The sequence below is a fragment of the Mizuhopecten yessoensis genome, unplaced genomic scaffold (assembly GCF_002113885.1).
Source record: "Mizuhopecten yessoensis strain PY_sf001 unplaced genomic scaffold, ASM211388v2 scaffold716249, whole genome shotgun sequence".
In the NCBI taxonomy this organism is placed as follows: Eukaryota; Metazoa; Mollusca; class Bivalvia; order Pectinida; family Pectinidae; genus Mizuhopecten; species Mizuhopecten yessoensis.
This window is the reverse complement of record NW_018480022.1, coordinates 111,018-175,586: the sequence shown is the minus strand read 5'-3', so window position 1 is coordinate 175,586 and position 64,569 is coordinate 111,018. Positions and strand designations below refer to the sequence as shown.

The 64,569-nt window shown below is 36.7% G+C and overlaps 2 protein-coding genes across 3 annotated transcripts in view; one reads left to right on the top strand and one right to left on the bottom strand.

The window, feature by feature from the left end:
- The first annotated feature begins 11,890 nt into the window (after positions 1 to 11,890).
- On the top strand, positions 11,891 to 37,620 carry LOC110442323. Of its 2 annotated transcripts, none has more exons than XM_021485877.1 (14): positions 11,891 to 12,112; positions 14,394 to 14,580; positions 17,033 to 17,157; positions 17,454 to 17,600; positions 19,163 to 19,260; positions 19,820 to 19,885; positions 23,902 to 24,505; positions 24,996 to 25,097; positions 27,333 to 27,396; positions 30,115 to 30,225; positions 32,775 to 32,896; positions 33,419 to 33,677; positions 34,216 to 34,450; positions 34,909 to 37,620. In XM_021485877.1, the coding sequence occupies exons 2-14, from the start codon at positions 14,445 to 14,447 to the stop codon at positions 35,018 to 35,020; spliced, it is 2,181 nt and encodes a 726-aa protein (XP_021341552.1). In that variant the 5' UTR covers positions 11,891 to 12,112; positions 14,394 to 14,444; the 3' UTR covers positions 35,021 to 37,620. The 2 variants fall into 2 exon arrangements, with proteins under 2 accessions (XP_021341552.1, XP_021341551.1); XM_021485876.1 differs by lacking the exon at positions 11,891 to 12,112 and adding an exon at positions 12,256 to 12,610.
- Positions 37,621 to 63,173: 25,553 nt separating this feature from the next.
- LOC110442321 overlaps positions 63,174 to 64,569 on the bottom strand; it is a 26,934-nt gene continuing 25,538 nt past the window's right edge. The window contains exon 3 of the transcript XR_002462003.1: positions 63,174 to 63,255. The gene's annotated coding sequence lies outside the window, so the exon portion shown is untranslated. The remainder of the gene's footprint in view (positions 63,256 to 64,569) is intronic.

Genomic DNA, 64,569 nt, shown 5'->3' with positions numbered 1-64,569 from the left:
CAACGACTATACCTAGTCACGACTAGCACTGCACAGCCTATGCCCGTGACACCTTCTGTCTAACGGTATCTCGCTACAGCACTCAATCGTTTATTTAATATATCTTCCATGCAGTGTGTGGATCAAGGCAAGACTTATTCAGTCACTTCTATCTTTCCAACACAAAGCCGGTCTCGCATATATTAGGTACTTGCGATCTGTCGCTGAGGTACACACGCCGAGATCAGAACAGAACTGACCCGAATGTCGCTGGATTCTGCCTATTTATACCCTCTTGCTATCCTAGCGACACCTAGCGGTAGGTGAGGTATAATCACCTGTACGTTTTGATTGTACCTCGAAAACTATCTGTCTTCTAAGCGTTCGAATAACGGAGACATAACACAAATGATTAACGCCAACAGATCAACGTATCTAACCTGAATAATATGCTAAATCAGCGAAGGTAGGATTACGATATGTACATTCATCACACTTGTTACCTTTTTGTTAGAAGACGTGGAAATCTTCTTTGTAAGGAGGGGAGAAGTGGTTAGGGTTGTTGTAGTCTTAAATGGTATACTATTTTTTTGTGTGGTTCATTTTTTGTCATGCTTGTACCATTGTGAAAGTAATATTTTTTGCAACAACTTTATTCTCCAATGATATGAACAGTGTATTGCAAAAGTGATATTGTCTAAATTATTTTTGAACTCTGTGAAGTGTGTTTATTTATGCAATGACATCAGTTGCATGAGTTTGGTTTATTTACTCCCTTAAGTGAAGATGAGACATCTTCCTTGTAAGGAGGGGAGAATGTAACGGTGTCATTATTGACAATGTATTGTTCTTATTATTTAGTTGTTTTTATCAAAACTTAATAAGTGCAACTTGTATCCGAGAACTTGTCATATCTATATATATATATGACAGTGATCTATTTTTAGTTTAGACGTACACCTGGGGTCAGGGGTTAACGTATTTTTATAACTCTTTGTAGTGGCCAGTTAGTGGTTATATTGATCAAAACAAACGTAGTTTCCAACATTTGTGCCCTTAGTCAGTAGGGGCTGTTCAATCACATTCATCAGGATTTCAGCATCAAGTAGGGGCTGTTCAATCACATTCATCAGGCTTTTAGCATCAATATTCACAGATTCAATCTGTCCAGAGTATAGATCACTGACTTCTCCATTAAGGAAAAGTTTGCGAGGAAAGCATTTGAACTACATTTGAACTATTCGCTGATGGAAGGATATTAGGACTCGGCTTTCATGTGTCTGAGAGAAAATGATTTAGTCAGAGGTTCCTCCTCTATAAAGTAATTGACAGACTCCAAAATGTCATGTCACTGTTGGTACAGTTCTTGCAGCCTTTTGAAAAAGTTCATGAAGTCCTCAAAGGTATGAGAGAGTTGGTTCAGTTCCTATTTCTCATCCTCCTTTCTCTCATCAATAACCATTCTTGTCTGTTGTAATATTGATTGCTTTTCCCCCCTAAAATAGAACATGGTTACCATATAATTTCTGCACCAGCAATAATGTTTTGAGACAATATTCAAACAAATAGGAGGCATAGCAATATGAGCTTGTATAGTGAGAAATAAGGCATTAAAGCTGAGGAGTTCATTAAAATGTTTCACAAACATTTCAATAAGTCAATCTCTTTGGTAGCAGAACTATAAATATAAACAAAATGTACATACAACTCAACTTATAACAGCACATCTCATGGGGGCTTAAGACATCTAAACTAATTTCTTAGGTGGTAAAACATGTGTACATAAAAAATGGTACTAGTAAAAACGAAACAAAATTAGTATAAACACACGCACTTAGATATTCACGGTTTTCATTAATACAAAAGTTGAAGCAGAACATCACTCTCCCTTGGTTGTTTTCAGACAGAAGAAATTAACCAGTAAACATGGAGATGTCCATTGCACTCCTTTGTTTTGCTTACAGTGTGCAAATGTGCCTACTATGTGCTAATAAGTTTTCCATGTTATGGTTTTGTTTTTTATGTGCTGTATGCAAATGTTCTAAATGTGCTTAAATTACCCTGTGCTGATGTGCTTACCGTGTGTAATGTGCCTATTAAGTGCTTTCCAAGTGATAAATTCTTTATCTGTGCTTACAGTATAGTACATGTACATACATGGTGTTATTTTCATTTTTCCATGTTGTAATATTTTGGTCTCTGTTATTATATTCATGTACTGTCGTAATACAAGCTCTTTTATGTTGTATGTTTTGCAAAATTGACGTAAAATATATATTTGTGTATCTTGTAAGTGCTTAAGGATTTTATCTGTAGTTTTTGTGACTATAAAGAAAAACTTTACCCCAGTATAAGGATTTTTTTACACATTTTGTCATAAAACGAGTTATGTTCAGATTTCAGACAGAAGATACTCTAAAATTGTACAAGTCAGAAAAGGTTGAAAAATAATCACATTTTTTTCTAAGAACTATTTAATCTCTATAAAGTTATAAATGATAACTGTTTTAACAGGTCTAGTTTCCGAATTGGAAACCGAACCCTGTCTGACCTTTTAATGATCATTAAATAAGGCCAATTAAAACAAATATTGTGTTTATGCTAACCCCACAGATACTGGACACACTAACAGTAATATGATGTGTATAAACTATGATATATTATACACACAATACTTATAGATGTGTTCGACACCAGTGTGGTGAACCAGACTTATCTCAGATTTGCTTAAGTCAGAATTTCATGTGAAATATGTCGTTTATTTCAGCGAAACTTACACAATTATGTACAGTAAGGTATTTTCTTCTATAAATCTGAAATTAACATGTTAATTTTCCCTAAATTTCCAATTATATGTGAAAAACCGTGATTTTCACGGTTGACTGCGGAGTTTTACCCCCTTCAAATACACATTATCGTCGATTTCTAAATTATTAGATGATAAATAAACATTTTTGTAATTGTCACATTTAGAAATTTGAAATTATTCTATATTTTCATAAAAAAATATAAACGATCGCGTTAATGAGATATTAAAATATCTTTATATTCCCGGTACGGGGTTTCAGTCCGGGTCCGGGAACGGGGTACAAGATTTAAACATATAAAGGCGATATAAAAATGCAATAGAATATCTTATGATGAAAATAGAACAAAATAATTGCCTTCAGGTTAGAATACCAATATGGAACTAGAGTAGGCCAGTGGCTAGTACTAATATGATACCCGGCCTTCTCTGCCCCGGCCGGGCCACCCATTTTAGTTAAGCAAGCCTTGTGTGAATCACACGGAGGCGATTTTAGAATTAATTGACAGGATCCGTATCCATTAATAGGTTTGTAATATGAACTGTTTCTGTTGATCTCCAACATAATTGTAAGTTATACTCTGCCTTATATGTCGTTAAATTATCAAGTTTACGTAGCAAGTGCAAGCGAAATCTGAATTGACTGCCATGTTGGAAACTTCGTCCGTCTTCCGATATAGGTCAGACGTCTAAATATGGGTGTCATGACCAAATATGCAAATTGTAGTAAACATGACGGCATCAGTAGTAATACTTTATTTGGCCGTGAAGGCCATATAAGGAAACGGGTAATTGCGATAACATCACGCGTGATCGAACATGGCCGTTTCTGTTTTAAGAGTTTTTAGTAAGGATTTGTTATTTCAACGATGAACGAATACGCAATATTTTGATAACATTATACTCCAGAATTGGGAACCACAAACCTGTATTTCCACGAGATAGACACAGGTGACACAAAGCCTATAAAACAAAGGTTCTATAGGACCTCACCGCAGGCTAAGTCAGAAATAGAAAAGCAGACAAAGGAGATGTTAGAGAATAAGATCATTGAAAAGGCCAACACACCTTGGCAAAGTCCAGTAGTGCTAGTAAAGAAGGCGAATGGAGAGAACAGGTTTGCTGTTGACTATCGCAAGGTTAACCAGGTCACCTTACCTATGAGCTTTCCTATTTCCAGGTTTGATGATATATCTGACACAATAGGTCAGGCTAAGGCCAAATACTATTCTAGCTTAGATTTAAGATCTGGATTTTGGCAAATTCCAATAGCAGAGGATCCTAAACATAAAACAGGGTTTGTCACTCATCAAGGGGTATATCAGTTTACCAAACTTCCATTTGGTCTTTCAAATCACCGTCAGCATTTTCAATGGTTATGTCTTAGGTGTTGAGAGATCTGACATACAAGTTTGCACTCGTCCATACAGATGACATACCGGTTTTCTCCTCAACTTTTGGAGATCACTTAGACCATTTAGCTCAGGTATTTCAGAGGTTGCGTGAGGCTAATCTGAAGCTTAAACCCTCAAAATGTATTTTTTCGGTTACAGAGGTAAAATACTTGGGTCATATTTTCACAAGGAATGGTATCGGTGTAGACCAAAAGAAATTAAAGGCAGTATCAGAGTATTCCATTCCTAAGTCAGTGCATGATATCAGAGTATTCTTAGGATTATGCAACTACTATCGAAGGTTTGTTAAAGGATTTGCAGAGATTGTAGCACCTATGAATGAACTCCTGAAGAATGATACCAAATTTTGATAAGAAATTTATCTTGTATGTAGATGCCTCAACCAAGGCAATAGGATATATGTGGGGACAGCGAGATGCTGAAGGGAAAGAAAAAGCTGTTGCGTATGCTGGAAGAGAATTGAGAAAAACAGAGAAAAACTGGGGCATAACAGATTTAGAAGGTCTAGCATTAGTAGAGGGTATTAGACACTTTCATCTGTGTTTGGCTTCAAAGAAATTCACTGTGCTGACTGACCATATGGCCATCAAAACGTTACAGAATTCAAAGCAGAGATTAGGTAGAATTGCCAGATGGGCAGTCCTGTTACAAGGATATAATTTTGTAATTGAGCACAAAGCAGGACGTAAACATTCCAATGCAGATGGTTTATCTAAACGAGATTAACCTGAGAGATCAAGCCCAGAGCCAGATGACCCTGTTCATGAGGTCATAGTAGCCCCTATACAGAGAGAGGTTGAATACACACTACATTGGCCAGACAATATAGCAGGCAATGTTTCTGTTCTAAATACCAGGGGTGAGGGTCAAGTTTCGGCAGGGCAGGGCAGCCCTAGTAGTAACACCCCAGTGTTGGACAGGACTCCAGACAACCTTAGGGTCAGTCAACTTAATGATCTTGATTTGTTTCACATCATTAAATATCTAGAAGAAAGAGTTCTTCCTGAGGACAGGAATTTAGCACATACAGTAGTCAGGGAGTCTAATGATTTCGGATGGATAATGGTGTGCTTTATCATCTATACTACCCCAGGGGTAAGGGTCCAAAAAGTGAGAGGGTTATCAAGCAGTTGGTAATTCCCAAGTCCATGAGAAATGACATGCTTCTTGCTTATCATTACTCGATAACAGCAGGCCACCAAGGAATTGAGAGAACATTTCATAGCATCAGGCTGAAGTACTACTGGCACAAAATGTTTCAGGACATTCAGTATTATTGTAAATTTGTGAAGTATGTGCCAGAACTAAACGAAATGTACATCATCGAGATGCACCTCTAAAACCTCTTCCTATTGAAGATGTGCTTGGTCGAATTCACATGGATATTCTTGGTCCTTTACCGAAGACCACACAAGGTCATAGGTACAATCTCCTCATTGTAGATTCTTTCTCAAAATGGTGTGAGGCATTTGCCTTAGTGTCATATGAGGCAGCAGAAATAGCAAGGATTTTGTACGATGAGTTCATCTGTAGATATGGAGCTCCTCGGGCTATTCTCACAGATAGAGGACAGAACTTTATGTCAAAATTAGTCAAGGAATTGTGCAGGATGTTTCAAATCACTAAGTTGAGCACCTCTTCTTATCATCCTCAAACCAACGCAACTTGTGAGCGTATGAATGACTCAATTGCTACAGCACTAAGAGCATTTTGCAATGAAAAACAAAACAATTGGCATGAGATACTACCAAGTATTATGCTGAGTTACAGAGCAGTACCATCTACACAATCTTCACAGTTTTCTCCATATTTCCTTTTGTTTGGTCGAGAGTGTTGTTTACCTATTGATACAGCATTGATTCCAAATCCATCACTTTCCAAAACGGCAAAAGACTATCTTACAAAAATCATACACAACCAGGAAATATTCAGGGACAAGAATCAACATGACAAGAAGACAAAAGATCCAGACTTTGTGACAGGACAACGAGTGTGGTTACACTGCAAAAAGGTACCAGTGGGTCTGTCCGCCAAACTTTGTCAAAAATGGGTAGGACCTTTCTACATCATAAATGCCTTTGAAAACCACGGATACACACTCAGAGAATGTAAAACAAATAAAGTTGTGAAATCCCTGATACATGCCAATAGGATGAAACTGTATATCAGTCCAGAGCTTTTCTTTGCTAAATGGGCTTTGTAACCTAACTTTTTAGTAGAAAAAAATATGTTTCTAAGTCTAAAGATAGAAATTAAAATTGCGCACACTATTAGGAACTTTGGTTGATTGAATTTTTTTTCACTAGATGCATATAGATTCTGCTAGGAAAAAGGGCTTATGATACATGAGGTAAAGATCACGACATTTAGAGCCCCTTGAGCCATACTTTTTAAGTATGAAAAACTGTACCGATATATATACAGATATCGAGATGATACAATATTATTACCGGTAATACATGTTACAGAGTTACATGGTATGAGTCTATTGACACTGAGAAAAGAAAATTTACTACAGTTATTGTTTCATGGGTGGTTGAAGTCTTGGTTTGAGTAAGGAAAGTCTTGAAAGTGTAATTGACACAGACTGGCATGAAATTCATTTTTCATTAGGTGATTATCAAGAGCCTCAGTATTTAGAGGACGTCATGTTAATATCGGACAATATTTTGATTTATCAGTGGAAGCCTATTTTGCTAAATGTTTTACATGGAACCTACATTTATATGTGCAATGTGTTGGTATTTACACTGAATGAGACTTTTGGGTCAAAGGACACAAATGTGTACAGTGTTTTGTGGAAGAAAACCTAAATATATGTTATTAGATGTGCTTGAAATTACGTTAATGGATTGGACATCAATATGGACATACTAAATGATGGCAATACAATCCAAAGGAAAACAAAAACAAAGACGTGGACAATGTATTTGTACCAATTATTGAAGGAGTTAGATGTTTTTTTTTATCTTGACAGAATTGATAACTACCTAAATGGATAAAGATATATATTTGTTTTGTTGGTGTGTTTGCATGAGACATATTATGTATGTTAGTATATATATCATAACGCTTTGATTGTAATTGTGTGAATTTGTTAATGTCAATCAAAAAGTGAGATTGTTTTGTGGAAATTTGTGGAACACACTTAAGGAAGAGGAGGCATATATGACAGATGAAAAATGGTAGTGAGTAAGATCAGAAGAGTAAGAAGAAGGCAATTAAAAAGAGATTGTAATTGATAACAAAGGAGATGACCAGGACACACGTGGTGGTAGGAACTCAAAGGGAATGGAGTGTGTGGGAATGTCTGTGTGAAGGGTACGAGGACAATGGTGTGTGGATGTAAGGTTCATTTAGTATAATGCATTGATAAGTTAATCATGGTCCTTAGACAGGGAAATGGTCATCAAAAGACTTTTAAAAGAGAAGTGTTGCCCCGCCTCCTAGGGATGGAATTAGCCAATAGAATTAGAAGGTTTAGTTAAGTAGAAGTAGTGTTAGATTGTCTTTATAATAGATAGAGATCTAAGGTTGACAGAGTAGAAGGAGAGAGCTGAAGGAGATAGTCCAAGGACAGAGTCAGAGATAGACAGAGATAGAATTACAGAGAGATCTTGGGAAGTGAGACTGAAGAGAACTAAAGGAGAAAGAATGGAGATGGAAACAGAAGGGAATGGATTGAACAATTAAGTTACCATGTATAAGATATGAAGTTGGACTTAAATAAAGGAAGGGGAACTGACATAATGTGTCATCATTTGTAACCTAAAGTTCACAAGTTACCCAGGGTCCCAAGTAAGAATAAGTCAGACCCTAGTGATAACACAATCGTCCGGTGATAATACCATGCTATAGCTACACCGTATGTCTTTGTATTTTTATATTCAGGACATCAAACTGATTTAAACCTAAAAGTTTTGTTGAAACATGTCAAATAGATAAAATATGCTGAAATCCTTTATTTCATCGTTATGGTGAATATAATTTATCTGCTGTACTTCAACAGTTCATGGTTGTCTTTTCTTTACTCACTCAAGCATTCTCGTACACTTCATTCCCGCCTGTTTCATACCAAAATAAAAAGTAAGTCTGTTGCTACTTTTGTGATCCCTTTGTTATTAAGAGGCTTCCACTAGACAAACAAAATAACCATCTTCCACCAGGACCACATTTGCCACAACTACATGTGACAAGAGACGTATTTATTAGCTCACCTGGTCCGTAGGACCAAGGTGAGCTTATGCCATACCGTGGCGTCCGTCCGTCGTCAATTTCTTTATTGGAATTCAACTAAATTTGACTGGAAGCTTCCCTAGGTGGTGGGGATTCAAAATTGTACAAATGGTTGGGCTGACCCCCCAGGGGCAGAGTGGCGGGCCAAAAGGGGTCAATTTGGCTATATTGCTTTAAGCGACTTCTTCTCTGGAACTAAGAGATGGATATCAACCATATTTGACTGGAAGCATCCCTAGGTGGTGGTGATTCAAAATTGTACAAATGGTGGGGCTGACCCCCAACGGGGCTTAGGGGCGGGCCAAAAGGGGGCAATTTGGCTATATTGCTTCAAACGACTTCTTTTGTAGAACTGTGCACTGGATATCAATCATATTTGACCAAAAGCATTCATGGGAGGCAGGGATTCAAAATTGTACAAATGGTGTGACTGACCCCCCTTTCACAGGTATTTGGCTGTATTGCTTTAAGCGACTTCTTCTCTGGAACTAAGAGATGGATATCAACCATATTTGACTGGAAGCATCCCTAGGTGGTGGTGATTCAAAATTGTACAAATGGTGGGTTTGACCCCCCAGGGGGCTTAGGGGGCAATTTGGCTATATTGCTATAAACGACTTCTTCTGTAGACCTTTGCCATGGATATCGATCATATTTGGCCAGAAGCATTCATTGGAGGCAGGGATTCAAAATTGTACAAATGGTGGGGCTAACCCCCCGGCTAAGGGATGGGGCCATAAAAAGTTTATTACTTGGAAATGATTGAGATCCCTACCGTATAACCATATATACAATTGCTGAGTATAAAGAGAAGAATGCACATTTGCTTCGAGGATGGCTCTAGGTTCTGGCCCCACCCTTGGAGACATAGTCCCTGGGTCATAACTTTGAAATGGTTGAGATCCCCACCCCAAAACTATATATACAAATGCTGGGCATAAAGAGACGAATGTAGTCATGATATTAGAATAGACCCTTGGGTCTGACCAAACCCCTGGGGACCTAGTTTCTTTGTCACAGCTTGGAAACAGTTGAGATCCCCACCTTATAACCATATATACAATTGCTGAGTATAAAGAGATGAATGCACATATGCTTCCAGGATGGCCTTGGGGTGCCCCACCCTTGCAGACTTAACCCCTGGGTCATAACTTTGAAATGGTTAAGTTCCCCACCCCAAAACTATATATACAATTGTTGGGCATAAAGACAGGAATGCAGTCATGATATTAGAATAGACCCTTGGGTCTGACCAACCCCTGGGGACCTAGTTTCTGAGTCACAGCTTGGAAGCAGTTGAGATCCCCACCCTGTAACCATATATACAATTGCTGAGTATAAAGAGATGAATGCACATATGCTTCCAGGATGGCCTTGGGGTCTGCCCCACCCTTGGAGACTTAACCCCTGGGTCATAACTTTGAAATAGTTAAGTTCCCCACCCCAAAACTATATATACAATTGTTGGGCATAAAGACAGGAATGCAGTCATGATATTAGAATTGATCCTGTGGTCTGGCCACAACTCTAGGGACCTAGTTTCTGAGTCACAGCTTGGAAGCAGTTGAGATCCCCACCCCATAACCATACATTAAATTGCTGGGCATGAAAAATGTAATACAGATATGCTACAAGGATTGGCCTTGGGGTCTGGCATATTCCCTTTGATCTCATTTGGAGAATATTTTGCCGTGATTGCTTAGATATCTAGATGAGCGATACAGGCCCTCTGGGCCTCTTGTTACATTTTGGCCCGTGAAATATCGGATTATATCAACTTGATAAAACCGATATCTTTCACACTGTGACAAATCACATCAAAAGTGATATTTTCAAATCATAACGGTATCTTCTATTCGCTGCATTCTAAGGCAACGACCTTTTTAGTTAGATTCAAATGAAGCGACGGTAGAATAAGTGGTTGTTATGGTAAATGTTTGGTACACACACTTAAGTATGTACATGTGAACAATCATACGTCGGAATTGCGTTGAGTATCCCATTCGCGCAGCCTTGTTGTCAAGCGTGACGTCATTAGAATATGGCGCTAATGATTACGCTTCTGATTCCCGCCTTTTTAATGCATTACATTTGTTCATGTTTTGTGCTTTGAAAATGTAATAAATAGAAAATTTAATGGTGTCTTCAGTAACAACAAATATTCTTTATATTTTACGTAACATATACGTCTCTGTTGTATCTAACTCTTGTCATTCCGTATCATATTATTAAAGACAGAACGGCACACGTGACATATCACGCGTTTTCATGCGGCACTTACAGACGTTTTAAGATCGCTTGACCGCAATCAAACTTGATATACATTCACAAAGCTAAGACATGTATTTATTTTCTGAAAAGTGTAAAAGTGTAAAAGTAAGAAAAAAGCTAAGATTGTTAGTTCTACGCTTATATCCAGCTTAACATAAGATTGCAATAATGTTTTTTACGGAAATTATTAAAACTGATATCGCCCTTAACTGAAATACTTACAGTTTTGGTACCTTATTCACGATAATTCATTTACTTTCATAGTTCTAGTGTATTTCTAATCTGTCTATAGAAAGGTTTGATGAAAACAAAATGAAACCATTTAGCTAAGACAGTGATTCGTATATTTGTATGACTTATAATAACACAATGAAAGAAAATAATAAAGCTATCGATTCAAAGATTGACTATTTTTGAAGTCCATAAGGGGCTCTTGTTTATCAAAGTTTATTATTCTGTTCTCTTTCTTTACCAATAAGGAAGTATGGAATAAGAGATATGAAACAGGTCAGACTCTCTTTATTTACATATCATTATATATATTTTCAGGGTTTTTTCCACAAATTAATCAATACTAATTTCGGAGCTTGTTCAGATCGAAGATTATTTTAATTTGCTAACAACTCTGTTGTACAATTCGTTTGTTATTTATGTTTCAGAAATCCCGTGTTAACAATCAGATAGATATAGTAAAATAAGTGGGGTTTTGGCAAGAATGTTAAGATATGTTTGAATATATACAGTATATATAGTTCATATAGCGATGACGCCGATTGAAAGCTGTGAGCTTCTTAATTATGGCGCGTTTGAATATATAATTCTTACCTACTATCAAAACATGTGCGAAATGCACTTATTTCTTTTTTAGTGATAATTTTATGACACTTTGGCACAATCGGCAATTATTTTTTGGTTTTGGATTTCGTTTACCTTTAACACAGGTCTACAGTGTACCAATACCTAGAAATTTCCTTCCGTTGGAATTTTTGTAAACAAAATATGTTCAATTGATGTTTTTTTATAATTTTTTAAAGAGGAAATCCAGTTTGCTTGCATAATTTGAATAAAGCACATACTATTTTCACCAGGGAAAAGGAGTGCGATACGTGATGGAAGGGAAATAACTCTTACTACCGTATCCAGTGACAAATTGTGTGGTTGTTATAGCGACGAGTCAACAAAGGTGTCTGTCAAAAGCACAATGTTATATTTATCGATTGAGAAAAGCCTCCCTTGTATTATCATGCTTCGCTAGACCCCAACAGATTGTCCGAAATCCAATAAATAATATCGTTGTTGCTGCAATCTGGAGGTGTAAGTTTGCAGTACATGTATATGAAGACGTATAGCTACCCGTAGCTACCTGGTAACAGGTGCGCCAATATTCACACAACATTCATCAAAGGTAATACTTTTAATTCTTTTATTTTTCCAAAAACAGTGTTGATTTTCTTTAAATTTCTACTGGGTTTATACCAATATTTTAATTTGTATGCCTTAATTGTTCGATATGCATGAATAGTTTGTTTCGTAAAAACAAGTCTCGTGCGGTTCTCGTCAGAATGATAGCATGGTGTTTTGTCTTTTGATATGTTTATGATTAGATAGACTGGCATAGATATATGCCAGCGGTGACGAGATAGTCGAACTCTGTTACCTTATATCAAATATCTTCATAATACGGGATACGTGGAAGGGTTTTGGACTGACTGTTTTTGAGCGGATTCGGTGTGTGTAAATGTTTAGCCGGTGTTGACTACAGACAGACGGAACATAAACATTGGTGACAGGCATGTCGCTCACTACACATCCGGACGTCAACGTAAAGTGGCGAGTGGATAAGTACCCCGATGCCCGGGGGTACGTCATCCAAACGAAGTACTACAGGGGTGATATCGACACAGTACGTATAGACAAAACATCCTCAGTGTTACTAATTTTAGTTGCAAGATAAGAGAGTAAGGAGAAGGGGGGCCCGGGTGGGGTAGGATTATCATGTAACTGCCTTTGTGTATCACTCTTCCGATCACAATTACTTGAGCTGTGTTGACATCTTTACTCCATCAGTCAGGGTCTTGGTGACATTGTTCATAATTGGGTAATACTGCAGATACATGTACCTCACATGTACATGTGCCTGTAATATAGGCTTAGGATCTATCTCTGGCCCAAACAGGAACTTTTCCCGATATTTTAGTCTGGACTCATGTTTTCCTTATGGAACTTGCCAATTTATTAAGGACCCTTTAAATAGATCTTATAGCAATGGGACTCATCAAAGGTTTGAAAAAGATGTTAAGGTTAGACAATTCAACAAATTTTACTTTTAGATAAATAATGATGTACATTGGATATTGCAGATAAAGAATGGTGTACATCAGATGTTTAGATAAAGAATGGTTAACATCAGATGTTTGGATAAAGAATGGTGTACATCAGATGTTTAGATAAAGAATGGTGTACATCAGATAATTAGATAAAGAATGGTGTACATCCGATGTTTAGATAAAGAATGGTGTACATCAGATGTTAAGATAAAGTATGGTGTACATCAGATGTTAAGATAGCGAATGATGTACATCAGATAACTAGACAAAGAATGGTGTACATCAGATGTTTAGATAAAGAATGGTGTACATCAGATGTATATATAATGAATGGTGTACATCAGATGTTTAGATAAAGAATGGTGTACATCAGATGTTAAGATAAAGAATGGTGTACATCAGATGTTTAGATAAAGAATGGTGTACATCAGATGTTTAGATAAAGAATGGTTTACATCAGATGTTTAGATAAAGTATGGTGTACATCAGATGTTAAGATAGCGAATGATGTACATCAGATAATTAGACAAAGAATGGTGTATATCAGATGTTTAGATAAAGAATGGTGTACATCAGATGTTTAGATAAAGAATGGTGTACATCAGATAATCTGATAAAGAATGGTGTACATCCGATGTTTAGATAAAGAATGGTTTACATCAGATCTTTAGATAAAGTATGGTGTACATCAGATGTATAGATAATGCATGGTGTACATCAGATAATTAGATAAAGAATGGTGTACATCAGATAATTTGATAAAGAATGGTGTACATCAGATGTTTAGATAAAGAATGGTTTACGTCAGATGTTTGGATAAAGAATGGTGTACATCAGATGTATAGATAAAGAATGGTGTACATCAGATGTTTAGATAAAGAATGGTTTACATCAGATGTTTAGATAAAGAATGGTGTACATCAGTTGTTTGGATAAAGAATGGTGTACATCAGATGTTTAGATAAAGAATGGTGTACATCAGTTGATTGGATAAAGAATGGTGTAAGGGATAGGACGGACATGGGTAACACTATGCCCCCCATTTTACGGAGGGTTGTACCTTTGTATAAACTTTGACCAAAATCTGTAAAAGAATGAAATTGGGAAGTGTTTACATTGAATCGGGACAACGGGTGTTTACATTGAATCGGGACAACTGGTGTTTACATTGAATCGGGTCAACGGGTGTTTACATTGAATCGGGACAACGGGTTTTTACATTGAATCAGGGGGGGGGGGGGGGGATGGACATGGGCAACACTATTTGCCACTCCATTTTATGGTGGGGACATAAATATGGCATGCACAGGTTGTTGAGATTTCTTTGAGCTGTGTTGACATCTTTGCTCCATCTGTCAGGGTCTTGGTGACATTATACACAATCAAACGGAGGGCAGTCAATACAGCAGGATGGACAGTGGTCGAGGGGAGCTCAAGCACAGACCTCTGAAGACCCTGAACAAAGAGATTGTCAAGAAGGTGCTGGACACACTAAAGGGACATCATGTGATTGCCCGTGATGATTCAGATGGCCACTACTACCCAGGTAAACTAACCAAAAAATCAAAAAAAATCAAACATTAAATTTGATATCAGCTTAGCAAAAATTCTTTTATATAAAAAGTTGTGTTTTCCTTTAAAAAATCACATGCACATATTTGTGTAACATATTTGTTTTAACAAAACAAAAACTATGATGTTGATAATAATTTAAAAAAAAAATACAACTTCCTTTAAAATTAATATTTGGTGACTACTTGTGGATGAATATTCTCCCAAATGCCATTTTATTTTTTAAATTTATATGTTCTGCAAAATTGGTCTCTTTTTTATATCTTTGTAAGAGATTGTTAGATCAGCTTTCATGAAAGAGTGGGAAAAAAATGTCTGAAGAAACAAAAAGTCAGACAAACTGCAATTATTTATTCATCATCACTGATACTGGCACAACCAAATAGGTATAAATCTATAGCCTAACAAGTTTACCCATACAATCAATACTTGTCGTGAGGAAAGAAGTTTCTGCTGTGAAGTAATGATGGAACTACATTATTTATAGCAACAGATGCAGTTCCCATCTTATCACAGGTAATAACAGACGATCAGGTTAGGTATTTCTGTCTCTTGGGTCAGACTGCAGGTAATTAGCACTGATTACAGGTGTATACAATTCCCACTGGAAAAATCACATGTAAACGGTACAGGTGATTAGTTAAAATCCTGCATCCTCAATCTGATTTTCCCAAAACATATCTCTCATACAACACAATCCCCAATACAGTGTATGTCAATCTTTGTGACCTCTGCCTGCCAGTTTATCTATTCAACCACTGGAGATTTAAGGATATACAATAATGCTACCTTACTATTGAGTCTCCATTTCAAAAGAGTTCCACTCAGAGAAATCTGTGAAGATTCTCATCATGTCATACATTACCTGTCTCTCCATCATCAAAGCCTCATCATGTCATATATTACCTGTCTCTCCATCATCAAAGCCTCATCATGTCATACATTACCTGTCTTTCCATCATCAAAGCCTCTTCATGTCATACATTACCTGTCTCCATCATCAAAGCCTCATCATGTCATATATTACCTGTCTCTCCATCATCAAAGCCTCATCATGTCATACATTACCTGTCTCTCCATCATCAAAGCCTCTTCATGTCATACATTACCTGTCTCCATCATTAAAGCCTCATCATGTCATACATTACCTGTCTTTCCATCATCAAAGCCTCATCATGTCATACATTACCTGTCTCTCCATCATCAAAGCCTCTTCATGTCATACATTACCTGTCTCCATCATCAAAGCCTCATTATGTCATACATTACCTGTCTTTCCATCATCAAAGCCTCATCATGTTGTGTCATCTTTCACCTAATCATTAGCAATTCAAAGAAAGGCATTATATTTTGTCTTTACAGCCCCATCTTACTATAACCATCCTTAGCTATATTTCTGATGTCAGTAAACAATGCAACTCTCTTTAGCCATCCTTATTCAACTCCTAAATCACCATTCCTTAGAAACTTGTCAAATGACACCCATAATTAGTAAATTCTCCCTGACTGTCCATTGTTAGCCAAGTTTTCTTAGCCACCCATATTTATTCAACCTGTTCTAGCCATCCATCACCAAACAATTGTCATGAGCCATCCATATTTGTCAACTTTCACAGTTTACTTTTTAATAGCCAACTATCCATTAAAAGCAACCCATGTGTAGCCAACTCTATATATTTACCCATCAATAGCCAACTCTCCATAGCATCCCATGCATAGCCAACTCTTTATATTATCCATCAATAGCCAACTCTCCATAGCAACCCATGCATAGCCAACATTATATATTTACCCATCAATAGCCAACTCTTCATAGCAACCCATGCATAGCCAACTCTTTATATTACCCATCAAAAGCAAATTATCCATAGAAACCCATGCATAGCCAACTCTATATATTTACCCATCAATAGCCAACTCTATATATTTACCCATCAAAAGCCAACTCTATATATTTACCCATCAATAGCCAACTCTCCATAGCAACCCATGCATAGCCAACTCTTTATATTACCCATCAATAGCCAACTCTTTATATTACCCATCAATAGCCAACTCTTCATAGCAACCCATGCATAGCCAACTCTTTATATTACCCATCAATAGCCAATTCTTTATATTTCCCATCAATAGCCAACTCTTTATATTACCCATCAATAGCCAACTCTTTATATTACCCATCAAAAGCCAATTCTCCATAGAAACCAACCAATAGCTTTCAATTCATTAAAGCTTCTAATTTCCAACAATAGCCGAGTTTTCATAGCCATTTTGAATCAGCCAATTTTTCACTGCCAAGCAACTTATTACGTTTTATTTGCATTCAGCTGACTTACTGTGAGGTTCCATGTTGTACTCCCTAGCTACTATTATCACTGTTTGTTTGGAGAGCTCCCTATTGGTACTGCTGTTTGTGTTGACAACAGGTGTAGTACTGAAGTGTCCAGATGCCAGACACGCCCTGGTGGAATTTGCAAACAAGGAACAAAAGCTGGTGCCGACACGTATGGTGATAGCAAGTAGTGGGGCCATACCAAGACCTAACCTCAGGGTGTGTATACACAGACCTTACCTGAAGAGAAGTGGTGTTATTATACTGACTTATTGAAAGATCTTATAATGACAAAAAAAATAAAAATGTATCGACCCATGGGACTTTGTTAGATATTTTAGGATAGATTTGAATTATAAAGCACCCAATTACTTCAACACTAAACTAAACAAGAACTGAAACATTGTGTGTTTCTTTCTTCATCATCTCTTCATACATATTTGATAACACAATTACGAAGTTTCACGTAGATATATGTTAATTAGAACCTTACAGATGAACCTTTGTTTATACAGGCTGGTGACTATGTGTTGGTGCGTGTCCTGTTGGACATGTCAAATCCAAGTAGTGACTGTTACGTTCCCGGCATCGTACAAGTACCTCCGGCCAGGAATGAAGCCCAGGCCAAGTTCTACACTGTTCTCATGTACAATGGCCAACAGGTGAGTTGTGTGGTCAGGCTGCAGACAGATGTCAATTCCAAGGGAGGTAGCTAGTGCTCTCATGTGCCACTTGTTTGTTATTATCTATAGTAAAGCAGTAATTATAACTTGCAATGCAAGAGGAGATTTCCTATTTATGATTTCAAAGGAAAACATCTTGTTTGTAATGTCAAGGGGAAATAACCTTAATGTAAAGTCTGGAATATAAATCGTGTCTGATGGCTATTAAAGGGAGGTTATCAGGGGAGATATCCTGCTTTTAATGTCTATGAGAAATTACCTGTTTGTAATGTCAAATTGAGATTTGGTTTTGGTATTACATGTATAGGGTTTAACATCCTATTAATAGCATAGGCAATTTAAGGACGTGTGTCCATGTGTTAAATGTACAGGTGACCAATTGGTGCATGTGTGTATGTATGCTGGAGGTAGGGTATGTTGATTTAATTGCCCTCTTGTGATAGCACAAGTATTAAATTGCTATCTCACTGAAATACCATCCCGAAGGCACCCAGCATAACAACTCACCTGGTTACCTTATACTGATAATGGATAAACTAGTTATTAGCTCACCTGCCCGAATGGCAAGTGAGCTTATGTCATGGTGCTGCGTCGTCCGTCGTATGGTGTCGTCCGTCAACTTTTCCTTTAAACAACTTCTTCTGAAGAATAAACAGGCCTAGAGTCATGATATTTGGCTGAAAGCTTCACTGGTAGGAGCCTGACAAAGTTTGCGAATGAAAATGACCTGGACCTACTTTCAAGGTCACAGGGGTCAAATATGTCAAAAACTTCAAACGACTTCTTCTGAAGAACTAAAAAGTATAGAATCTTCATATTTGGCTGGTGGCTTCCTGGAATGGAGCCCGACAAAGTTTAAGAATGAAAATGACCTTGACTTACTTTCAAGGTCACAGGGGTCAAATATGTCAAACTCTTATACGACTTCTCCTGGACAACTGAAAGGTATAAAACCTTCATATTTGGCTGTTGGCTACCTGAGATAGAGCCTGACAAAGTTTGAGAATGAAAATGACCTTGACCTTCTTTCAAGGTCACAGGTGTCAAATATGTCAAAAACAACTTCTTCTGAATAATCGAAGGCATAAAATTATAATATTTGGCTGGTAGTTTTTTGGGATAGAGTTAACAAAGTATGAGAAGGAAAATGACATTGACCTACTTACAAGGTGACAGGGGGAAATATGTCAAGCAACTTCTTAAGAAGAACCCAAAAGCATAGAATCTTATAATAATATTTGGCTGGAAGTTTCAATAGATGGAGCCGAATAAGTTTGCGAGGGAAATATTTGTAGTGCAATATAATATTTAATGAGAATATTTTATGACTGCTTAAATATTTAGGTGAGCGATACAGGCCCTCTGGGCCTCTTGTTACCATTACCCTCAATGCTGAACATTAAGCAGGGAATAATTTTATATTTTTAGGAGTTTGGTATGTCCTGTCAAGGGAGATAACCTTTTAATGATTTTATGGTAAAGATCTGGTAACCTGCTGTATGTATGATTTCATTGAGTCTGTTGCTTATGGTTTCTTACAGGCAACAACACTAAGGAAACACCTGATGAAAATCAGCAAATCCAGGTTTGAGTTTGCTATCAGATACATTGCAGAGGTTCAGAATCAGGACCGTAACAGGTAAGGTTTTCGATATACCTAATAGGTAAGGTTTTAGATATACGTAACAGGTAAGGTTTTAGATATACATAACAGGAAAGGTTTTAGATATGCGTAACAGGTAAGGTTTTAGATATACATAACAGGTAAGGTTTTAGATATATGTAACAGGTAAGGTTTTAGATATGCGTAACAGGTAAGGTTTTAGATATATGTAACAGGTAAGGTTTTAGGTATATGTATGTAACAGGTACAAAAAAGATTGTTGAAATCCATAAGAGAAACGGCAGAACAATCCCACCACAATTCTTGCAAAACAGCAGAAAAAACACTGCTAATGGATGCAGTTTGAGATATCAAGGGGAGATAACCAAAGTAATGCTGTTTGTGTTAAAGATGAATATTTTTGTGATTGACACTTTGTGTTGGCATATTATTTTGTGATTTTTGGAATAAATAACCAGACAATAGGAATACCTTGCCTCTGCCATTAATCTTCATGTCCAAAGTTGTTAGGAATACATCAAGACTTTCAGTAAGAAATAAATTGGTAAAAGTATTTTGTCATTGTACATTTCAGGATAGAAGATAAGGTTTATGTAACTCCAAGGCGTGAAAAAGAAGACAGAAGTCGCAAGCCATATAGGTAGTATAATAAATATATTATATTTAGTTAACTTTTATATAATGTATTTCATCTATCCTATGCCAAGGCGGGTTTGTCTGTATTGTATTTGAAGTTCTTTTTGCAGGGACATCAAAATAATTTTCAAAATTCAGAATATTGGCCCCAACAAAACATAAGGTTTAATGATATTGTAAGTTTGGACAATAATTCTTTTCCATCTACTGTAGCTGTCGTCAATTATTTGCAACCACCCATCCGTATTTTTTTTTATGGTCAGCAAGTTTCATTCCTCGACTTTCAATGACTTTTTGGAAAAAAGATGTATATTAAAGCTATTTTTGGAAGGTCCTAAATATATTTTCATTACTTCAAATTGTAATTACCATAACTTTAGTGTGCATATTCAATATCTACACCCATTTTTGTAGCCTGACAACAAAGCATTCGAAAATCCTTCCCTACCCTCACATGACCCATATCTCAATGATAGAGTCACAGAGTAATCTCCCTTCCTCTTACTTTTATGGCGCCCACACTGTGAAGACGGCTTATGGTTTGACCCCATATTAGAATGTGGTTCAGGCTGTTTGGTTTGAATTATACTTCAAAATTTTGCACAGTTTGTGTTCTGTTACCCATCTGCCCCTGTTAGTACTATTAATTCGTTATTGATTATTGTTTTAGTGCCTTTTTATACGCCCGTCAAATTTGTCGGAAGTATCTTCTCCTACATTTTTCGACCAATCTCTTTGAAATTTGGTATACATTATAATCATGATATGAAGTTGTGTCTCCCTTAAAAAATAATTATTCAACAATTTTTCCAAAACTAAATACCCTTAGTTCATTTCAGTATTTGATATTTTGTCCGGAGATTTTCTTCTACATTTTTGTAGCATGTCAGCTAACCACTCTTAGAATGATGCCGATCTTATTTCAATGTAAGAAAGCATATAACACTATATGGCATTCGACGGGCGTATATTGTTCTGCCCCGCGGTACTCTTGTTCAGCAGTTTTTTGTACTCAACATGTCCGAGCTTGGTGTGCCACCTGGTTCGCCATTACAGAGTTTTTTACTGTCGGCGTGTTGTATTTCAGGGCGTGTTTGTGGCAGTACGGTTGTTGATTTCAAACGTTGTTTGTTTCACTCCTTACTGTTTATTCCATGTGAATTTCATTCTATATTATTTGGTGTACTTTGTACAATTTTATTTTGTTTATCGTCATGTTTTTTTCGGCATTTTGGAGGTATGTCTTATCCTGGGCCAGCGACAGGGGACAGTGCATGGGTGTTCACATTTTGCTAAGGGAACGTGCCCCTATGACACTTACCCCCATTGTTGTCCTTGTACTGAGGAGTCTCCCTTTGAACATTGTTCTCAGGCTTCTCTTCAGGACAAGTCCTCCCATGTTCCGAAGCGTCCCTACACTTCTTGTAAGAAGGATCCGTCTGCTTCTACCAGGAAGCAAGGGAGACAGAAAAGGTAAAGGTCGTTCCACCGACTTCTTGGAGTCCAGCGATACAGTCCCTGTCTCTGGGGGTCCCATTTCGGTGATACGTTCCAATGCACAGGGGTTGGTCCAACCAATCCTGAAACTCCCTAGAGTAGGGGAGGGACAGCCCAACCTTGGCTTGGCAGAGCTGGGGGTAGAATTGGCCAGGAATGCCGGTAAGCACTTTGAGCTTGCTTTCGGGTAGGGACTACTGGCCGTCTGAACCATTGACTCGGTCAATGATCCGACCAATCATAGTGGTACTGTCGTTGAGGATGGCATTGGTGCCGAGCCTGTTCCTTTTTGTTCAGGTTCTGGTTTTGCTACAGACTTTCTCTCCTGATTGTTTGTCTCTACCAGGATTACATGTTCGATACTCCAGGGGTTATGCTCACTTTCGCACACTGCACCCCTGAAATATTTCATAGCAAAATTGAAGACATGCAGCTAGCTATTTAATAGGTCCCAGGAAAAAACCCTGACCCATCGCTAAGCTGATACCTGTCCTTTTGAAGATAACAGAGGAGCGACACCCGACTTCAAGGCCAGTCAATTCTACTGTTATGTGACCTACAGATTCTTTTGATCGACATCAAAGAATCAAACTAGTCTTCTCATCTCATCTACAAGGGGATCCACACTGAAACTTCGATTTTGCTTTGACATATTCCAGGGGTGCAGAGAGCAAAAGTTAGCATTTAGTATCAAGAATGCCAGGATTAGTGATGCCCAGCTCATTAATGCCGGCACCTATTTGCTGGTCCGGCTTTCCCTTACGGTAAATTCCCTGGTCCCAGTCCTATCAGGCCCAGCCCGGGTTTCCTTTGATCAGCCTGCAGATGGTTTTCGGCCTCAGCAATATCCAGGCAGCTATGGACATAGGCCGTAGTAATGCCCGTACATGTCCAGCTTTCCACCTAGCCTTTCGGGCAGGGTGGCCAGCCCCAGTCTCAGGTGGGCCTGTATGGCCAGTTCTTGAGTCACTCCCAGCATGAAGGACCTTTCCAATATCCCCTGGGATATGGGGTTAACCCCATGGGTTTTCCTTTTTCGAACCCTTTGGTTTTGGTCTCTTCTAGCAGAGACAAGTAAGTGGTAGTTCTGTTGCCCCCCGCCACCCCCTAAATGTTATGCATTATGCATATGTTGCTTCTTGCCAATTGGGTCCCTTCTTCGAGGGATTGGGAAGCCTGGCTTCCTCTGAACTTGTTGGTCAAGGATTTGCTCTCTAGTGGACCATTCAGTAAAACATTCTTGGAGGGGTTCCTTTATCCAAGCCAGTTCCCACCATCACCCTGTGCACGGATACATCAATAATAGGGTAGGCAGCTTGATTACCTCAACGGGCATGCACGGTTGGAAGAGTGGTCTGGGGAACAGCTCTCAGAAAACATCAACATGCTTCAGATGAGGACTTTTCTGTTGGTTCTGTAAGTCTCTTTGGAAGATTCTGCATTCCAAGGTGGTTTGTGTGGCTATGGACAACTCAACAGTTGTCAGGTAGCTAGAGAGACAGGGGGAACCAGGTCTCACACTCTGTGTGCCCTTACTATCCGTGTTCTTCTTCTTTGCCAGGAGATGCAACTGATAATTTGTGTCAAGCATCTTGCAGGCAAGTTGAATGTTTTGGTGGATATTCTTTCCAGGCTCCTTCAGCTGGTTCTGACGGAATGGCAACTGAATCCTTGAATTTTTGAGGGAATTTGTCAGGTGTGGGACAGGCCTCACATAGACTTGTTTGCCACTGCCCTGAACTATCGGTTACCAATGTTTGTCTCTATGGTTCAAGATCTAAAGGCTTTGGCTGTGGATGCTCTGTCTCTGGACTGGGAGGGAATGCATGCATAGTCCCTGTATTCCTCCCCTTGCCTCCTCACCCTGGTTGCCTTTTGGCTCCATGATAGGTTTTTGAGGAAGGGAGATCACCTTGGTCTCTATCGTCAAGATATGAGTCATTGTGAGGGTAGGGAAGGTGGGATTTTTGAATCCTTTGTTTTTGGGCTACAAAGATGGGTGAAGGTATTGAATATGCATACTAAAGTTATGGTAAGTATAACCTCATGAAAATTTGGTTTTACATTAAAAAAAACTTACGTTCCCTGGTTAATTAGTTGAAACTGTAAAATATCAAAAAGGTTCAACTGAAAAAGACAAAAACCTTTTTTGCTTCCATTCTTGTCATAGCCTAATACCTTGAGTGCCACAATTGATTTGAAACATTGTGGAAATTATCAAACATTTATATTTTCAGAAAAACTTGTATCTAATCTTTTATAATTATTTGTTCAAAAGTTTGTAAAAGATATGACATAGGTGGTAGGTTAGCACATGTAACTGTTTGCAACAACTTGAGCTACTGGTAATGAGGAAAAAAATACATTATAAAAAAAGGAAAGATATAATATCTGAGGTAATAAAACACCCTCATTTATATTTATTTTTTTACTTTGACTTTACTAAACTTCGTGTGAAAGTTGAAGAAACTTCCTAATTTTGTTGTCAGAATGAGTATCAGTTCAACGTTTTTGTATTTTTAGATCAAAGGGAAGAGAAAACAGAAAAGTAAAGTCTGCCTCCAGCTCCAGAAGTAGGTCACCAACACCTGTAAAGAAAGAGTTACTGGCACCCCAACGACCAACAAACCCAACTCCTGACAGCCATCGCCATTATGAAAAGCAGGATATGATAACCCCTCAGTTGTCTTTGGCAAGTTCCCCAGTTTTAAGTCTGAAAAATAGGTCAAGGTCAACTTCAAAGTCACCACCAAGACAAAGATCAAGGTCTCCATCATCTTCGCGGTCTAGGTCACGTTCAAGATCAAGAACACCTGATAACACTTATCAAAACACCTCAAGATCAAGTTCAATAACTCCTGTCAAAAACAGGTCAAGGTCACCTACTCCAAATAAGGACAGGTCAAGATCAAAATCAAGGTCCAGGTCTGGATCAAGGTCCACTTCAAGTTCAAGTTCTTCTGAATCTTCAATACAACAATCAGGCTCACAGAGATCCAGGTCAAAATCATCAGATTCAGTTCGTCGCAAGGAAAGCAAAGAGAGACTGCAAAAGAAAGCACAGAAACTGAAGGCTTTGAAAAAGCAGCTTCAAGATCAGCAAAAGGCACATGAACAACAACAAGAGGTCAGTATATTATACACTTGTTAGTACCCAACTTAATACTGTAGGAGACTATAGGTTTGTCTGTCCTTGTGTCACTTTGTACAGGGAATACCTCAAATAACCTGTCAACTGCAATTGCCAATATTTTATACATGAGTACTTCATAATGGCAGCATGTCACATATTTAAATCAGGTCTTGTGCTCTATAATATGCAGAGTTATGGCCCTTTGTTCTTTCTCATTTTGGTCCCAATGTTTGTCCAACATTGGGAAACTATGACATACTTGAAACACTGCATTGTTTAGCTGTTATTTTTATTTTAGAACTATTAACTATATCTCTGATATGCTAATTTATCTACATGTTTTATGAAATACATTTTCTCAAGGAAATCATAACTTTGCTCATCCATAATTACAGATTAGATAACCATTGGATGATAAAAAGTTTTTTTTAGAAATATTGTTTACCGAAGATAAATATATAAAAGATAAGTTTTCTATTGACAGGAGATTCAAAAACAGTCAAAAATGTTGAAGAAATTGAAGAAAAAACTGAAAAAGAAGAAGAAAAATGGCACTGTTCTAGGACCTTATTCTACAAAATCTCAGGTAAAATTCTGCTACAGCAACTGTGTATTGCAGGCACATACCTGTAGAAATCTCAGTTCCAATGCCATGGAAACACAAATTTGCTAAAATTTCTATTTTCAGATGTTCTGAACTAAATTATGTTAAAGTATGATAATTATGGCAGATATTTAGCTCATCTATTCGAAGAATAGGTGGGCTAATGTAGTAATAATGTATATTTTGAGCAAGTGTTTTCCAGACAGTATTGGATCATCACACTCCATGCACTGTTGTCTATTATGAGGTTAGAGGCATTTATCTGGAGTGTAAGCAATGTGTTGAACCATATTTTCATATTCTATGGGCCAAAACAGCTTAATTGGACTTTGTTAAAGTTTTTGGGCAAGATTTAGATTAAATCGATTTTTGATGCAGTGGATCACCACCAGGAATAGGCTGTTGTCTTTTATAAGGCTGAGACATTAATATGGAGTGTAACCAATGTACTGAACCAAATTTTCTAATATCAGTGGCCAAAAATAGCTTAAAAGGACTTTTTTAATTTTTTGGGCAAGTTTTTTATGCAATGTTGGATCACCACCATCAATAGGCCGTTGTCTATTATAAGGTTGTAGTTATTTATACGGAGTGTAAGCAATATGCAAGTATATGGTCAATGTGACCTGTTTTAGGATTGATTGCTAAAATTATATAAGGTTATTTCACTTACATGACCTTATACTTCAATATTTGTATATATACATCTATATAACACAGAATGTAACTTTAGCCCAGATTTTGTAGATGTATGGTTCACCAACATTGTCTACAACAAAACACTGTTCTCACACTAACAATAGCAAATTAGTAACCTACAATGTACAACATATACCAAAGAGATGGAGATCCACCGTCCGCTCTTGGTATGTTCAGTGAAGTTCAGCAGACCCAAGTTGATGAAATTTCTATGGAATAAACTAGTCCAGCACAACAGTAATAAATTCAAAAGAAGAGATGACCAGACAATATCAAATGGAGAGATTCGGCAACATGTGAATTGTTTACAGTTACTGTCTCCCCATTTCACGTTGTCTGGTGATCTCTCCTTTTGAAATGTAAAACATGTTGAGGTACAGCAAAACCTCGTTATATTGCCACCATTTGTTCCAAGAAATGTTTGCATTAAAAATTGTTTGGCAATAAATTGGAATATATAAAAAAAAAATATATGGAACATATAAAGGAATTTTAAAGAAAAAGAGAATTAAGGGAGCTGAAAATACGTTGGCGGTAATTAAATAAGGTGTAAAATGAAATGACAGGCATTATATCGAGGTTTTACTGTACATTTCTTTCTATTGATATTTGCTATCTTACAACATATATCACCAATAGGCAAGCTATGCTGTTCTCCAACAGCTCTTTTTATACGCCCGTCAAAATTCGACAGGGGTATTATGGTATAGCGTCTGCGTCCGTCCGGTTAAAGTTTTGGTGCAGTTTCTTTTTTTTGTGGTGTAAAGTTCAGTCAGATCATGTGTTATTGTCCTAAATTCTGGCATGGATGCTTATGTGGGGTCTAACAAGGACAATATGGATTTAATTTGGGAAAATGATTTCTATGTTGGGAACTTTTGGACGTGTTTGGGACTTTACTTTTCTACCTGTTGGACTGTTTTACCTCCATTAATAAAACTGACATGTCTATAAAACTAATATAAAATATGTTTGTTTCCTGTTTGCCTACCATCCCCAATTCAAAAATATTGAAGAAGAGTTAGATACTGAACAATAATAATAAATTACACATTGCCAGATTCAACCCAAAATGCAACAAGAAACACACATAGTTTGTATAGACTGAAAAAAAATGTAATTCTGAATTAAGACAATCACTCATTTCACACGAAGATAATTTTAAGCACAAATTTAGAATCTACTAAGATTCAATAGGTATATTATAACGTAGCCCTGTAAACCCACAAGTCAAATTAAGGGGAGTCATGCAAAAACATACTCTCGAGGGTCTACTGCATGCCCTGATTAAGAGGCATTAGGCAGTACATTAGCAAAGAACGGCTACCAGGTACTTTAAATATCAAACAAATAAAAAATCATTGGATGGAATCATCAGACGGGCGTATTATGCATCTTATTAATTTTGATTTTATTTCCAAATCATTTTTCATGTCAAGTATATACTGCCTACACCGACATGAACTTTCACTGTTTTATTACATGAATTCAGATTGTTATTTATTTCAATTCTTGCAGGTTGTTGAAGTAGAGCGAAGTGAAAATTTTGATTATGATGATGAAAAGAAGTCCACAAACACAGGTAAATTTTTCTACGCAACTTAAGGTTTGGAGTCAATTTTTGGGACACTCTGGACAACAGAATGTACTGGAAGACGTTTTAGTAAAATCTATTTCATTCCACATCTTTATCTAGAAATTTTGTTTTAGTTTTAGATTTACAGCCATGAAATAGGAGAGATACGTACCAGGGTAAACGTACTTTAAATTTACCTGAATTTAAGGATCCCTGCGAAACTGCAACTATGATAATAATTATATACCACATTTATATAGCACCCTATATAATTTGTAAAATTACTCTAAAGCGCTTTACAACATATGGTTAATAGTATTAGTTATAATTGTTAAACAAAAAAGACTTACAATCACCATTATTTATTAAGCAAGAAGATAATCATCACAATGTGCTCATAAATGAATAAATTTATGAGCACATTGTCGCTTGGTGAAGAATAAGTCATTGTCCATCGGGGATTTTGTAACATCTCAGGACATTGACATTCTTGCATTGACAGAAACCTGGTAAGATTCAGATATCGATGACCAGGTCCTAGCTGAGCTAATACCAACATGCTATGGATTCCTCCACAATGCTAGACTCGGCAAAACGTTTTGGTGGGGTGGCTGTTCTGTTTAAGTAAGGCCTAAGTGTGAGACATCTCTCTTCCAGCCATGATGATGTATACACACACTTTGAGCACCTGACTTGTTCTGTCATTGCTGATGATAAACAATTTACATTGTGTATCATTTTCAGGCCTCCTCCATCTAAACAGAATGTTTTCCGAAATACAGTGTTTTTTGATGAATGATCTACCTTTTTAGACCACCAAGTTGTTGTACCACAAGAGATTATTATCACGGGTGATCTAAATTTCCACTTAGACGATCTATCTAATGTTGATGCTCGCCAGTTCTCTGGTCTACTAGATTCCAGGGGTATGATTCAGCATGTGACAGAAGCTACACACACCCATGGCCACACACTGGATGTGGTCATTACGAGGGAAGATAACTCAGTCATTCATTGAGCTATTTCAGTGATTGATCCATATCTAAGTGATGTAAAGGGGAACTAATCCAGTGATCATCTTGCTGTCCACACAACACTGAATTGTAGTAAGCCAGATCGTGCAAGGAAAGAAGTGAGCTTCCAGAAATTCCGCGAAATTTCAATACCAGATTTCAACACTGACATTCAGTCTTGTTCCGCCCTTCAATATACTGAAGGCGAGGTTGATGATCTTGTTGAAGCATACACATCTGGTATAGAAGCCCTTATAGAGAAACACGCACCTCTGCAGACTAAGGTGATAACTGTAAGACCGAATTCCCCGTGGTATAATGAAAATCTCCGCGTTGAAAAACAGAACTATAGAAAAGCAGAGAGACAGTGGTGACGGACCAAATTAACCGTTCACCAACAGATTTATAGGGAGCAATGTCGGCTTGTTGGTTCACTTCTCTTTCAGTCAAAGAAGGCTTATTATACGGTTACTGATGTCTGTCAGACAAGCTTCCAGATTTTCTGATATTATCCCAACTGTCCTGTGGTTTGATGACCAGGTAAATTTGTGTGTCATCAGCATAACAATGATAGCGAAGGCTATGGCGATGACAAATCTCTCTGATCAGTTTGGAATATAGGCAATATTTTCGAGGTCCTAACACTGACCCTTGAGGAATCCCGAATCTAGTACTTTGTCATGTGAGGTGGAAGATCCTATGGCAACACACTGTCGTCATTCACTCAGATAAGACTTAGTATCCAGCATAGTGCAGTATCAGTCACTCCATATTAGTGACTGCCTATGCATTGGAAACTGTTTTTTTCAGCTTGACTATAGCTTTGATATATCATTGCAGAAAAGAACATCATACCTTGTGGGACTTTTTATACGCCCGTCAAATTTGACGGGAGTATTATGGTATGGCGTTGTCCGGCCGGCCAGCTTTCGTTTGTACGGCAATCTCTTCCTACATTGTTCGACCGATCTCTTTGAAACTTAGTATACATTATAATCATGATATGAAGTTGTGTCTCCCTTAAAAGAATTTTGATTCGACAATTTTTCCAAAAGTTATTCCCCTTTGTTCATTTCAGTATTTGATTTTTGTCCGGCAATCTCCTCCTACATTTTTCAACTGATCTCGTTGAAATTTGGTATACATTATAATCATGATATGAAATTGTGTCTCCCTCAAAAGAATTTTTGCAAAAGTTATTCCCCTTTGTTCATTTCAGTATTTGATTTTTTTATCCGGAGATTTTCTCCTTCATTTTTGTAGCATGTCAGCTAACCACTCTTTGAATGATGCAGATCTTATTTCGATGTAAGAAAATATATAACAATGTATGGTATTCGACGGGCGTATATTGTTCCGCCCTGCGGTATTCTTGTTATAAAATATAACAAAGATCAAAGATAGAATATACAAAATATAATCAAAATCTGTGTTATGATTGTAAATAATAATGTTGGGTGGGGTGGGGCTGGACTGGAATTCAAACCCTGCACTTCAGGTTGTTATACTATGGCTATTACTGACTGAACTACCTGGTCAATAAAAGTGTCCTGACTCGATTGTACTATAGTTATAGCCAAAACGAAATTAAAGGAAGGTTACTTTGAATGTGAAAAAGCATGTACAGTGCAGTGGGACAGGGATCCTTAAGCATTCTTTCTATAATAAAACTGTTTATATCATTGTTTTACTTATGACATCTGTATTCCAGGTACCTTGAAGGTTAAGTCTGGACTTTTGGAACAAAGGAAATCCCTCCCCGTACTTAGGGAAGGAGAGGAAGTACTGGCTCGCTGGTCAGACGAGGGCTGGTATTTCAGAGGTATGTCACTCTATTCCAGGATACTTGTGTGTGCAAAAGAGGAGAAAGTCTCACAGTAAATGGGTAGGAAGTGTAACACTACTGTTGCATGTACTACATATCCCACACAGACAAACCTGCATTGAGGGACCACCCTCAAAAGTAAAACAAAAAGTGGACTTTCAATTAATGCAGGTGGTCTCTTAATACAGGTTCAGTTCAAAATGAAATATATCTAAAAAGTGGCCTCTAGACTCCGATGGTATCTTAATAAATTTGGTCTGTGCAAACCATCCAGACTAAAAGGATCCTCGAAAATACCTTTCTTGATCGTTATATACATGTACTCAATTACTAGTTTAGAGATGATTTCACTACTTCAGAATATTTGTTTAAATATAGCATCCAGACTGGATTTTTATTTTTATTGATATAATCAATATCATTTCAACCACAAAAAGGTCAAAAACAATGCAGTTCCATACAGTGCTTTCAAATTTGTAGGGCTTAAAATCTATGGAACAGATAATCCTATCTCTATCAGATGTAGGGCTTAAAATCTATGGAACAGATAATCCTATCTCTATCAGATGTAGGGCTTAAAATCTATGAAACAGTTAATCCTATTTCTCTATCAGATGTAGTGCTTAAAATCTATGGAACAGATAATCCTATCTCTATCAGATGTAGGGCTTAAAATCTATGGAACAGATAATCCTATCTCTATCAGATGTAGGGCTTAAAATCTATGGAACAGATAATCCTATCTCTATCAGATGTAGGGCTTAAAATCTATGGAACAGATAATCCTATCTCTCTATCAGATGTAGGGCTTAAAATCTATGGAACAGATAATCCTATCTCTATCAGATGTAGGGCTTAAAATCTATGGAACAGATAATCCTATCTCTCTATCAGATGTAGGGCTTAAAATCTATGGAACAGATAATCCTATCTCTATCAGATGTAGGGCTTAAAATCTATGGAACAGATAATCCTATCTCTCTATCAGATGTAGGGCTTAAAATCTATGGAACAGATAATCCTATCTCTATCAGATGTAGGGCTTAAAATCTATGGAACAGATAATCCTATCTCTCTATCAGATGTAGGGCTTAAAATCTATGGAACAGATAATCCTATCTCTATCAGATGTAGGGCTTAAAATCTATGGAACAGATAATCCTATCTCTCTATCAGATGTAGGGCTTAAAATCTATGGAACAGATAATCCTATCTCTATCAGATGTAGGGCTTAAAATCTATGGAACAGATAATCCTATCTCTCTATCAGATGTAGGGCTTAAAATCTATGGAACAGATAATCCTATCTCTATCAGATGTAGGGCTTAAAATCTATGGAACAGATAATCCTATCTCTCTATCAGATGTAGGGCTTAAAATCTATGGAACAGATAATCCTATCTCTATCAGATGTAGGGCTTAAAATCTATGGAACAGATAATCCTATCTCTCTATCAGATGTAGGGCTTAAAATCTATGGAACAGATAATCCTATCTCTATCAGATGTAGGGCTTAAAATCTATGGAACAGATAATCCTATCTCTCTATCAGATGTAGGGCTTAAAATCTATGGAACAGATAATCCTATCTCTATCAGATGTAGGGCTTAAAATCTATGGAACAGATAATCCTATCTCTCTATCAGATGTAGGGCTTAAAATCTATGGAACAGATAATCCTATCTCTATCAGATGTAGGGCTTAAAATCTATGGAACAGATAATCCTATCTCTCTATCAGATGTAGGGCTTAAAATCTATGGAACAGATAATCCTATCTCTATCAGATGTAGGGCTTAAAATCTATGGAACAGATAATCCTATCTCTCTATCAGATGTAGGGCTTAAAATCTATGAAACAGTTAATCCTATCGCTCTATCAGATGTAGGGCTTAAAATTTATGGAACAGATAATCCTATCTCTCTATCAGATATAGGGCTTAAAATCTATGAAACAGTTAATCCTATCTCTCTATCAGATGTAGGGCTTAAAATTTATGGAACAGATAATCCTATCTCTCTATCAGATATAGGGCTTAAAATCTATGAAACAGTTAATCCTATCTCTCTATCAGATGTAGGGCTTAAAATTTATGGAACAGATAATCCTATCTCTCTATCAGATATAGGGCTTAAAATCTATGAAACAGTTAATCCTATCTCTCTATCAGATGTAGGGCTTAAAATTTATGGAACAGATAATCCTATCTCTCTATCAGATATAGGGCTTAAAATCTATGAAACAGTTAATCCTATCTCTCTATCAGATGTAGGGCTTAAAATTTATGGAACAGATAATCCTATCTCTCTATCAGATGTGCAGTATATTTGTAGGCCTTTATTTCACACATTCTGATTTGTTGCGATATATAGCAAATAAAACCTCTGAAATATACAAAGGCTATACAGATGTAATAGGAGTGGGAAAATGCAAGCCAGTCGGGGTTCGAACCAGGGACCCTTTGAACTCCAGATGGATGCTCTACCAATTGAGCTACCTGGTCACCAACAATGGACCCAGTTAGGGAATTGAATTATTTATTACAGGTATTGTACAGCAGGACTGTGGTGACTTGAGCTATATCATTGAGGACAGTACGCGAATGTGTGAGAAAATCTGGAGGGAAGACATCATCACTGACTATGATGATGCAAACCAGATTATACAGGTACATATAAGTGTCTCGTTAACTGTGATATTAAAATACATATTCAAACGTTTGAGGTTTTTCAAGGTGGTAACCATTAACTGATATTTGAGTAAACAAAAATTACCTTTGTCACACTTTGTCAACTGCCTTGAGTTTGTGTATTAAAAAAAGAAAAAAAATCTTTTGGACAAATTGTTATGTACAAAAAGCATAAGTGTGGCTGAAAAAAGGTCATCTATTATAAACCATTGTAACAAAAATGTCTTCACAAGCTCTGTTATTGGTATATATTTGGATTGCTTTGTTTATTTTATTTACCATACCCTATAGCTAGCAGGGAAACATTTTAACTTTTTTAACATCAAGCTCCAACTTGATGTTATTGTAATGCATGTAAAGCAATAATGTTTTCCTCAAGTTGTGTAAATGTGAAACTATAAAATAAATTGAACTGCTAATTGTTCACATCATGTCCATTCAGCCATTAAATATAACACACAGTTTCGTTTGACCTATTAAGCTGTTCTGTAATCCCTCCAGCCTAAGGATGCTGTGGTAGCCCTCCATCCCCACTACAACTTCAGCTATGCTCCAGGGATTGTTCTCGAGGTCTACCAAGACCTGCATATGAAGATTCGTTTTTACGACGGTGAGGAGTCCACCCTGCCACGTGAGGAGATCTACAAACTCACGACTGAGAAGTTTGAACATGACGTTAATTACATCATCGAGTGTGAGACAAGATGGGTGGGGCAGGCCGTAGTGGGACGTAACGATGAGAATGGAACATATCACTTTGGTGAGTATCATTGCTCATATACCTGTGTAGTATAATGTTTATATGTAAAAGTGGCAGTAAACAATAAAAACAAAACAAAATATAAATGTGGCACTGTAAAAAATGTTATTTTTTGAAAGAAAATATTTGCTTTTTTTGGCTTAATTGTCTAGTTTTGATTATTGCAATTTTTATTTTTGAACATTTTTGAATTAGTTCAGAAGTCTTTGGATTTTTGCAAGGCACCCAAGAAGCTTCTTTAAAAATGATACACAATCCTGTGCCAAATTTTAAAATGTTCTATTAATTGGTAAATTATTGATAATGTTTTATTTAATATTTCTGTGTGCCTACAACATTGGTAAAGGAATGAATAAATGGTTAACTGTTTCTGTCCCTGCAGTATGAATAATGGAGAAAGTTATGGTTGTTGTTTACCCGAGAGTAATTTGGTAGGTTGAGAATGGAGCAGTTGATACAACAGTGTCTTATTGTAAGTTTCTTGGTTCCCAAAGTGAAGGAGCAATTAAATAATCAATGGTTGTTTTCATCCCGGCAGCATCGGTGAAGGAGCGTGTGGGTAACGGGCGAGAATATATGCTGGAGTGGTGTGATGGCTCGGTCACACGCCAGAAATCCATCAACATATTCGGGACCTTCACCAAGCACCATCCTCTAGCGATCGGGGACCATGTGCTGGCAATGGTGGATGAACACCAACATGTGTATCTACCTGGCTGGGTAGCAGGCATCATTGGAGACAAAATCAACATCAAGTTCTGCAATGGTGTCATGTGAGTAGAAAGGGAGGAATGTCTTTTCATGTATTTCCTATTATTTAATTTCAGAAAAATATTAGAAAGCTCTAGTGTACCGACTACAATGATTAAGGTCACACAAACATATCTGTAACATCATACAGGTAATCTCTTATTTTTCAAAACATCTATTTTCACCTGAATTCACAAAAAAACAAAATCACATTTTCAAATATGCTATGATTTTTAATTTATAAACAAAAAAAGTAAACAAGGTATTGCATTGGTATCTATATTTGTATTATCTGTTCTTCAAAGTCATTTCGTTGCAAATATGTCATAAGACAAATAAACACAGAAATGAGTATATATGAAAAGAAATTGATATATTTGTTAATGACCGTTTTACTTAAAAATCAGATCAATCGATGATACAAACATGTATTTCATGTTTTTGATGATTATTTATTTTTGACAAATTTTCAATTTTTCAGACAAAATATAGATGATGTTCTACAGTGTTTCTGGTTGAGCAGTCGTTACTATGACTACGCCAAAGAATACTACCTACAGCGTAACCTTGATGGCTCCATATCACCACAATAAGACAGGTTGCAGAGACTGAAGAACATTTAGACTAAGTGTTTTGGTTGGTCATATCAACTATTTCATGTACATGTAACTTAAGTTGTAGGTCTACAAATAAAACTGGACAGGATGTAGTTAGGTATTAAATCCTCTTTGTTTCAAATTAAATAGTTCTTTTTTTGCTTTCCTAAATAACTATGCGAGATCATGATTTTAGCAATGACACGAAAATGGAAAATATAGACTCATGGACTCCCCAATCAGTTGTTGTTGGTTTTTATATTCATTTTAATTGAGTTAAGTTAATTCTACATTTTATAAATACACAAGATTTATCAAATGTCTTTTATAATTTGAACATTAACTAATGAGAGCTATATAAACATGATAACCACCATCATAGGTTTGGAGACCTTTGTCTCCCATAACGTTTCTGTCTCATCTAGAAAAAAACATATATTTTATTTGGAAATGTATTTCTTCTGTCAGACTCCAATCAGAAAATCTATTGCTATGAATCATGACGTCACAATTGAAGGAAATGATGCAAAGCAATGTTATGTGATGTCATAAACCAAAGATTGATTTAGGAAATAATGTCTAGGTCCCAGTTGCACCAACCGTTAGAATTAACAAGTTGTTACAGACAATTTCAGATATGTACACAACAAGTTCAAGGTTGTGTGATATATTTTACTGCTATATGTTTGTTTATACTGATTATATTCATGTGAATTTATTTTGCTTTGAAAGCCACTATTTTCTATTGGAAACAATTTGAATTTTTCACTTACCACTGGTTAAAAATACCTTTAGTTGGAGCTATTGGGGCCAAGACTAGTGTGAGGAAACCTATAGTGGCTGTGGGAGAAATGATGTTGTACATCATGAGTAGCATTTAAGGATCACATGTCTCCCAGGCTGTAAATGTATCATGAGTATGCTTATACATGTAAATAAATATTTACTTCATTTATAGAATACTTTTTGCACTATTGTTCAAATGCAAGATCTGTTTTAGGAATGTCTCAATACTTTTCATTTTCTTTCCATCAGGAACTCCAGAAACATCACTTCAATGCAAAAACTGTGATAGCACTATTTAAAAATCCGGGGTCTTGAACCTCCATCTTCTGTGTGGAGGCCATGTAGGTGCTTACCTTAGAAATGACCCATTTATACTTTTTAGTCCCCTAACGGTGAAACCGGGAGGGACTATAGTTTTCCACTCCCTCCGTCTGTGTATGTACGTACGTAACACCAATGTTTGTCAACACACTTCATTCCTTGAGGGATTTTGATCAAACTTCACACAAATACACAGGACCATAATATCTCTGACAAGTTCGAATTTCAAGGTTTTTAGGTCAATGTCAAGGTGACCGTTACTATTTAAAGAAAACCCTTGTCAGCGCTCTAGTGGCTTCATTCCTTGAGGGATGTTTATCAAACTTCACACAATTACAAAGGACCATAATATCTCTGACAAGTTCGAATTTCAGGGTTGTCCGGTCAAGGTCACTGTTACTATTTAAAGAAAATCCTTGTCAGTGCTCTAGTGGCTTCATTCCTTGAGGTATTTTGATCAAACCTCATACAATTACAAAGGACCATAATATGTCGGACAACTTCGAATTTCAGGATTGTTGGATCAAGGTCAAGGTCACCATTACTATTTTTAGAAAATCATTGTCAGCGCTCTAGTGGCTTCATTCCTTAAGGGATGTTAATCGATCTTCACACAATTACAAGGACCATTATATCTCTGACAAGTTCGAATTTCAGGGTTGTTAGGTCAAGGTCAAGGTGACCGTTACTATTTAAAGAAAATCCTTGTCAGTGCTCTAGCGGCTTCATTCCTTAAGGGATGTTAATCGAACTTCACACAATTACAAGGACCATTATATCTCTGACAAGTTCGAATTTCAGGGTTGTTGGATCAAGGTCAAGGTCACCATAACTATTTTTAGAAAATCATTGTCAGCGCTCTTGTGGCTTCATTCCTTGAGGGATTTTGATTAAACTGGGCAAGTTGAAGCCAGTGAACTTTTTGATAGGTTTATTTGATCATACATGACCAGTGAACATGTACAAATAACCAGATTCCTTAAGGCCATATCTGTGTTTACGATCACGAATATAGCCATGTGAATACTGGTTTCACTTAATGAAAATATATTTCTTTTATCTATTACATTTCCTAGAAATATTAATCATTTCACTTATTGAAAATATTTGAAATAGCATGTAAACATTATGGTTTAGAAACATTAGGATACCTACAGACAAAAAATAAGTTTCAAATTCAAAGGGCCCTAACGCTGTTAAAAGGGCAATAATGCACTGAATTAAACTGGATAAGTACCACGTTATTACACATTGGTGATGATATTCACGTATCTTAATCACCCTTGCTGGTAATTGTTTTAATACCACAAAAGCAACAAAATATAACTATCATTTTATTTTATATAATTCTTTTGTCATAATACTAACATTACAATTTTTTGTATTATTATTAGATTAAAATCAGGTACAAGCTAATTGTATACTTTTCATTTTCCCAAATTAACACCAAAGGGCACCATTTTTATAAATTATTATAATGTAATAACCAGTAGGGGACATGTATTTCTTTAGCAATACTCAGTATGCTTGTTTCTGTCTGTGATGTTGATACATGTAGCTTACCTAAGACATAGTATTATTATGTAGGAATAGGTTGTGTGCTATAGGTAGATGACATTTGCCATGCATAGGAATGAAAGCTTTCTTAGCAGTACTATATATTAAACAAGGAACCACGATTAGAAGTATAACATCTAATTAAGAAACCTAATTAGTTAAACTAATTAAAGTATCATATTGCTTAATTTAGTAGATTGTTTAAGTTATTTAATGTATTAGGTAAGTTTGATATCTATTTTACTCATTTAGATATAGTTAATTATTAATTAAAGTAATTAATGTAATAAAAATAGTATGCTTAAATTATTTAGTAATTAGGTATTTAACTTTAATCGATGAACTACATAAGAATGATAAAATATATCTTAAAAAAATGACAATACTGCAGATTATTTATAACATTTTGTTCACTAAGGTACCCTGTCCCACTGCACTACTGCTGTTTTTGTTTACAGTAATCTCCCTTAAACTTCTGTCAATATAACTGTAGCACATTTGGGCTCGTAAACCTCCGCTGACCAGATAGTGCAATCAGTTACAGCAATGGTATAACAATCTGAGGTCCAGGGTTCCAATCTGGTCTAGCCCCGCTGAACTATTTACACTCGGAACATTCTTGTTAGTTGTATTTTGTTTCTTTCATCATTATTTTTCATAAAAATCCCGCAAGGTATGGGTTTCTTCTTTCAGAAATGATTTATCAAGGCTATAGTCATGCTGGGACCAGTTCCTAATACTTAGTGACAGGTTTTGGCAGTGGTACGAGCATCCTTAATGTGTATGTATAATGGTACTTGAATTTTTATAAATGCTTAATGCAAATTTCACACTTAAATATAACCAACCATTAAAAATCTACAGTAATATATTAAACAAAAGGATTAATTCAGCTTAAGATAAAAAAAAAAAAATCGATCGAAAATTGATGCTTATTTATACAAAACATGTATTTGAATATTGTCTTGTTATTGATGATTGATTTAATATTATGACAATGTACTTGACCAATTATATTGTAGATATGATTCTATTACAACCTATCAATCAATCTTCAGATTTTATTTTTATACATGGTACCTATTTTCATGAGTTTTCTTACTCGACTAAATCTTTGTGTGTATATATATATATCTAATTGATAACATAATCAATTATGCTGCTATTAATAGAGAAACAAGGTTGTGTGTGTGAAAATTTTGTGCATCGTTAGTTGGCTTTTTAAGTGTGGTGAGGGAACTGTTTTAGTAGACTTCATGTAAGAATATAAAACTCATTCGTTATGTGAATCAGAAATCATTACTTAACAAAATCGGACACCATGATACAAATTGTATCCAACATGTTTTGAGGATATAATTACTTTTTGCAAACATTCTTTAGTGAGGATTTTTTTTACTGCTCTTTGCATCAATTAAAAACTAATTAATTATTAAATTGCTGCTTAGCATAGAATTGCTGTATTCCTGTTTAAAATGTTTGATATTCATCTGGAAATGTTCGCCCAGTAAAATGTTCACCCTTCGACAGTATGATCTATATTTGTCCAATATCAAATACACCCTTCACATTTAATTGCTATGTATATTATGTTGTTTACTTCACTGTAATGATAAATTGGCCCTCATTATGGAAGTTGAAAAACGTGAAACTTAAACTCAGCGAAAACATTTTACAGATTTTCATAAATACTATGTTTTCAGGATAACCTTTGCCCTGTTTATAATATGATAAGTGCCTTTACTAGTACCATAAATGACAGTTATGCTAATTTTGCAGAAACATATTGATCACATAAATAATGAAAATTAAAGTTATCATGTAGGTTTTGAATGTCTTTATATATTGTTTTAGCAATATAACTTTGGTGTTTGTATGGCCCAAACCGCCAGCTCTTTTGTATCATCAATATGTATTAAGATTTGAATCTCATCAAAATAGCTTTATCCAACTAGATTTAACTTAATTGACTTCAATATTCACATAAGTGAACAATCTGTAAGAGTCCTTAGTTTGTTCAATTTTAAATGTATGAATTAAACAAATAGTTGCCAGCACAGTGAAATTTCTTTAGTATCCTTGGTATTTTGGCATGTTTAAAGGAATACATAACCAAAACAATGCCTGATAGGCTGATATGTTATTTGTTAAATATTATAGGTCCTTAACCATTGACATTGTAGCTCAGGCCTGTATTCATGAAACTGTTCTCATACGCTCAAGCATGGGTTCTGTGCTCAAACCAGCTTTGTTGTAATTCATATAAATCAAATCAAACGATCAAAAAGTCAAATGTAAACATTGAAAACTGTAATTATCTTTAAGTCTTTTCAATATTTTTCCAAATCATTGACAAAATAAGATGGTTTTTTTATAAATTTATAACCAGAACAAGAAATAAGGTTTGAGACACAAATTCCATGCTTGATGAAAATGGGAAGATAACTCTGAGCTACATAGTAAGGATTTACACTTCTGCTATGTGTGATGCTATGTGTGAAGATGATTTGTAATATAAGGGACCTCTGGCTATCATAGATAATACAGATTAGGGTGTTTTTGTTTCTGTATTAGCTGTTGCTCTAGGTAAGTTGTTTACATGGAAAGATTTATTGTTTTTTTTACTGAAAACAATTATTTTTTGTTCATGATATATCAGCATTCCACATGTTTGATATTTTCAAAATGTATTCAAAGATGATGAAAATTTTATGAAATCATGATTATTACCAGAATAAAAATATGCTTATATGTATTTGTTTTTGTTTTTTCATAGTTATTAAATGTCTGTTTACGTTTATTGAATAATATCTGTTGCATGAATGGCTATATAGAGTGTGTATGATGAAATGGTGAGTGGTGCCAGTTTTCTTATGCCTTTGAAGCTGTTTCACAACGTTTTAATATATACTACTAATTGAATTTCGAATTTACACTAGAGAGAGAAAGCCAAAAAAGACCTCCTTGTAGAAAACCTTATTCATAAATAAAATCGAATAAGGAGGGTGAAGGTCACGAGGACCTAGTCAGTGGGATGTTACAGAGCTCTGAGAAATAACTAATATTTCATAAGTTTGTACATTGAACTGTGAAATATGATTTTCTGACATGGGATAGATATTAGTTACATCCATCTGCGGTGGGTGCTTATTTATTAAACTTTTATCAGGAAATAGTGTTTTTGAGCGAAACAATTTGAGACCATGGACGGAGCTTCGTGGCTGACTACAACCACGGACTTATATAGCTAATTCCGTGCTACAACTCGGCACCACAGGGAACTGAGAATTGTTACAGCTATATTTGGACCTAAACTAAGGTGTTCAGAGCAATTTTACATGTTTTAGGGGTTTAGATCACCCTTCGGTTAAAATGACACCACCCAATGATCATATGTATTCGAGATCGAAAGTTAGAAAAACTCCAGGCTGATATCAAACGTGAACATGCTGAGCTCGTCGAACTTCTGGAAGAGAGAATAAAAGACTTGGAAATCGAAAATGATGACTTGACAATCACAGTTTCGAAACTAGAGGAAGAGACCGAGAGCGCTAAGGACAGACATTCGGAAATCATTGGTAAACAACGAACCCGATCAGTATGGGCGGAAAAAATCTCTGAGAATTGCCGGATTAAAGGATCCTTGGGAGAGAGAATCGGTAGAAGACTGTGTCCAGACTGTTGTGAGTTTTGTTCGCGATAGGCTGAAGGTACCAGTACAATCAAGTGACATTGATATAGCACGCAGACTTGGAAAGTCTAATGGACCAAGACCAAGGAATGTGATAGTGAAATTCACACATCGAAGGAAGAAGCAAGACATAATTAACGCTCGAATAAACTTGAAAGGATCCCACTTCGTAATATTTGAGACGTTTTAACACGTGTACGTACTTAGAATCTAATCTAATTCCGTGGTTTTAACCAGCAGAGACACGAGGAGGCCTATCACATGGATTGTGTTAAGAACTCGTACAATATTGATGGAGAAAACTTAAACTTCTATTTGATACCCAACTCGTAGAGAACTTTCTACTGAATGATTCCAATTTTGGGATCAGGAAATAAAATTCTTCCTATTCGAGATATCATAATGGAAGATGGTATGGACGATACGCCAGTGCTACTTGGTTACCGAGCTTGGGACTATATTGGTGCTATCTGTGTGTAAAGAGGAGTTTATTCTATAAACAAAATAGGGATTCCCCTATCACTATATTTCATATTTCAACAAATTTTATTGGACAAAAACAATTGAACAAATTGATTAGACAACAGGCTTGGCCTATGTAAGTCTTTTCCATTCCGGTATAGATGGACAGAAAACATACATAGCTCAACAAGTCACACTCATATACACTTACACACATATAGGCTAGAACATTCAACCAAGTTATGATTATAAGAAAGGAAAAGAAACATTAATTGATGGCATTTGATAACTTATAAAATAACATATATATGTTTGTACACTCCGACCACACTCCATAACACACGTACATACACACACACACACACACATATATATATGTTTGTACACTCAGACCACACTCAATAACACACTTACATACACACACACACACACACACACACACACACACACACACACACATATATATATGTGTGTACACACAGGTCACACTCTATAACACACGTACATACACACACACACACACACATTTATATATATATATGTTTGTACACCCAGGCCACACTCCATAACACACGTACATACACACATACACACACACATATATATATGTTTGTACACCCAGACCACACTCTATAACACACGTACATACACACACACACACACACATTTATATATATATATATGTTTGTACACCCAGGCCACACTCTATAACACACGTACACACACACACACACACACACACACACACATATATATATGTGTATACACACAGCCCACTCTCTAACACACGCACACACACACACACACACACACACACACACACACACATTTATATATATATATATGTTTGTTCACCCAGGCCACACTCTATAACACACGTACATACACACACACACACACACACACTGGCATATACATATACATATACATACATGTGTGTATAAAAACAAGAGGTCCCAGAGGGATCTTGGCGCCCACCATTGTGTCTTTATTATTAGTCCTGTGACAGTTGATATTTTCTCTTCTTTTCTCTTATGGATATCAACCATATTTCGCTGGAAGCATCCCTGGGGAGTGATGATTCGAAATTTTACAAACTATTGCTATATTACTACAATCATCTTTTGTTCGTCTAAGCACTGGATATCATTCACATTTGATCATAAACATTCATGTGCGGCAGAGTTTAAAAATGACACAAATTGTTGGTCTGGGGGCGGGGCCAATAAGTGTAATTGCTTTAAGTGACTTGATCTCTGGAACTATGAGATGGACATCAGCCATATTTGACTGGAAGCATCCGTAGGTGGTTGGGACTCAAAATTCTACAAATAGAGGGGCTGACCCCAGAGAGATGAGGGGCGGGGCCAAAAATTTGCAATTTGGGTTTATTGATATATGCAAGTTCTTCAGTAGAACTATGCATTGGATATCAATCTTGTTGGTCGGAAGCATTCATGGTGGATTCAAAATTGTACAAATGGTGGGGCTGGGCTATTGGGTGGGGTCTAAATAGAGTTTTTTACTTGAAAATGGTTGAGATCTCCACATTATAAAGAGATGAATGCTCATTTGGTTCCAGGACGGCCATAAGGTCTGGGCCCACCTGTGGAGACATTTTCCCTGGGTCATAACTTTGAAACAGTTGAGAACCCTACACTAAAACTATATATACAAATGCTGGCCATAAGGAGACGAATGCAGTTTTGATATTACGATAGACTTTGGGAATTGACGGAACCGCTATGGATCTAGTGACTTAGTGACTCGTTGGAAACAGTTGTGATCGCTATGGTATCAAAAATATGCACATTTTCTTCCTGTATGGCATTGGGGTCTGGCCCCACCAATGGAGACATAGTTCCTGGGTCATAACTTTGAATCAGTTGAGATTCCCATTGTAAAACTGTTAGGCATAATATGACAAATGCAGTCATGATATTAGACTTGACCACAGGGTCTTTTTCACCCATGCAGACTCAATCACTGGGTCATATCTTTATGACGGCTGAAACTATATATAAAAATGCTGGGCATGACTTGGCAATTGCAGTCATGATATTAGAATTGATCCTGGGGTCTTGTCACAATCTAAGGGATCTAGTTTGTTAGTCACAGTTTGGAAACAGTTCAGCTTCTAATATCATGTAAACTTAAATTGTCAAATTCCAATGAAAGTCATTTTGTTTATTCCAGCAAACGTCGAACTGAACAAACACAACAAGTGACGATGGGGATCGGGCATATGAAATTTGAGGAATGCCGATTAAAGAAATTTTTGATAGCAAACCATTCTTGCCATCCTGCACGATAGTGTCTTGTCTATTCTATTTTGTCAAATGGTTCGGTTCCATCAATTTTCGTAATATATGCCATTTTTATACCTGGTACTTGGTCGTCAATAAAAAAAGTATAACAAGTCATTGATGGAGCATAAGTATTTATTCATAATTAACATTAGAATAAATCAGTTGAAAATCTGGTAAATCATTATAATCAACATTTGTCAGGTGTGATTTTCAGAGCATATCAGTCAAAAATATTGTTTTCATACATAAATAAAAACATTCTGATTTGTTTTTGTTGATTGATAGACTGATGTCAACCATAGTGATTGATTATATCTTCATCTATACAGTTGCATGTTTATACTATTTTATTCAATACATCACAGAGAGCTTTAAAAAGAAATGGTTTGCAGGCATTAAATACTGCCTTGCCAGTGACCCCTTTTTCACATATACTTACCATTTGATTTTGGTGGAAAATTTCTAAACAGTCATGTGTTAATGGCAGTATTTTATTTTTGAGATATAGAACTGGTGGTTTCGATCACTAAGTCCCTAATTTATGGGAAAGCATTTTTCAACAACTTGATATCGTATAACTAAGACTTGTCAAGTGTGTACAATAGATTATGTAGTCATATGTAATGGTTTAGAGAAACATGAAAAATGTGCAGTCCAACTATTCAAAAGAATAGAATAGTATGCATCCATGTAATTCACAATTCCATTGGATCCTTTAGAAATCCTGTGGTACGGTATTCAGTCTTGTTTAAGTTGAATGTTGACAGAACAGGATGAGGGTTCCACGTGCTGTCAAGTTGCAGGCAGTGGTGAATTGCAAGATGAGTTCTACAATGATTGAAATAATGTTCTTAAAAACAACACAAAGATTTATTTTATTGCTGACAAAATAGTACTGCTTGAAATTTGTATTTGACAGTCCTGTCTGGACTGATTGACATACATGTGGGATTTTTGACGATATCTAACTTGGTATTTTTTTATGTTTGATATGAACTTGGACCTGTATATATTTATATATATCTCGCAGTTTACCACTATGTTACTCTTGTTGATGCATTAATTATTTTACAATCTCATTCACAAGCTTACCTTAAACAAGTTTGTGCTCAATTCTTGAAAAGTGGAAGTATACATAATACAGTGCAGTCAATACAATTCCATTGTCATTTAAAGGTGGTTGTGTGTGGTTTTATCTGTGCCTGAAAGTAAGTACCATGGTTTTAGCAATCAGTTGTTTTAATATGTTAGATGATGAAGAAATCTCTCAATTGTAATTATGCATCAATGGTTATTTTGATGTCATTATTAAGAAGCATTTTTAACTGAAATTTTAAATAAAGTTTACCTGATAGTTGTGCTTCAGGAGTTAGTATTGAGGTCATGTACAGATGACTGTCTTTTCAACCATACTGTAGATTCAATGATGAATAGATCTTTGCTTTTTGGTCATTCATTATCGTTCTTCAACTTTTCAGTAATGTCCCATTTGGAATATTGATGTTGACTACAATCCATATATTCATTTTAGCAATCGTTGTCAAATGCACTGTAGGGTTGATGATGTTTATGTCCATTGTCTTGTCTGTTGTTCTCAACCTTAGTACTTTGTCCTTGGAGATGTCCATAATGTGTTCTGTAGGAAGTTGTCTGTACAGTCAAGCCCAAGTATGACTTACAGTAAATTGCAAATATTCACATACTGGTTTAGTTGTATTTCATATGATTAATAATTCCTTTATATTATGTTATTAATTTAATATTACTACTTTGTATTCAACTTGTAATAACAGACGAATATTTAGTGAATGCGAAAAAATTTAACAAAATTAATGCATTACTGGCTTATTAACTTAAATAATGGTTAAGTATAATATATTCAATGTGTACATTGGTGTATACATTTTTTCAAGTGGCACATCATGATAAAACCTAACTGGAACTATTATGATATCCTTGAAATGGTGAAAATGCTACAATTTAACATAATGTGTCAGAAATGGGAATAACTGACATAAAAATTATTGAAATAAAAAAAAGGAAATAGCATTCACTTAGATACACGTCCAAATTTCTCTCTCTATTGATATTAAGGTGGTATGATGCAGTACAGTTGTAACAAAATGTATATAATGTTAGTGGTGGTAAATTCAAGAAGATGAGCAAAATAAAAATATATTGTACATTCACAACCACTTAAATAGCAGAAAGTTTGTAATCTGAATTCACAAATGGGTATTATATCTATTAATGATAACCAAATCAAAGATAAAACCTGACGTGTACAACTACAGACGGAGCTTGTATAATCAAACACGATGGGATATACATGGAACCCAGTCAAACTTTATAAACAGATATCTTAAAACAGCTGTTACTACCAACAAAATGCTTAATGTTCATATGCACAAATTTGATTAACTATAGTCAACCGAGACATGCAGCAACTGAAAAAACTTGAGTCCACAACATTGGGGTGGACACCACAGAAATAGTTGACAACACCTATCCCCCACCCCACCCACTCCCCTTGTTCCGGCATTATTGACACAATTATTCTTGATATCAACCTTGCAAGATCAGTTGATGGTCAAGTTCATCATGTTATCATGATGAACCCAGAATCTGTATACCGAAGTACAATGGAATAATTGGCCTATCAATGTAGTATACAAATGGTCCTTGCATCATAATGGCAAGACTAGTTGATGGTTAAGATCAAATTCACAGCTATACATAATAATGGGAAGTTTGCTTTCTATGCAATTTCCAGAATAAAGTTAACAACTGAAATTCATGAAACTTCCCAGTTAATTTTGCCCTCAATCACATGTGATAAATTAAGCTGTAAAAGGTCAAGGTCACTTGAAGGTCATGGTCACAGTAGCAGATACAAAATTTACATGTGATTGGTATATGGTTGTGAATTCAATGTTTCAAAGCTGTTTTTACCATATTACATAACAGAATCAATTGGCAACATTAAAAGGTCAAGACAGGTTTATGGTTAATGCCATATGACTAATATCTTTTCATGACAGTGGACATTATTTGTATGGTGACTTTACTGGTCTGAAGTAATTTCCCATGTGTTTGAAAATGTAACACTGGTGAATTTGAATTGTTCCATAAGATTGTGCTGTTGATGCTGTGTTTGTAATAAAATGAAGTTAAAAGTGTTTTGTGCAGACATTAAGTGAATGATCTGACCAATATGTTGGGATTGTTCCTGTCTGTACATCAGTCTCATTGGTATAGATGTGGTCAAGTAAAGTCATGTATGTCGTTGTAGGTTCTGTAACTACATGCCTGCATGAAAATTCTGTTTCCATGAAGTGTAGAAATCTGTTTGTCTTCACAAGGAAATTAATGTTAAAGTCTCAAAGAATAAAAAAGTGGTTTATCTTTTTCAATGAATGGTTGAATATGGTTTGTTAGTTTATTCATAAATTGCTGTAGTGGGAGTTTTGGTGTTTTGTAGTGATATACAACTTGAATCTCAGTTGATTTAATTCTTGCATGAATGATCAAAGATTCGACTCCGTCATACGTGTGAGAATGCAATGTGTTCACTGTAATACCATTCTTGATGTATACGGCAAGTCCATGGTCGCATGTTACCAGAATGATCCTCATGAAGTCTGTAAGTTTCAAAGCCTGGTAGTTGATACTTTTCAGGTTTGTCTGTATCCATGAGCTGTGATTCACAAATTCCAATCATGTCTGCATTTTGTAGGTTTGGCTCATTTCTGACTTCATCTATATGTTTGTGTAGTGATCTTGTATTGTTGAACAACAGCTTTACATGTCCATTGTCAGTGCTGTAAAGCGGCATATAACACAATTCGATTGGATTCTTGTGAAGTCTGTCCATTTCTACATGTACTTTTCTGTCAAATGTTATGGCTTTTGCATTGAAATAAAGGATGTGTAGGGTAGCTAATGTTCGAACTCGTGACAATGCAACATAATGGATATGTGGAGGTTTGTAACTTGAGCGGAGGTCAACAACAAGTTCATCAACAGTGGGTCCTTGTGCTTTATGGACGGTTTTGGCTGCAGCTGGAACTAGTGGAAACTGAATCCGCTCGTATGTTTTTCTATTGTGCAGATATTTTCGTTTTGTTTCAAACATTGGTGTCCACAACTTATGTTTGTATTTTGTTTCTCTTTTTGCAGCCAATATTTTTATCTGTGAAAAGTATCCATGCAATTGCTGGTCTTTCATGTGTCAGGTCTTTGAACTCTACATATTTCAAATTCCTGAAGCTCCATTGGTCAACCCATCTTGAACATCAACATTGACTGTTACATTATAGGTCATTCCTACAGCAAATTTCAGCAAACTTGGCAAGTTTCCAGTTTGGCTATGCTTTTCTCGCTTGTTCATTTGTGAAATGACATCTGTATGAGCTTTGACATCTATTTTGGTAGTGTGAAGCTCCTGTATCAACTGGTTATATTTAAGTGCTGGGCATGCTTTGGATAAGCAGGTGATGTTGGTGAGATGATGTGGGATTTTAGTAGGTCTTTATCCTCTGGTAATAGTTCATTTAATCTCAACCTGTTAAGCATCAAAGCAAATGGTAAATCATCTTTTTGTCTCATGATTTCAGTAAGTTCAAATATTTTAAAATGTTCTTTCCACAAGTTCCTTGCTAAACCGATACTCAACTGATATGATGCTTACAGCACCAAAGTCTCGTTTTGTGCCCGTCAGTTCCGTTAGACGTTCATGTATGAATGCTAAAAGCTTATTACCAACCATTGATATCTCGTCAATAATGATGACTGAAAGACTCTTGTAGGTAGCTCTGAAGGTATTCAGCTCATCACTATGCATGTGTTGTTGAGTATGAAACATTTTCTTGTGAAATGCTGAAGCTCTTGTTACACCATTTATGTTGTATGCTGCTTTTCCTGTGAAAGCTGTGAGCAAAATCTTTATGCTATCTTAATCATCACCTTCTTTTGAATTCAACAGTATGTTTAAAGCTTGGTATAGTGCTCGTATTACTACGGATTTTCCAATACCAGACCCACCAGATAGAAATGCATAGATTGGTTCATTTTTTGTTGAAATCAATTGTATCATATGGTTGAAGAATTCCCGTTGCTTTAAGTTCAGAGATCGAAGTAATGTCATGTATTCATTATCTGGTAAAAGCACTGATCTTGTTTCCCCTGTCACTGTAGCATTAGGTATGTTTAGATCTTGTCCAATATCTGCTATGTGGCGAGATGGTTCTGGTGGTACATAATGAATGAACTGTTCAGAATGATCAATAGATTGTTTTGCATCTTCTGCTTGTACTTGCATCAACATAGCGAATAATGTCGGCTTCTGAATCAATGTTGTATTTTGGAGCATTTGCAGTCCATATTATCATGTGAACATGTGGAGAACCTCTGTTCTGAAATTCATTCTTTGAAAAGTGTCTGCTTCAATTCCTATTGGGGCATGTTCACTTTTAAGAACTGTATTCATAAATACTTGTACTCAAAATATCTGCTGCAAGTCACTGGGTCTTTTTGTACAAGTTTGATTTTTTCATACCAAGTCATATTCTTTATCTTTTCATTCGAGTGTGGTGTACCAGACAATACCGCTAGCGTTTTCAGTAACTCTATCCATCGAGTATCAGCTGAAGACAATGACATGAACCAAGTTGGTAATCCTAACTGTCTTATCATTGCAAAAACATCTTTTTTTCTTGAAGAAAGGTATGCTGGAGAATTTCTCGGTGTTCGGAAAATGTAGAAACCATCATTTAAGCTTACAATCTTGTCTGCCGTTTCGGGATTTCGTGCTTCAGTGGCGGTGATTTTCTTTCCATCATTTTTCTTCCTACGGATTGCTAAGTTTACTTTGTCTGCCACTTGTTTTCTTTGAATTTTATTCAGTTTGAAAAATATATTTGGGACAGATGTAGCTGCTCTTCTATCAACATTTCGCAGTTCCCACTTTGCTAAATCACTGTATGGAACAGGTACTTGTCTCTCACTTTCACTTAATCTTTGTTGTGCACAAAAGATGGTTGGAAATGAAAGTACTTCTGCATCTTTGTCATGATATAGACTAATTGGTTGCTGACCTTCACCTGGTGCAAAATTTAGTTCCTTGTTTGTATCAAGGTTTGCTTCATTAATAAGAGTGTCAGAATTCCCTTGAATGCAGTCATCTTCGGATATTTCAATGAAATTATCCTGCTTTTCATCAGATGTTGTGCAGGCAGTACTACATGTAGTGATATTTTCTGTGTTAACGTCTTTGCTATGGTTATGAATCAGTTCAGTTTGTGTACATTTAGTGTCAAAACTTATAATGCCATTTTCCTTTTTATTTGTCTGATCAGCATCTGTTCTTATGAATTCTTTGACAATTTCTTCAGCACTGTCAGTTGTTTTCTGAACCCAATCTTCATCAATTATAAGACCACAGTTTTTGTACAAATCACTATTGTTCATTAACCAATGAAGAGCTGCGAGTACGATAGTCGGTCGAACATTTTCCGAGAAAACACATGATTTATGTGATAGTCTTTTCTTTAGTTTAACAGCAACTGTAAAATGTTCATCCATTTGTCGTGGTCTTTTGGCTGAATGTCAATTGGAACATTAACAACGTTTCCTTTAACTGAATACTGACCTCCACGTGGCAGTTCTCGTATTTGCATAAATGGTATTCTGAGAGCAATAAGTCGTTCTTCCAGCGGAAGCAAGTGTAATTCTTGTGGTATATCTGGCCATTTCATTCCATAGGCAACTGAAAGTTTTGGAACTTTACATTTCTTTAATGAGGTAAAACATGTATGGCGTATCCATTCTTTTTCATGAACTGATCTATGTCCTGTATTGAAATCTTTGTACTGTGCATTAGTTAGAATTGGGCATGCTTCACGAACACTTTCATTAAACCATGTCTGGTGACAACATGTGCATACTCAGGCTCTTTCTCTATTTTTCTTAGGAACATTTTTATGCATTCCTGGATATCACACCCAAACCTCCTACGTTTATATTTGTTGATTTCCATTTTACCATATGTTTCACTCATTCGATTCTCACGTTTTCGTTTTTTATCCAATTCTTTTTGCTCTACATTACCCTATTTCCTTCGTTCTGCTTGTCTTATTCTTTCGAACTCTTTTTTGAGACGTAGTTTCCTTTTTCTACACACATCAGCTGCTGCTTCAGATTGCAAAAACATTGGATCAAGTCTAACATTTTTCTTCAACAATTTCTCTTGTTCAATATAATGGAGAATTTTTCTTGCAAATCGTTTAGACTTCAGCTCAATATATTCCTGTACTTCTGTGGCTCTTTCTTTCTAGCACTCGATTTACTTAGCAGATCTATAGTTCGGTGTTTGTATTGATCTTTTACCCTGGCATTTTAATTTCTCATTCTCTCAGTTTGTAAGTATTTTGGATCATTCCTTAATTGTTTTTTACTCGTGAGATCTATAGCTCTGTGTTTTTCTGGATTTTTATATCCGGCATTTGTCTGGCTCTCTCTCTCAGTTTCTAAGTATGTTGGATCATAAAGCAACTGTTGTTTACTCTTAAGATCTATAGTTCGCTGTTTTTGTGGATCTTTTTTTCTGGCATTTGACTTGCTCTCTCTCTCTCTCTCTCAGTTTCTAAGTATTTTGGATCATTCCGCAACTGTTGTTTACTCTTAAGATCTATAGTTCGCTGTTTTTGTGAATCTTTTTTTCTCGCATTAGACTTGCTCTCCCTCTCAGTTTCTACATATTTTAGATCATTCCTTCATTGTTATTTACTCTTGAGATCAATTAGTCTGTTTCTCTGTTTATCCGTTTGTCTGTAATCAGATTTCCTTTCCTTCTCTTTCCTGCGTTAAGTTGCACCATCTGAACTATGTCGCATTCTCTTCATATAACTACGCATTCATTCTTTTCGTGAATAAGTTAAAACAGAAAATTTCTTTCTTCTGCTAATTTCGATAGCCAGCCAGCCAACCAGACAGACAGACAGACAGACTTTATTTCCTCCTTTAGGAAATTTCATATGTCAAAACAGTTTTACAAAATGTGTCTTAATTTATATATAAACATAGTTTTGAGAAGTAAATGTATTAAATATGGACGTATTTGACATTCATATAACTGCATTATATAATTCATAATACAAAATGTTCACTACAATATATATTCCTCATACAACTTTTACATATATACGTATACACTTATATATACATCAATACGTTAATTATAGAGAACTCTCCATCTCACATACCATTCCTTTGATATTTCCAGCCATATTTATCATTAGTGTTTCCCACTCTATAATTCTGAAAACTGTACATATGACAATACTTCTATAGCATTTACAACACCATCCATCATTTTATCACGGCTTAAGTATAAACCTGGACATTCTAATATAAAATGCAACACAATACTTTTACTTGTTTTCTAACATATCTTACATATAACCAATTCATTCTCACAAGATATTGAGTATTTAAATTACTCTACTAGATCCCAAACATGTTGTTGAGAAATTTGTTTAGTGCTTAGTCGCAATATTGGATTTATTCCCGGATCACTATGCATAGCAGCATATCTCTTATGTTCATCACGTGTATTTAGTTTATCTGTCCGCCTTATGTAATAAAAATCATATAAAAATCTATTAATGACACGTTTCCAGCATAACATCGGTGGTACGAATATATTTAGAACATAGTCATTGATAAATGAATCTATATTAAATTTAACCATTATGTTATATACATCAGGCAGAAATCCTATTTGAGTAGTTGATGAACTACCATACATAAATTGGCATAATTAATAATAAAAAGTGTTTTCCATAAAAACTTAGCACCACCTAAACACAATTTGTTCCAAAATAATAGTTTCCTTCTCTCCACTTCGCTCCACATATCAAATCACCCTAAACACTGAGCAGTCACTGCTGAGGAGGAAGATTTAGGAAGACCAATACAACGTCTACATGCATATCTCTGTGTACGTTCCAACTCTTCTACAGATTTTCATAATATTAAAACTTGATACAGGGTTCAGCCCATTGGGGTGAATACCAATACTTAAAAGTGAATTTAGGTTAGTCCTTCCTTTCACACAAGCATCAAAAATACTACTGCTTGATTGTAGGTTATGGGTAAACGTTATCCCAGCGTACGTTTTCTGTGATGTCATTGGAATTATATCGGAACCAATTTTACAATCTGCTGACATCACACGTCGACGTGAAGATTGAAATATTACTAGAGAGCTCTTTGTGGAGTTATAGTTGAGACGCCAACGAGTAGAGTATGTATATACTATATCTAATATTCTTTTTGAAGTAGCCCTATATAGGCTGACAATACTAATGTGTCGTCCGCTAATAACACGCATGGTACGTGTATATCTTTTATCGTAAGTCCAAGACCTCGATTGTCTAACTCACTAGCAAGGTCGTCTATCATAACAAGGAAACACCAAGCAGATAGAACTCGACCTTGACCTAACCCCTGTCCTATAGTGTACGTCTTACCTCTCTTGCCTTCGAAAAGCACTGATGCTTTAACATCAATAAACGAGTTAAATAAAATTCTCCAAACTTTGCCATTGAATCCCAATTTATACACTTTATATATTAGCCCTTTGATCCGTACAGTGTTGAACGCTTTTTGATTGTCAAGAAAAGCTGCATATACTTTCGATCTCTTCTCAATAGAATAAGAGATAGATTCTTTCACAATGAAAGCAGCCGTAATGCTGCCGCATTGTTCTCTAAACCCCTGTTGCAATTTGTGAGGGAAATTAATTTCATTGCATTTCTTTATAACTCTAAAGAACAGAATATTTTCTAAAATTTTCTGTAAAACAGGTGTTAACGTTATATCCCTGTAATTATCCATTAATAATCTACTTCGTTTCCCTCCCTTGAATAAAGTTATTACAATACCATATTTAAAATGTTCTGGATAGCTTTCGCTTTCGATGATGTTATTAAACATATATACAATTATCTCCACCATAGTGTTACTAGCATATTTTATATGTTCTAATACTAATCCATCATGTACCCCCGCTTTGCCACAGTTCATATTAGAAATTGCGCGCTTCACTTCTGGTAAAGATACCGGATGATCACATATACCATCAGAGTTGTTATAACTTTCTATATGCATGTTACGTGCGGCATTCTCAATATAGATCTTAAAGTTATCATCAAAGTGTGGTTGACTTAGGGGACATGCTTGTCTACTAAAGTGATCGTACCACGCTTCTCTCAGAATATCCGAATCACGCGTGATTTTCCCGTTTACTAAAAGTTCACATGAATGTGAATTTTTCCCTATTGACCTCTTCCGTCGTACGGCCTGGTAAAACGTACCAATATCTATCTCTGCTAATGACTCTAATTCCGCAAATTGTTCACCCTCATAGTCTTCGCGAGCTATATTTAGTTCATTGCGAAAACTTCTCTTAGCAGATTTATAATTCGAATAAGATTTGAACTCGAAACCTCTTGGTCGACCTTCACTTATCCACAACAACCTGAGAGTTCTCATCCTAGCATGCAGTGATTTAACTTGACGAGAATTCCAATACGGTTTTAAGTAAAGCTTATATTGTTTTATAGGCAGCGTTAATTTCGCTGCATTATTAAACAAATTCACTATATTTTCGATGTCATTTGACTGTAAAGATGTATTTACCATCATCGCGTCAAGTGATTGTTTATATTTATTGATGTGCATCTCGGTCACCTTCTTCCAGTTTACAGAGTAGTCAGGAGTTATAGTATAACGCTTAGAAAGTAGTACGCGTAATGTAAGTTGTATAGGTCGATGATCAGACACATTAAGAAACTGGTCATCGCATATACGACACCAGAAAGGTAAGTGTAATTTGGCCCATCAGACCAGTTTTAGGAATTAGCAGATATCAGAAATCGATCTCGCAAGTTCTTTTACGTTTTTCATGATCTTGGAAATAAGATTTTAGTGTATCATTACTCACAAGTGCTGATGGTGTGAAAGATTTCTCAGACTCACTGTTGCTGTTGCTGTTTTCTGGTTGGAGGAAGGTTTCATTAGATTACTTGTATGAATACTTGCTGTTTCAGAACTACTGCTGTGATTTCAAAAATATCATTTGTTTGATGAGCCATGCTTACCGCAAGACGCAGGCAATGTTGAAATACACTCTCTATGTTTCTTTGATGAATGACAACACTAGAACCATTTGGATCAACTAAACCAGACAAGCTTCTCGAATGAGAATCACAGATGCAGTAAAGGTCATTCTGTTTAATAATGACAAAGGTATTTCCTTTAAACGTAACAAATGCACCACTGCTTTTGCCTTGAAGTAATGATAATGTTAGAGTGTACCCATAAGAGGTTCCTGAAAGGTGAAGTTGTACAGTTCACTATTATACTCCACACATCTTGGTATTTCATGAATTGCTACGAGATCATGCTGCATTGCAGGCTGCGTACATCCCATTGCCTTTAATAAGAATGTGATCTACATCATCTGGTGTCCAAGAAGTTGTTTGTTTCTCACAACTGTATAAAAGTGCAGACAAGCTATTCATAACACATTGCTTACCCGCATTGTCCAGAAATATTGGATCGCTTTGGTCAAAGTGGCTATGTATTGGTAGAGGTATTGCCAATGGTTGTTCTTGTGTTTCAGGATTTTGGACTGCGATGTAGATTTCTTGTTGGTTTCCTGCAAATGTTTCAACTGATTCAGTGTTTTCCATCACATCAAGAACAACATAATAATGCGCTTGAAACTTGTGGATTAAATATATACCTTCATCATACATATCAACAAATGGGCGCACTTGTTTTGCAGAAAACTTCAGCCAAGTTGACCACGTTTCTTCATAGATATAGATATCAGTTTTTAAGAAGTTTGCAGCAGCTAGTATTTTAACTTCTGTTGCCCGTGTACCATTTTTCAGCATACCTTTCTTGGAAACATAGTTTCTTACAGAGCGTTCACCAGACCTCAAATGACTACTGAAAAGTTCATCGTAAGTAAGCATATGTTTTTTTCTAAAAAAAATACCATGTGATTTACTTCAGTGTTGCACAATTAGTAGGACAATGCACGAAAAAGCAGTTCCCATCACCACATATAGATTTGGTATGTTTAGGTTTGGCTAGTATGGGTTTATTTATATTCTCAACATCACTACCTGATATGTTAATCTGAACTGCCTTGAAATGTTCTGTTTAGATTTCATACATAATGGTCTAAATGGATAAATTTCTTGATCAGATTCTTGTACAAAAATAGCATCTGTCGCATGGTTCTCAAAATCATGGTTAAATGGCTGATGTTGTGGGGAATCTTACGCTATCTTACATTCAGCTTCTATCTGAGATATTCTTTCATTGATTCCCTTTTTTTCACCATCTGTTAAGTGTTCAACTCTCTGAACATCTGATAAGTGTTCTGTTTTGAATTTGATACATTCAGAGTTTTGTTCATTGTTTCGTTCAGATTTCTTGCAACTTATGTACTGATTTCTGACACCACTGCAGTGCTTGGTGGCAAAGGCACCATTGGTGAGGTGCAAACGGGGAGCCGGACATCAGGTGCCATTAGCTCCGAGTCAGTGGCGGTCGTCTACCCTGCACCATCAGAGCTACTAGCCCATGTAGATGATGATGGTACACTCGGTGGTGTACAGACGCACGTTGGCGAATCAGACCTCGGCGGGAAATTCCTGTCTTCGTAGACAGGGATGGACAGACTTCCCTGAGGAGTTACCAACCTCAGGGCATTTGGAGATTTCCCAACAGATTGGGTTGGTTCTCCCAGACCATCTGATGCCAAAACATCTGCTGGTACATCTCTACGCTCTCTCATCTTTATTTTCTGTTCCTCAGCTCTCTGACGGGCCCCAGCAGCACCTCTTATTCGTCTACGATCCATGATCTATATAAAGAAATTTGTTGATAATTAAATAAGTCAAACGGATAGACGCCGAGACTGCGAACGCTGAAAGGTTAGAGAAGGAACTCTTGAAGACAAAACAAGAACTGGAAAATTATGCAAGTTCTTCTAAGACTGTATACATCAACAAGAACAGGTAACTGGAGACATTCTCGGGTAGACCTGTTAAAGATACGGATCATACAGCGGAGGAATGGATAGAGGATGCTGTACACAATCTGAAAACTATCACCGGTAGTGACGCTCAAGTGGAATTTCTTTATGCTTACTTACAAGGACAAGCTAAAGATGAAATACGTATTAGGTCAGAAAACGAAAAGTCCTCAGCAACCCAAATTTTGGACATCATCAGAACAACATTTCAAGAGGCGGAGACTGTTGGACAGCTACAACAACGGTTTTATCAAAGAAATCAAAACAAAGGAGAGACATTACAGGAATATTCATTGGTGTTATTGAAAATTATGGACAGAATTGTAAAGAAAGATAGATATATAGTTGGTGATAGAGACTTGATGCTGACAGAACGATTCACAGATGGTATAGTCGATACCCAGATGAGACGGGAAATGAGAAGATACATGTTTGAACACATGGAAGTATCATTTACGGACTTAAGGCATTTGGTGCTTCGTTGGACAGAGGATGAAACTACACCAGTTCGCTCTAAAAGCGCTTCTGCTTCGGAACAGGAAGTTAGGGTTACTAGTGATGAACTCAAAGCTAAAGAATCCTTTTCTCCATCAGCATTAACGGCCATGTTGCAGAGCCAACAAGAACTGCTTGCGGAACAACAGCAGCAATTAGACGCGCTAACGCAAATGATTGGAGGCAGGTCCGAAACTTTCTCTAAAGGAACTGGTCGAGGCAGAGGCAGAGGGTTTTTTAAATGTTACAACTGTGGAGGTCGTGGCCACATAAGTTAGGAATGCCCAACTGAACGGAAACCAAGACAACAACAAAATGGCGAATATAAATCTCACGGAAAGCAAGATACAGGCAAGCAGGATTTAAACGCCCAGAACCCACTGTAGTGAGTCAGACAGTGGGGAACGACTTTCTTGACTCCAGAATAAAGGAGACCGTTTTCAAGAACGCTGTTGGTGAATGTCCGGAGTTGGATATACTAATAGAAGGTGAAAAAGTTAGATGCTTGCTTGATACCGGATCACAAATTTCGACCATCACAGAAAGCTTCTTCAGAAACATGTGGGGAATAAATCCGAGTTGATACACTTAACCAAGTGGATGCGAGTTACCGGTGCAAATGATTTGGAGGTTCCATACATTGGATATGTAGAGGTCGATATGGATATTGTCGATCGGAAGGTATCTGGAGTTGGTGTGTAGGTTGTAAAGGACCCAACAGACTTTAACGGCATTAAGCGTAAAGAAAGGGTTCCAGGCTTATTAAGGAGTAACTTCTTTAAATTGATGAAAGAAGCGGCGGAAACTGACAGTGAAAGAAAGTCGACAAAGGAAAATGGTACCACTGGTCAACCGTGGATGGAGATCTTGTCTCTATATGAGATGTCTACGACCACAAAGGATGACCGTGTCAGTTTCGTAAAAATTCCCGGGAACCAGCCAATAAAGATACCTGCATACTCCATGAAGGTAGTAAGTGGATCAACACGTCAATCCAAACACAATAAACCGTACACCGTTGCTATTCAAGCTATGCAGGGAAACAATGGCTCACTACCCAAGAACGTCGTTGTGGTAGACACTTTCAGTGAAGTTAACAACGGTAGAGTTCCTGTAAAAGTTGTCAATCTTGATTGTGAAGATGTATGGTTACCACAGAAAAGCCGGATAGGGACAGCACATGTCGTGGATAGCTTTACCGAATGTACGACTTCAATAACATGTAACGTACAAGTAACGGAGTCTGAAATTAATATTCGTCTCGAGACCATCGAAGTTGAGGCAGTACCGGACGTAATTACAAGATTGGATCAATTACCATTTACGGTAGACGTGGGAGATGTTGATTTAACACCTGATCAAGAGAAACAAGTAGCACAGTTATTTTATAAATACAAAGATTGTTTCTGTCAGAGTGATGAAGATTTGGGATTCACAGATCTCATAAAACATCGGATTCATACTACGGACGAAATCCCCATCAAAATTGCCCATCGGCGCATTCCACCTCATCAAATGGAGGAAGTCAGGGAGCATATTAACAAAATGGTACGGCAAAACATCATCAAAAAGAGCATAAGTCCGTATGCTGCGCCAGTAGTACTTGTGCGTAAAAAGGACGGTAGTTTACGGCTTTGCGTGAATTATCGGCTTTTAAATGACAAAACCACCAAGGACGCATACCCGTTACCACGTATAGAGGAGGCTCTAGATGCGTTACACGGTGCGAAGTACTTCAGCTCTATGGATTTAGCGCAAGGATATTACCAAGTGGCTATTGACGAAAGAGACAGTCATAAAACCGCATTCCGAGTAGGTACAGGAGGATTATATAAGTACAACCGTATGCCAATGGGACTCTGCAATAGCCCTGCTACTTTTCAACGGTTGATGGAGGCTTGTTTGGCGGAAGCAAATTTTGATCTCCTTCTCATATTCTCGCCGTCAATAGAAGAACATCTACAACGTTTGGAGTATGTCTTCAGCAGATTAAAGGAACATGGACTAAAGATGAAAAACAGCAAGTGCCACTTCTTCATAAAGGAAACAAAATTTCTTGGTCATTTTGTTTCTGAACGGGGAATTCAAACCGATCCCGACAAAACAAAAGCAATTTCGGAATGGAAGAACCAGCCAGTGAAAAAGAACTACGCTCATTTTTAGGACTATGTGGATATTATCGTCGCTATGTCAAAGGATTCTCGCAAACTGCTGCGCCATTACACGAATTACTCACAAAGCAGGACAAAAAGGGAAGGAAACCGACAACAACGGCAGATAAACTTCATTTTACTGAGAAATGGAACGACAAAACAGAGAAGGCATTCCAAACTTTGAAACAACGGTTAACCGAAGCACCGATACTAGGCTATCCGGATTTTAGTAAGGAGTTCATTGTCGAAACGGATGCTAGTTATGATGGACTTGGAGCTGTACTATCACAGGAACAAGCACAACAGAAGGTAGTCATTGCATACGCTTCACGAAGTTTAAGACCGTCAGAGAGAAATATGGACAACTACAGTTCGATGAAGTTAGAACTATTGGCCATGAAATGGGCGATCACTGACAAATTTAGGGATTATCTGCTAGGACGATCGTTTACCGTTTACACTGACAACAATCCTCTGAGTTATCTAAAAACCGCCAAATTAGGAGCAACGGAAGTGCATTGGGCTGCACAACTAGCACAGATTGAATTTGTCATCAAATATCGTTCTGGAAAGTCGAATACAAACGCTGATTCGCTCAGTAGGAAATCTAAATTTGAGGAGGAAAACGACGTCCTATTACAAAACGCGACTAAAACGACATGCGTGTCAAATGAACTACACACCATTGACGTCATGAATGCATCAGTTACGGTAACAACAAACGAACAACTTGCAACATCGTTAACATTTCCTGAGTACTCTAGGACGGACCTCCATTCACGACAACTAAATGATGACAATATTGAAATCGTCTGGAAATGGTGGAAAACGGGACACAAACCAACAGAACGGCAATTACGACAAGAACCAAATCTCGTTCGTAAGATATTACGGAAGTGGGATCGACTGATTGAGGAGGATGGAATTCTATGGTACAAAATTATGGATCCAGAAATTGGCACTAACTTTCTTTTCGTTACACCCGAATCGATGAGACCTCGAGTTCTGGAATCGTTGCACAACTTATCCGGTCATCAGGGAATGGAACGCACTGTGTCGTTAGTAAAAAAACGATGTTACTGGCCTGGATTTGAAAGCGACGTTCAGAAGTGGATAAAACAGTGTGAGCGTTGCATGGTTGAAAAGATGCCCGTACCGACAATCAAACCACCGATGGCGCATCTCTTAGCTTTTCAGCCAATGGAAGTTGTTGCTATAGACTTTACGCAACTTGAGAAAGCGTCGGATGGAAGGGAGAATGTGTTCGTAATTACGGACGCTTTTACGAAATTTACCTCAGCAATTCCAACTAAAGATCAGAAGGCAACAACAGTGGCAAAAATTCTTGTAAAAGACTGGTTTTTGAAATTTGGCATACCAAATCGAATCCATAGCGACATGGGCAGAAATTTTGAAAATAACATCATCAAGGAGTTATGCAACATCTACAACGTCAAGAAATCTCGGACAACACCGTACAATCCAGAGGGGAACGCTCAGTGTGAACGCTTTAACAGAACGATGCATAGCTTGTTAAAGACTTTAACGCCAGGGAAAAAACGGAAATGGCCAGAATACCTAACAGAGTTGGTTTACAATTACAATGTAACACCGCATGCATCAACGGGGTTGTCGCCATTTTACTTGTTGTTCGGACGTGATCCGAAATTACCGATTGATCATGTATTCAAAAGACCTCAAGATAATCTCACAAGGACTGTGGATGAGTGGCTGGAATTACATCATCGTCGTATGTCCGAATCTAGGAGACTGGCAGAAGCCACATTGAAAAGGAAAGCTGTGGAGAGATCGGAGTATATGAACAGGAACACAAAGGAACATTCCATTGCTATCGGATCTCGAGTTTTCCTTCGGAACAATCCAGCAGGACGAAATAAGATACAGGACGCGTGGAAATCATCGCCGTATAAAGTTGTAGGTAAATTACAAGATAAGGTTTATCAAATACAACTTGTGTACGGGGCTGGACCAGTAAAGTCCGTGACACGCAGAGAAATTATGGACACCAGAGAACTTGTTGACAGTGAAGAGCATGATGATGAAGATGCCGAGGACAGCATTAAAACAGCTGGAATCGCCAATCAATGGACGAGAAACCTGTGGGATGACGTCTCTGAATGATAAGTCTGAACGGAATGAGTCGGACACGAGTGGAACGGAAGATTCTGATGACAGTGTCTGGGACGTGTACACTGGACTCCCTCGGAGTAAGGGAAGCAGGGAAGGGGAGTCAGGAAAAACGTCAAATTGTGGACGATATAGTCAGAGACAGCGATCAAACGTCAGTCAAAACTTTTTCACCTGTAAACGAAGACAGGGATGATGAAACGTCACTCAAACGCGTTGAACCTACTACGGTGCAAACTCCCATCGCAGGAAGCACGCGAGAACAGTTACGTCAGCGACGTAGTGACGTCACAGTAGATACTGATTCTGAGACTGGGATGGAGGCGGAGATCTAGAGCCAAGCATCAGAAAGGAGGAAATCCAAACGTCGGACCAAAGGACAACACTCTGATCCTCATCACCTTCCTAAGTCGGCGGTGAAGCCTACAACGCCTATGAATGACAACGAGTATCGGCGTTTGTTAGGCCTGGTCGTCTTCCTTATTTTCAGGATTTCAGTGAAGCTGTCGCCATGCTAGGCACATCTCTGAGTAGTTCGTTAGGACGAACATTACAGGAAGGTTTTAACGATTTTTCATCTTTTAATAAGTAATGTACATGTTTCTGGTGGTTGTATCGGATAGGATGTGTGTCAAATAATTTTCCGTAGCTTAATTAGCTTGGTTATTAATTTGAAGAAACATATGAGAATGTCGGTCAACTTTCAAAGTGGTTTGTTGTACATAATTTAGAGGTGAATTTAATAGCGATACTGTTGTATTTATTTTAAGATAATAGGTTGCTGAGACATCAGCCTTAAGCAGGGAAGAATGTAACAATGTGGATTGTACACGCTCTGTATTTACTTGTTACCTATTCTGTAATGTACATTATTAATATAGTACGTAGATTCCGTAATTGTCTGGATCACGTGACGATAACGTGACATATAAGTACGTTAACACTATATTAATGTGATTTTTGCTAGTTAGTTTTATAGATATTGTTTATGATTTTTTAATTGGCTACGTTGATTAATTACATCGCCGATATATAATGATTAAAATTTCTATCAAAGGACATTTACGAACTATTTCGGCCAATCACAATCAAGCGGTCAAAAGTAAATTCCTGGTTAGCGGTGAGCAGTTTCAGATTAGACAGCTGGTCATTCGGACGTACAAATGTAATTGGAATATCTTCAAGCACACCGGTCTCTGAAAAGAAAAATAAGAAATACGTGAGTAATATATCTATTTATGATTGAGTATAAGTATATGGATTATTAATTATAAGATTTACTTAGATTATTTGGTATATCAGTTTCAACTCCATATTTGTGTGCGCTACTATATGTATATATATAATTAGTTACTTGTATAACATAGTATGTGCAGTAGCGTAATGGATAACGTCGTAGCCCTGTAATCGTCAGGTTACTCTTACCTCTTAGTCGTGGGATCGAATCCCAGAGATTAGCCAATTTTATTATGTTGTATTTTACAATCATGTAGATATGTGCATTGAACGCTTGTGTTTGTTTACCACAGGCTGTTCGATATTACTCAATGTAGGAAAACAGTGAATTTCTCATGACTTTATAATGTATGATTTGTCGGCGAGAAAACGGAATGTTTGTACTGATACATTTCAGACAAATGCCTTTGTGACATGAACAACGAATAAATGGAATATGGACATGATACACAGGTGTATGTGTTTATTCCTACATGCGACATTAAGGTTATGAATTTCAAATTGATTTAAACCCATCAGTTTTCAGCATGGATCTCATTCAAGCAAATAGTTCTATCCATTTTCTTTGCTTGTTGGCTGGAAACATATTTGCTGCTAAAATGTATGGTTGTACATGTACACAGATGGATTTCATCATTACTGATTAAAATCGCAATGAACACATGATCTCGTGCCAATTTCTTGGCATGAATTGTTCATAAACAGCTTCAAACAATATATCTTGAAAAAAATCATCATCGAATTACAAAAATAATAACACTTTAATAAAATGCCATTCAATTAAAAGTAAAATATTTTATATTGTTACACCTCAAGTGAATTTCTAGCTATTTGATTGGTTGGGAGAAAATTAAACAAAAATCTCTGTCACCCTCCGAAAATACATTGGTTTAAAGGGGCGCGGGTGATATTGCCATGAGACAGTAAAAAAATATCACATGCGCAAAAAATGTGCGTGCACCGCTTCGTTTCCCCACCGTGATGGTCACAAGAACGTTTGACGGCAACAGCCAATTTCATCAAGCGCCGGTGCGATAGCGATTGTAAAGAGCAGACTATCAACAAACAAGATGTCATTATCGAGGTTTGCTGCCGTTTCTGAGCTACATTGACTTTTGGTGTAACAAAATAGATATGACATTCATTAGCAGGTGACAGTGAATATTGTCAACCCTCAAAAACCCATTGTCACCCTCGGCTTCGCCTCGGGTGACAATGGTTTTCTCGGGTTGACAATATTCACTGTCACCTGCTAATGAATGTCATATTTATAT

Coding starts and splice junctions, on each gene's coding strand:
- LOC110442323 (XM_021485876.1), top strand. CDS start 12,500: ATGTCGCTCACTACACATCCGGACGTCAACGTAAAGTGGCGAGTGGAT. Junction 27,397..30,114: donor AAAGAAGTCCACAAACACAG/GTAAATTTTTCT, acceptor TCTGTATTCCAG/GTACCTTGAAGGTTAAGTCT. Junction 30,226..32,774: donor CGAGGGCTGGTATTTCAGAG/GTATGTCACTCT, acceptor TATTTATTACAG/GTATTGTACAGCAGGACTGT.